The following is a 72,089-nucleotide window of genomic DNA, read 5'->3' as shown; positions in this document are numbered from 1 at the left end:
CCTACATCTAGAGAGACCCTGATCTGGAGATTTTGGCCACTCCAAGAGTTGCCTAAATGCACTTAGCATTCTGTCGAACACTTGGTGTGCACAGTCAGTTTTGACATGAGTTTTAGTTTGCACTGTGTACTTGATCCACTGACCCAGCAACCTTGTCCACTAAGCTCCTAGCTATCCCTAACCCTGTCCTGTTAATTCCCAGCCTCGCTCTAGCACGCTAGGCTGCCCTGGCATTACGTCGAGCATGTCCCGTGCGTGCTCTGGGCGCGCCCAGAGCGCATGTTTTGCACGCGCGCGCACCGAGCCGCCGCGTCGCACTGCCGCCCTCGCCGCGTCCCGCCCCTGGCCCTTGCTCGCCTGCAGAGCCACGCACTACCCTCGCCCACTCGCCAGAACCCTCCAAGCCACCCCTGGCACCCTACAGCGCCGCCGTCAGGGCTCCCTTGGCGGCACGCCGGCGTCGGCAGCGGGCTCTGCCATGGATGGCAACGCCCAAGCCACCCGCGCGCGCCAGCTGCCCCCGTGAATAGCCCGAGCTCATCTGCTTACTCGTCGGCACGCGCTCGTCGCCGCCACGTCGCCCTGCAGCTACAGAGCGACGGTCGCCGGCGTTCTTATCCGCGGCCGCCGCGGGACCAACCTCGAACGCCTATTTAAGGAGGCCCCCGAGCTCCTCCAAGCACTCATGCGACCCCAGGCCACCCCCATAGCACCCCCACGGCCAGCATTCGACGGATGGTAGCCGTCTTCCTCGACTCCGGTCGGTTCGGCCGCCGCCACCTTCCAGTGCCATTCATCGCAACCAGACCCTCCCCCATGCCTCCAACACCACCATCCGTTTCCCCTCGACCTCACGGAGTCGCCCATCCTCTTAGCTTCGATCGAGAGCCACCACAGCCCAAACCCCCATTCTTGCCCGAAACCTCCTCCGCCGCGGGGCTCGCCGCCGGCGACTCCCTTCACCCCCACGGCCCCCTCGACCACCGGGAGGACCGCCCTGGAGCCACGGATCCATCCCTACCCTCCGGAGCCCGCGAGGAGCCGCCAATCGCCAGCGGCGATCGCCGGAGTCCGCCTCCGTTCGGGCAGAGGAAGAGGAGAGACTAGTCAAACCTGACCAGTGGGCCCGCTGGACCCACTGCCAGTGACCCAGCACCGCCACCACGTGTTTAAGTGGTCGCGTAAACGCCTGAGTACGCTTCCTCCGCTTCAAAAGCGTATTTTCCCCCGAAACGTTTACTTTTTTCTGGTTTTATTAAAAACAGAACTTTGACCAAACTTTGACTGGCTATATCTTTTAAAATAAAACTCCAAATGGGTTGATTCGTTTTCCTACCTCTCTCAAATTTCATCTAGTTTATTTTAAGATTTATTTCAAAAATATTTGGGACAACTTTTTGTACTGTTTTTGAAATGTATGTTATTTGAATATCTTTCAAAATAGGAAATGGAGAGAGAAGAAAACTTTCAAAAAGTGCACCCCCTTGCATACTCTTGAAGGCAAGCATTCTGAACTCTGGCATAATATTATTGTGTGGTGTTTGGATACGGTTACAACACCACTTGACTTGGAGCATTCGTTATTTTTTATGTGACGATAAAAATCATTCGCATGAATGCACAATGGAGATTCTTTGCTGGTAGTAATGGACATGCTGATGATAGTAGTCATCCTCGTGAGCTTTTCATGCATACCGGAAGGAAGCCGGGAAAGTCGCTGTCTTGGGTAGACACGAGTTTGTCCCTAGTTCCTCGTCGAGACGAGTGTGTCCGGTATGGCATGGTGAGGTTTGATGGGTAGTGACTTTATCTGTTAATGGAAATATATTCGTCATATGGAGAATACTTGGACCTCCTGAGTCGGCGTAGGTCGAGTCTTGTTCAGTAACTTCCCCTACTTGTGTTGTACTACCACTTGTCCCTGCCGCAGGTAGGGTACGGTTCAGTAAGTTGTCAACCCCTTACCAAAGCACACACCGTACAGAGAGGCCATGGTGGAAGATACCGGAGGCCTCCGGTAGGCATGCCACCTGGTCCGGGGGCATGGGTGTTTCCGGTTGGGACCGAGAGGGGGGCACCCCTTAGAGCGCGCGATATAAATTTGATCCCATGCTACGTCGAGGTTGTAGCCTCCCCACTTAGAGTTTTGCTTGACAGGTGTCGTGGGTGATTCCAGACACCGGCAAGTTAAGCTGGTGTGTGCAGGTCAGGTGCGTTTTCAATTAAAAGGCCGTAGGCGGAATTAGTCCCGATGGACTAAATAAATCCGTTACTCGTTGGTAAGGAGTACACCCTCTGCAGAGGTTAAATCTATTCGGATAGCCATGTCCATGGGAAAGGACTACAGTCTGAGATGGGTCTAGTGACGGTTTTCGGATGGAGAAACGGCTAAACTAGAACATAGTAACGGTCTTCGGATGGAGAAACGGCTAAACTAGAACATGGATTATGACCTGTGTCATGTGAGGATTTATTATTATTATTATTGTGGACTAACCATTTACATTATTTGAATTATTGAGTATCCCTGGGACGGTTCTACCTCCGGGCTACTCACTGCGATTATCATTTATAAGCCCTTTATGTGGTGTCGCTCAGACGCCCGACTGCGGCATGCTTGTTATTTATTTATTTATAAGCCCTTTATGTGGTGTCGCTCAGACGCCCGACTGCGGCATGCTTGTTATTTATTTATTATAAGCCCTTTATGTGGTGTCGCTCAGACGCCCGACTGCGGCATGCTTGTTATTTATTTATTATAAGCCCTTTATGTGGTGTCGCTCAGTCGCCCGACTGCGGCATGCTTGTTATTTTATTAAATTCTTTATAAGCCCTTTATGTGGTGTCGCTCAGACGCCCGACTGAGGCATGTTTTATTTTATTTTTCCCTTCGAGGCGTCGCTTCACACACTCGATCGGTGCATTCTATTTCTACTCCCGTAATGCATTTTTCATGAATAACCTGCATGCGTGCATCATGAATTTTGTTTATTGCGTGACTGACGTTATGATCGTAGAATCTTTCGGAGCATGATTACCCACTATTATATTATACCCGTGTTCATAATGTTTGCGAGTACATTCAAAGTACTCACTGGCTTGTCCCTGGCTATTGTCTTGGCTAGATTCCTCGCATGGAGATAAGCATTACGGTGACAGCCCCGGAACCTTCGCAATGGTGATAGCAGCCTCGCGAAGATAGGAGTTATCCTGGTCAGCTGTTCTTGTGGGAAATGGAGTCCCATAGACGCAGATGAACCACAAACCGCTTCCGCCATCAACCACTAGAAACCAAGTGTTGTACTCATAGGCCACAATGGTCTTGTACTACATATTTTGTACTTTGCTTGGAATTTCTGTATCAAGTTGGTGCCTCATGAGCTAACAGTAATCCTGGGGCTGGTGAGCACAAGGGCCATTTTCTGGAAAATTAATATCCCGAAAAACCGGTCCTGACACCAGTGACCTATCGTCCTCCTCTGGCACGTAGTAGTCCTTGTGGACGATTTGCGTGTAAATGTGGGTGGTTATGTCAACGGTGTCTTGCTGCGCCAGGCGCTGCGCGGCGAGCGCGACCTCGAGGTGGACATTCTCCGGCGCGACGGCGGGCAGTCGCAGGGCCACCAGTGCGTCGAAGAGGTTGTCACCATAGAGGACGTTGAGGATGGTGGGCATCACAGAGCCTGGGCGCGTGGGCTGGAGGCGTACGTCAAGGTCGTCTGCGAGGTTCTTGACGATGGTGAACTTGTCGAGGAAGCCGACGAGGACCTTGTCGAACAAGGAGACAAAGTTGTCGTCCAAGCGGCCTCTCACCCTGGCGGCCTCAAGCACGACCTGGAGACGTTCCCCGGTGTCTGGCCGTAGGCCCGCGTCGTGGACCATCAGGCACAGCCGGCTGATGCTCGCGCTCATCGCCTCCATGGGTCTAGCTTCTAGTCAACTGATCTTGCGATTGGAGTGATCACTCTTGCCCTTGGTTAGGGTGCGTAGGTGCATAGGATCTCGTAGATTGGACTGGCGGGGAGCCTTTATATGAGAAGTGCAGACTGCGTTGAATTCACATGTGTATTGGCCATCTACTTCTCGACCCTCTACTGCACTTGCCTTTGGTTGTATGACAGGCGGGCCAGCCACCTGTTGGGCCCACGTGTCATACAACCAAAGGTAGGTGCAGTAAGACAATGAAGCTGCGTCCCCCTCCGTGCCGGTGCACTATAGTCATCTCACCGGACCTCTAGTTGGGGCCAAACGAGAGAACTTTGATGTTTACTGGTTTATTGGTCCCCTTTGCATTTTGCGCCAAGTTTTGACCTTTGATTTAACTAATAAAATGTTGATGCATGTAACCAAAAATGTTGTGTAATCCCAAAACACTTAGGCATGGTACATTAACTCCCTCCTCATTTCTTATTTCGTGACATATCAACCAATGAGAGATGTGGGCCATGCATGCTTTCAATGACTTGAGACTACCAAACATGACATGCCGTGGTTAGTTCATTGCATGTAATCCTATTAATTAGCAAAAAGACATTAAGTTCTCTCGCTGATAGGAATAAAACAATACACCATGTATTTATTTACAGAGGGAGTAGTACATTTTTTGTGACACGCATTACTAGATATTGCTAGTCAAATACTAAATCCAGATGGACGTGGTAGTACTACTAAATCCAGACGGTGGTGCTAGTACTAGTAGTAGTACTACCAATGTATAGTAGCACTGTACTACCCATTGGTCAAATTATTACGTGCTGCTCCTCACAGTGAAGTGACAAGACCTTGCGCCAGAGATGACACCGGAGTATAGGCGCCGTGTTCGGCATACCATAGTCAGCCTCACCATCTGCAGTCACTATCATCATGGCTGTAGAGCTAGCCTGCTTACAACTAGCCGTGTTCGACAAAATTTCCCGTCCGTAGATGCCCATGCATTGCATGGAACACCAAGATTGGGGGTGGACGGCGCCGGCAGCGGCCATCGCGCCAGATTTTTCCATGGCCTTCTAGATGTGGTGGGGAGGAGATAAGGCTGATTGTGAGAGACAAGGAGGTTGTTTGTAAATAGGGAACAAGTGCGGGCATCTTTTAGCAAAACTGCAGAAGTTTGGTTTGTATGCGTCAGATCTAGATCCGACGGCTATTGGTGAAAGATGGCAGGCACAACATCATCACCAACTCAGGACCTCTTTGATTCGCAAGATTTTGAAAACGCAGGAATAGGACACGGTAATATTACAAGTTTCAAACTGATATTGCAAATGTTAGGAGTAATGCTGCACCTACGAAGAGGGAATTACTAGTAATTTTACGTAAGAACTTTCGTTACTTTAGGTGGATGCAGCATTATCGTACAAACTAAAACCCACCGCCCTGACAAATCACTAATGGGCAAATAAATTTTCGAGTCTTTGGCCACTTGATGTTTCAAAAACAGATTCAACTTCTGCGGAGACTTTGTCATTTAGGCTTAGACGCTTGCGGTGATCAGCACGCCCTTCGTTGTTGCGCCAGAGAACGCCAAACCTCATTACCTTGAGCACACTTGCCTCCAGAACAAAGAACCTGGCCAATTTAATCTCAGCTGTGCTGCCTCGGTAGTCGATCAAATCAATTTCTGTAAGATGGAGATCAAGGCATTCGATGAGATTGTTATAGTGCAGCACATTTTTCACTTTCGGGTCTTTTTTTATCTGCAAAAGAAGAGAACATATTAGAGCAGCTGGCTGTATAAGATTGTCGTGTCATCAAGAGGTACCAATATCATTCGCTCATACGATAGGGTTGGCTGGCTAGTGATATTTTGTCACTCTCTCTCTCTCTCTCTTTCCTCTCATTTAACTAGGAGCACGTGAAGAGCTTGGGCATTTGTTGCCTTCCACTATGTGGCCGATGCCATATTTCTCAAAAGTATGCCACATAATACGCATCGATGTCAAATCAAAAGATTTTGGCTCCGCTCTCGCGATGTAAGAGAGTTGGCACCGCTGTGGGCACACAGACCCACATGTATAAACAAATCAATCAAACCAACTACACCAGCCTCGCACTCTCCCAAACAAGTGTTTTTTATTGCCTCACTCCTCTCTCTCTCCCACGCAAGTGTTTTTTCATTGCGTGAGTTAATTTGGCACCGGAGCAAAGTAGGTGATCCAGATTGGGGCACCAGGTGAGCAATGGAGGGGCATCGATGCCAAATGCATCACAAGTGAATTTGGCACGTGTTTTGCCCTACATAGTGGAGGGCCGTTATAGCCCACTGTTGTACTACCTCGTATTTAATGTAAAATTTTGACCATAGATTTACCTAAGAAAATGCCAATGCATGTCACCAAAAATTATACCATTTGAAATTATGTTCAAATACGAATCCAACGATATAATTTTTAGTGACATGCATTAACATTTTGTCAGTTAAATCTATGGTCAAATTTTGATACTACAAAATAAGAAGAGTAAACCAAGACGGAGGTAGTACTTTCTCTTAGGGTAACCATAGAGTTACTAGTCTAAGTTACTTTCCACTATGACTAGCCTAGGCTACTATAGTAGTACAACCAAAAAACGATGCAGGTGATCATGTGAGAAAAAATACTAAAAACATTTCTTTCAGTGCAGTGCGTAGATGCAATTTTGAACACTACACTTGTCATCGTAATTTGGGAAAATTATGAAAAAACGGAGCTACGTTGTGATTACCATTTACTAATAGGAAAGAAGTTTCACCTCGATGAGTAGCTTCTCCATGCACGGAAAGCATGTAAGGAATCTAACAACTTGATCCAGATTGGGGCCGATAGATTTTATTGCCAAGATCTTCATTGTGCGCATAGACTAGGTCAAGCTTGTGGGAATCATTTTCTACAAGACGGTCGTAAATACATCAAGAAGAAATTTAAAAATGTGAATTTCAAGAAGATGGAGAAGAAGATGAGTGATGTACCTGAACGATTACGGATCCAATAAAGAGTTCGGAGAATTTGGCAGACGAGTACACCAACGCTGTCAATTTTGGCGCGTCAATGACCTAGATTTTTGTTGGACCTTCTAGATAGATACAAGCAATCTCTCAAGGAAAGGAGCATTCTCAATGACCATAACGTGGAACAACTGGAGTGATCTCTTCCCAATTGATGTCTTGTTGCGGGGCCAGCAAGACACAAAAATCCATTGGAGATTCGTCGAGGCGATGTGGAGGCTAATGAACCCGTGGATCTGCTCAAGACGAAGGTACTCGAGCGTAGTACAGCTGCGGAGCAGGTGTTCCATAGCCTGCTTCGAGATGCCAACGTCAAAGAGGTCGAGCTGCTTGAGTTGAGGGAGAAGAAGGGCGGGTGCGGCATTAATCTGGGGAAGATAGCAGGAGCTGAAGTTGGCGCGACACAACATTGGCGTGAGGCGGAGCGTGGACGGCGGCAGAGAGTAACATCGTCCAGCTTCAAAGCTGAGCTCCTCGAGCTGATCTAGGGCGGGGGATAAGAACCACTCATCGAACTTGGCTTGGACCTTGCAGTTGGTACTGAACATGCGGATGTCAAGGCGTCTGGCTGGCCCAGGGTGTGATGAAAGGATCTTGGAAACTGCGGCCATGCATTTGCAATCCCCGTCGTAGAGGGAGCTGTCGATGGTGAGGTTGAGGGGGACGCGACGCTAGAGAGGGCGCCACCGGCGGGAGAGCAGGGCGGTCCGCACGGCAGATTTGGTGGGAAGGAGGCCGATGATGACGAGCAACATGTCGTCGGGGAGGCTGCTGATGAAGTCCAGGCTCACCGGATACGGTTTTGGCTCAAGCCGCCTCCGCTTGTTCGTTGCCTTGCCGTCCATCTCAATCGGCAGCGACGTCGGTGTACACGTGTGCTGGTCTGTGTTGTGTGCTGGCCTGCTGGGTGTGCGCGAGTGCGTCCTTCTGTGCATGTCGCCGCACAGTGGTGAATTGTGCGCGAGTGCGTCCTTCACGCGGAAGAAGTGTGTCCTCAATGCGCCCTCAATTTACTAGCGTGCGAGGTGCTACCCCGAGTGGTTTCAACTTTGTTTACTTCATTGCGTGTCAGATGGGCCTCTAGTTTACTTATTTTCACCCACTGCCACATGGGCCAGCACACACAGATAGAGAACACGAGCTGACAAGGCAGCATGTGGACTAGCTAACCGGTCAACTAAACAATATACGGAGCTATACGCTGACACGGTGAGCGTATAATCCGCCGGTATAGAGAGTTCGAGTGAGAGGGGAGGCCCATGAGAGATAGCAGAGAGAGAAAGAGCTACTCCCTCTGTTCGATAATGTAGTGCCAACATTTTTTCAAAGTCAAACTTTTGAAACTTTGACCAAGTTTATAAAGAAATTACTTATATCTACAATACCAAAGATAAATGATAGTATGAAGTAAGTACATGTTGTGATGAATCTAATGATCGTTCCAGATGTAAATGTTTTTCTCCACATATACCTGGTCAAACTTTTCTGAGGTTTGACTTTACAAAACATCCATATGCTTATGGACGTGAGAGAGTCCCTAACTAGAGAGAGAGTGAGATAGTGTGTGTGTGTGTGTGTGAAATAGAAAGAGTGAGTGAAAAAATTATGTGTGCGTGTGTGAAAGAGACATGGGCAACACACGATAAAAGTAGAGAAAAGGCGTGTGTGTCTTATGCAAACATATCACACATGCATCTTCGACAATGGAAGCAAGGTGAGGAGATAGTGTGTGGTTGTTTGCAACCGAGAGAGAAAGACCCCTAGAACGTGGTCAACAGGGGTCTGACAAGCAAGGGAGAGAGGTCGAGAGAGACGTACGGAGAAAATGCAGACATGGGGAGGAGAGAGAGTGTATGTTTATGATAGAGAGATCCCCTGGAGATCGTGATGCGACTACATGGGTGGGAGATCGAGTGACAAGGTGTGTGCGCGATAGAAGATACCCCGAGAGATATCGAGATAGATGTATGGATGGAAGGAGACAATACATGTGTTCCTGATGGCTAGTGAGAGAAAATCATACTTAGGGGGGGGAGTGTGTGCGCCTATGATGGAGTGAGTAATTATGGTACTTAGGGGGGTGCGTGTCACATAGAGAGAGAACAAGGGTGGAGAGTGTTGGATGGGTCTATATGTAGCGCGAGCGAGACATGTGTATGTGTGAACCAGGGAGATATAAAGTTTGAGAGAGATAGAGGAGCCCCAATAAGGCTGAGTGGTGCGTCAGATAGCTGAGAGGGGGAAAGAGATATCCATCCGCTCGATAATGCAGTGCATGTAAAATTTTTTAGAAGTCGAACTTTGGGAACATTGATCAGGTTTACGCATATGTTATTTATATCTACAATACCAAAGATACATCATATGAAACTACATCTCATGATGAATCTAATGGTATATGTTTGCCATTCTAGATGTAAATGTTTTTCTCCACGTACATGGTCAAACTTTGTGATGTTTGACTTTTCAATAAATCCATATGCTATGGACCGAAGAGAGTGCCTAAGTCAAGAGAGATCAAGTGCGTGTGAAGGAGAATGAGTGAGTGTGCAAAAAGAGTATGTGTGTGAAAGAGAAAGGGACAACAAACGATAAATTAGAGAGAGTATGTGTTTTTTTGTTTCTTATGCAAACATATCACGCATGCGTCTCCGAGATAGAAAAGCGAGGTGAGGAGATACATGAAGATAGCTAGTGCGTGATCGTTTGCAACGAAGAGAGACACCCCTATAGCACATGTCCAATAGAGGTCTGGCCAACAAGGAACAAAGGTCGAGAGGGACACATGGAGAACATGAACCCATGGGGAGGGAGAGAGGGTGTGTTCGTGATAGAGAGATCCCCTCGAGATCGTGAGGGGATTTATATGGGTGGGAGATCGAGGGAGGTGCGTGCGAGATAGAAAGATGCCCCGAGAGAAATCGAGATAGACCATGCACATGTTTGTGATGGAGACAAAGATTAGCTAGTCATATACATATAGGGGGGACTGCGTGTGCCTACATTTGAGTGAGAGACCATTATACTTGGCTAGGCATGAGATTGTGTGTGTGTGCATGTGAGATGGAGAGAGAACGAGGAAGAGAGATAAAGTTTTAGATGGGTCTATCCAGTGTGAGTGAGATATGCATGTGTATGTGTGACCCAGGTAGATGGAGAGTTTGAGAGAGAGAGGGAAGAGCTCCAAGACGACCGAGTGGTGCGTGAGAGAGTTACGGGCAACGAGCCAAGGAATTTGTGTGCGTATGATGAGTGCACCCAAGATATTTAGCTTGGACTAGAGAATCATACATAGTGTGCGAGAGAGACCTGTAGATGGAGTATATATGCATGCGATCTAGAAAGACCCCCCCCCACACACACACAAAGAGAGAGAGAGAGAGAGAGAGAGAGAGAGAGAGAGAGAGAGAGAGAGAGAGAGATAGAGAGACGGAGATAGAGGGAGAGGGACCAACAAGGTTTGTGTGTTCGATGCGTGCGACATAATTGAAGATTGTCGGAGAGAGAGAGAGAGAGAGAGAGCAGGAGTCCGGGAGAGGGGGAGGTCGCATTTTATGCATCAAAGACTGATATAAACCATGTTTCGATATAAACTTGCATTCAAATATTTAAATTAGAGAACATGTTGTCTGCAATCCACACATGAACGGAGATATGCGTATATCAAACAAGTTCATTAATTTGACTCTCAACATGTTCATGGAGTACTATGATATTGTACAACTTGCTACTCGATTGAGATGTTTAATTTTGGATTTAGTTCACTATTTTGACCTAGTGAATGAGCTATTTCATTGAATCGAGATATTTCATTTTGGGTTTGATTCCCTTTTTTTAGTGGGTCAACTATTTGTCATATAGTAAATCGCTAGCAACGAGTATGTAAAAACACATTACTCCTGAGCATCATCTCTCCATCTAGAAAAGAAGTGGCAAGCTAATATTTCAAAATTTGATTCAAATCGACTTGGTAAGGTAGACGTGGATGCTCGTTCTGCCAAAATTTGAACGAACCGTTAAACACCCTCTACTCGGTGGAATTCGCCCGAGCAAATAAATGGGAGAAGCGAAATTACTGGCCTATGTGGGACACGCATCAATTGGCCCGTTGTACATCGAGGGTAGGTTCGTAACTTCATCCAAGCGCGCCTTCTCCTCGGCCGAAATGACATGTGCCGAATAATTCATAAACCATGGTCGGCAAAACACCCTCTCCTCGCCCGAAATAGCTCGCGCCCACTATTTCAAAACACGCTCTCCTTGCCCGAAATCGCTCGCGCCCACTATATTTCAAAACACGCCCTCCTCACCCGAAATCGCTCGTGCCCACTAAATTTCAAAACACGCCCTCCTCGCCCGAAATTGCTCATGCCAGTATATTTCAAAACACGCCCTCCTCGCCCGAAATCGCTCGCGCCCACTATTTGGGAGAAGCAAAGTTACTCTACTATCCCCGACCCTCGGTACACAGACCCAAGCCGAGAAGCCTAAAGGCAGGGGTAGAACTGTAACCCCCCCCCCACACATTTTAGACAAATGCGTCCATAAGACATGGTTCCCCCTCCCAATTCCCCATTCATACCTCGTGGGTGCCAAATGACCTTCTCCCCGGAAGCTCCCTTCTCCCGAGCCGCGAAACCTCAGCCCCTCCTCCATGGCGCCCCCCACCGCACCAAATTCACAGCCGCCCTCCTCTCTAATCCCGGAGATGTTGTCCATTTGTCGTCATGCACTGGGCCGTGTGCCTCTTACTCCGTGCTGTCGGAGCTGCCTCAACGACGTCCGCGTGAACCGTACCAAAGCCGACGTACTCACCCCCGCCGTTGTTCACGGCGCCGGAGCGGCTCCAACTTTGGACCCGTCCAGAGCCCCGGCGTTGCTTCCCCATAGCCGTCGACCATTGCGACATCTCTACTTCCCTGACACCAGTAGCCACCGCAACCGCGCCGGCCTCACCGACTAGGCAGCTGGAGCTGCCTACTTCATCGGGCCGCCAGATAGGTCGCACCCTCATCTCAAATCACTTTATTTAGGTGTCAGTTGTCTGAATTTTTATTCTGGGCCAATCGATTCCCAATGGGAAGCAGCACCCCTTGAGCTAGCGGAGCTCCTAGGCTGCTGGTTGGCTGGTGTCTAACGTAAGGGTGCGGGGGTGCAAGTTCGCCGGGGAAAGCAGCGCTTAGATGGCTATTTTAGAGTTGCGTGGGTTGAAGGTACTGCCGCCGCCGGATCTGGATGACGGCGAGTCTTTGTGATTGGCCCGGGGGCGGCGCAACCACGGCAGTGCAGTGGGGCGGGGAGCGGGGTTTTGGTCGGGGCCATGGACGGCGGAGGCGGGCTGCTCTGTCGGTGGTCGCTGGCTCTTCGGGGAAGATTCTGAACAGTGTCAGCCGGGAGGCACAAGACGACCATCAAGCCATCCGGCGTAGATCGGACAGTACCAAAATAAAATAAAATCGTGTGACCCCAATTTAGTCTTCAGTCAACAGACATGTGACCACTCTCGTACCTTGCTGTTGATCTCTTAGGGTATTTCTTCAGATCAGAGAGATGTGTCATTCTTAACATTATGCGTTTTCTGCATCTTCATCCACACTGTCTTCCGACTCACCGCAGCTGCTCCAACAAGGGAAGCATGCACCAGAAGGGAGCTATAGTCCCCACTCAACAGTTCCCTGCATCGAATGCGCGTGCCCTACATGGACATCCACAACAACTGCAGGGCCATCAACAAGTCAGCACATGATGCTCACTCATATGGATGGCGGCCAGATAGGTTGTACCCTCATCTTACTTGTGTGCAACATTTATGGCTTTGTTATTCATCTAAGCATTGAAAATATATTATCACATTTCACTGTATATTCATGCTGATCTCTTACGGGTCTTGTTCAGGAGTTAACACTGTTCCATAGTTTAGCTAGGAGACTTGTTCTTTAGGTAACGTTGTTCCATAGTTAGCATCCATCAGCCAATGCTATCCCTAGTCTTATACCACTTCTAGTATAACCTATGTTGTTCCTTAATACTTTTGTGTGCCATCTAGATAATCTCGAGTACAAACGATACATATTCTATAGCTTTCATCTGTGTTCTCCCTTTAGTTTTTGAGACCTGTTGCTGCTAGTTAACCCCAGTCCTACTATTTATGTCGTCTCCTACAGGCACTCATTACATAAATCTAACTACTAGTTGTCTTCCATGCATGTCAGATATAATTGTACACGGTGATTTATCCACAAGAACCTCACGGAGCAATGTAACGACCAACAAACTTGAATCAATGATACCCAATATGATGGAACATGTAAAGGCAGTTCTTCACAAGACTTGCAGAAAGATGATGAATCCTATTCACCCCATAAGGTCCTTGCTCTAACTTGGCCCTTGATATGGGTACAACATGCATATAATGTCCTGGAGTGCATCTACTCTGTTGCAATGCCTTGTGCTTCGCCTACTGATCATGCATGTAAATATGGCATGCTTTCCTGTTTTTTAGTACCTATTCCATTAATGATAACATGTTTTCAAATTCAAGTACTGTCATTCTACTCTATCGCAATGCCATCTGCTTAGTTTGAACATCATGCTTCTCAATATCTTATGCATTGTTATTCATCAGTATGTACTTCATCTGTCTACCATACCATGTTCTTTTTTTCACATTGAAGTGTTGTTCTAGTGGTCTCTTGCAATGCCATCTTATTTTCCCAATCATACACGCATATGTTGCCTTAGTGTTTTTCTGTAATGTATTCCGCTAGCATACAGTTTTACATTCAAGTAGTGTTTTTTTACACTGTTGTCCTGTCGTATCCCTAGCTCTTACATCATACTCCCTCCGTCCGGATTACATGTCGCAGAAATGGATAAAACTGGATGTATCTGGAATTGAAATACGCCTAGACCCATCCATTTATTTCTGGATGGAGGGAGTACATGTCAATATGTCATGCCTTTCTATTCTTCAGTACCTATTCCATCTTTGATGTAGCATGCTTTATAATTGAAGCACCATTCTTCTATATAAGGCATGCAAGGGGAAGACGGCTATGTTAGAATTTGAAGGGTCACAAACCAGGTCTTTGCAAAAGATCCAAACGCCAAGAGATAATAAACCAACTCCAGTTTTCATAGATACTGCTCCAGCACAGAGAAACCCAACTCCCACTGATAATAAGCAGATTCCAGTGGCCAAAGAACTAGTCCGCTCCAGTCCAGCAAAAATATGTCAACTCCATTCTAAGAAGCGTGTGCGTATCCTCGCATCATGAAATTTTATAGCATTCTGATCATATTTTCTACATGTTTCTTACACATCTCTCTTTTAGAAAATAAGGTTAAACGATAGAAGATTCCCTCCATTGGGATCGTATTCGAGGAAAGTATCTTGCGGGAATTCTCTGTGCTCCAATGCTGATGTAAGTACCTGTTGTATATCACTATATTTTTACATCAACATGTATTTTGTTAATCAGTGTGAATCCAACCTTTATCTGATCTAAATTCAGTTGTAGCGAAATGTTAAAGGCGACAATGTTGATTTTTGTAAGGAAAACTGCCTGGTAGTTTTGCATACTGAGCTGCATGAGTGTACTATCTCATATCATGCACATTACTGAATTGTAGTGCTGCTCTGGTCGCCCATTCATTCATTGTGTCAATGTTGCTTTCGTATTACCTTACCTGGCTGATGATAGATGTGCCATATTGTGTTAATTTGGTGTAGGCTGGTGTGGTCTGGTTGCCCAAACGTTCGTTGTGTCAATGTTGCTTTCCTATTATCTGACCTGGCCAATGATAGCAATGCTAGTGTGTTAATTTGGTGCAGGCTACTGAACATAAGAAGACAAACTCTGAAAACAGCAAGGCAACCCCATTGTTTCTCTCCAATAAATATAGGCCAGGTAATATGGCAATAACTCATGATTAATCTGTTCGGTTCCCCTCCTAATTTATGTTATGATGCAGTGGTCGAGACACTCTCCACTATCAATAATACAAGCCTGCCAAAATTGCCATCTGAATCTATTCAGTTTCCTCTATATCGAATGCAACAGAAAAAATGTATGTTTGTGAACCAATTAATGGCTGAAGCAATGATCGAAATGGTGGAGGAACCAGAGCTGCACATTCGTGCGCAACAACAACTGATCAATGTTTTCAGAGACAGTGTAGCAAAGCTGCAAGAACTTGCCCACATGCTTATGGGCGTCATCCGTGCTGAGGTTACAGATTGTGACGTTGTAGATCGTTAGGTTCTGTTCATTTATTTGCACTGGCATCAATCTTTGATTGCCCAGTGGATGTAATTTCCTGTAATATATGCTAGATGTGCAACATTTTTCCCTGTATGCTGTACCTTTGCTTGATCGGTTTTGGTCCTGTGCATAATTGCTCGTCGTAATGGGCTCAAATTATCTAATTGGGCCTAAAGACATGTACGAACTTTAGTGGGCCCATTAAGTTAATGGGTCGTTACCAGGCCGAAAGTTAATGGTCGCCCCTCTTACCTCCCAGGTCGTTAACAGGCCGACATCGAAGTGGGTAACAGGTGGGCCCATTTGATTCCACAGGCCGTTAACAGGCTGTTACTAAGGTCGGGCTACATATGGCCCAACTATACTATGGGCCTTTAGTAGGCCGAAAGAGACAGTGGGCTCGTACTGGACCATGAAGAGCATGGGCCGCTAAGAGGCCGAAAGTCAGGTCATACTGTAAATGGCCCAACTATGTTGTGGGCCTTTAGCGGGCCGAAAGAGAAACTGGGCTGGTATTGGACCATGAAGAGCATGGGCCATTAAAAGGCCGAAACTCAGGTCCGACTACAAATGGCCCAAATAAGTTATGGGCCGTCAACAGCCTGAAAGACACACCGGGCCGGGAATTGGCCCAACACTTAAATGGGTCGCTAAAATGCCAAAACTAAGGTCCGACTACAAATGGCCAACCTCATTTATGGGCCGTCAACAGGCTGAAAGACACACCGGGCCGGAAATTGGCCCAACACTTAAATGGGTCGCTAAAAGGCTGAAAGATGTACATCCTGAAAATTGGCCCATCCCTTGAATAGGCCGTTAACAGGCCGAAATCACATAGGGCCGATATCGAACCCAAATATATAGCGGGCTATTAACGGGCTCGAACTAACGATGGGCTGTAATGGTGTCAAATATTTAACGGGCCGTTAACGGGCCGAATTGGCACATCTTGTATGGGCCGTGGGCTTAAATGGACCTGACACAAGTAGGCCTTATATGGGCTGGCCTTTTTCACCGGAATGATCCACTGTTAGGTCGTGCCACATGTCGACCTATCATAGGGGCCTCCTGTCCAATGAATGGATGATATCTGTCCCAACGGTGAGCACACGTGTTTCCTCCGGCCAATGAGAATATACACGTGGAAAATCCTCAATGGTCCGGGCTGTTAGCGGGTTATCGGATCCAAAACCGGACCCGATAGCTTAACGGCGTTTCGTTACGGTGGATGCCACGTGTCGGTCACCCTTGACGAAAGCATTTCCATGACGCTCAATTTATCGTCATGGAAGTGGACACTTCCGTGATGATAATTTTGGTAATGTCATGGAATACGTCTACGACAGCACAGGTATAACTATCTTGATTCTGTCATAAAATCGTCATGGATGTACATGCATGACAAAAAAGTGACCTACTGTGACAAACACGTATCATCACGGAAGTGTATTTTTTGTAGTGATTAGAATTACTCCAAAAAGCATTATTATGGATAAAAACATTATAAATAACAGCAAGGAAACATGATGCAAAATGGACGTATCAACTCCCCCAAGCTTAGACCTTGCTTGTCCTCAAGCGAAAACCGAAATCGAAAACATGACCACATGCTTTGAGAGAGAGAGGTGTCGATAAAAACAAAATACGGACATAGAAGCATCATGTTGATTATTATAACAACAATAAATTTAAACATAGGTCTTTTATCATAGAACTTGCATCATATACTTCCTATGAATAAGTGACAGTTCATCACACAATTGAAGTATAAAGCAAAAACTCTATTAGAAACAACAAACTATGTTCTCAGTCAACTTTGCAACTACAATTCATCATCTTTTCAGGACGAGTCATGCATCGGAGCCTTTTAAGCAAGTCCACATACTCAACCATCATATAGTCTTCTATGATTGCTAACACTCACCTTGTACCCATGAGCAAAACATTTCAACCAGATACATAGAAAGATAGGGGCTTATAATTTCGCTTCCCAACATACTCACCTCAACGGTGATGTCAACAATAATAACTCATGCTATCTATATTCAACTGGACATATGTGCCTAGATCTTTCCTCACCACATGATGCTTGCCAAAAGAGAAAAATAAAAAGGAATAGAAGGAAAACTTTGACTCTTTGCATAGAAGTAAATACATAAAAATAAAAGATAGGCTCTTCGTAGAGGGAAGCAGAGGTTGCCATGTGCTTTTTGTTTGTATGCTCAATCCCTTAGTGCAAAAGAACGTCACGCTATATTGCCCCTTATGATAGCAACATTTATTTGCAGTCTGTCGCTTTTATTCTTTGCTACCACAAGTTCATACAATGCTCAATTTTCTATTACACTAAGTGATCTAACACTTTTAGAAGCAATTTTTATTGCCTTATTGCACCGATGACAACTTACATGAAGGATCTTACTCAATCCTTAGGTAGGTATGGTGGACTCTTGAAAATAAGATTTGGGTTTAAGGGTGTTTGCATGCACAAGGACTCTTTTATGTGTTCTTCCGGTGTCAAAGTTTAGATAATATTACTTTCAACATTAATAGGCATACCTGAGATATAATGCTTTATTCATTGCCCGTTGACAACCTTCGGGTTAGTGCCTTCGAAATTATTTATTTTGATGGCTCCAGACCGGTAAACCTCGTCGATGACATAGGGGCCATCCCATTTGGAGAGGAGTTTGCCTGCAAAGAATCTAATGAGAGTTGTACAAAAGAACATATTCTCCGACTTTAAACTCACGTTTTTGAATTCTTTTGTCATGCCATCTTTTAACTTTTTCTTTGAATAACTTTCCATTTTCATAAGCTTGGGTTCTCCATTCATCTAAGGAGCTTATATCAAATAACCTCTTTTCACCAGCAAGTTTGAAATCATAGTTGAGTTCTTTAACTGCCCAATATGCTATATGTTCTAACTCAAGAGGTAAATGACAAGCTTTTCCATAAACCATTTTATAAGGAGACATACCCATGGGATTTATATATGTTGTTCTATAAGCCCAAAGTGCATCATCTAATTTCTTAGACCAATTCTTCTTGGACCTATTAACAGTCCTTTGCAAAATTAATTTTATCTCTCTATTGCTAAGCTCAACTTGACCACTAGACTGAGGATGATAGGGTGATGCAATTCTATGGTTAACATCATACTTAGCAAGCATTTTACGGAAAGCACCATGAATAAAGTGTGAACCACCATCAGTCATTGAATATCTAGGGACTCCAAACCTTGGGAAAATAACTTCCTTAAGCATTTTAATAGAGGTGTTGTGATCAGCACTACTGGTTGGAATAGTTTCTACCCATTTAGTAACATAATCAACAATAACCAAAATATGTGTATACCCATTAGAGGAAGGAAAAGGTCCCATGTAATCAAATCCCCAAACATCAAATGGTTCAACAGCAAGTGAATAATTCATAGGCATTTCTTGACGCTTACCGATATTACCTACTCTTTGACATTCATCACAAGATGAGACAAACTTACGGGCATCCTTGAAGAGAGTAGGTCAATAAAACCCAGGTTGCAATACCTTGTGAGCAGTTCTATCTCTAGCATGATGCCTCCCATAAGGTTCGGAGTGACATTTCCATAGGATTTGTCCATGTTCATGCTTAGGTACACAACGTCTAATAATACCATCTACTCCTTCTTTATAAAGATGTGGGTCATCCCAAAAGTAATGTCTTAAATCATAGAAGAATTTTTTCTTTTGCTGGTAAGTAAAGTTAGGTGGTAAATATTTGGCAACAATGTAATTAGCATAGTCAGCATACCAAGGAGTACTATTAGAAACATCTATTACAGCTAACTGCTCATCCGAAAAACTATCATCAATAGGTAGTGGGTCATCAAGCACATTTTCAAGCCTAGACAAGTTATCAGCTACGGGGTTCTCAGCCCCTTTTCTATCAATGATATGTAAATCAAATTCTTGTAACAAGAGAACCCAATGAATAAGTCTAGGTTTAGCATCTTTATTTTCCATAAGATATTTAATAGTAGCATGGTTTGCGCGAACAGTTAATTTGGAATCAACAATATAAGGTCTAAACTTATCACAAGCAAACACCACTGCTAAGAATTCTTTTTCAGTAGTAGCATAATTTCTTTGAGCATTGTCTAGAGTTTTACTAGCATAATGGATAACATTCAATTTCTTATCAACTCTTTGTCCTAGAACAGCACCAACAGCATAATCACTAGCATCACACATAATTTCAAAAGGCAAGTTCCAAACGGGTGGTTGAACAATAGGTGCGGAAATTAAGGCTTTCTTGAGTGTTTCAAAGGCTTCTAGACAATCATCATCAAAAACAAAAGGAATATCCTTTTGCAAAAGATTAGTAAGAGGCCTAGAAATTTTAGAAAAGTCTTTAATAAACCTCCTATAGAAACCAGCATGACCTAGGAAACTACGGATACCTTTGATGTCCTTGGGACATGGCATTTTCTTGCATCAACTTTAGCTCAGTCCACTTCAGTACCTCTTTCAGAAATTTTATGACCCAAGACAATGCCTTCATTAACCATAAAGTGGCACTTCTCCCAATTCAAAACAAGATTTGTTTGTTCACATCTCTACAAAACTCGATCAAGATTGCTTAAACAATCATCAAAAGACTTCCCATAAACAGAGAAATCATCCATGAAAACCTCAACAATATTTTCACAAAAGTCAGAGAATATAGCCATCATGCATCTTTGAAAGGTAGCAGGTGCATTACATAAACCGAAATGCATACGTTTATATGCATAGGTTCCGAAAGGACAAGTAAAAGTGGTCTTTTCTTGATCAGGTTGAGAAATAGGTATTTGTGAAAAGCCAGAATATCCATCAAGGAAGGACAAGTGTGTGTGTGCTTAGATAATCTTTCAAGCATTTGATCAATAAAAGGCAAAGGGTAATGATCTTTTCTAGTTGCTTTATTTAATTTTCTAAAATCAATTACCATTCTGCAGCCTGTAACAATTCTTTGTGGAATAAGTTCATTCTTATCATTAGGAACAACAGTTATACCTCCCTTCTTAGGGACACAATGAATATGACTTACCCATCTACTATCAGCTATGGGATAGATTATACCTGCTTCCAGAAGTTTTAATATTTCCGTTCTTACCACCCCTTTCATCTTCGGATTTAGTCGACGTTGATGATCAACAACTGGTTTAGCATCAAGTTCCATATTAATTTTGTGCTGACAGAGAGTGGGACTAATGCCCTTTAAATCATCAAGAGTATATCCAATAGCAGCTCGGTGCTTCCTTAGAACTTTCAATAATCTTTCTTCTTCACGTTCTGAAAGGTTAGCACTGATAATAACAGGTATATTTTCTTTTCATCAAGATAAGCATATTTCAAAGTGTTTGGCAATTGTTTTAATTCAAACACAGGATCACCTTTAGGTGGAGGAGGACCTCCTAGAGTTTCAATAGGCAAATTGTGTTTAAGTAGAGGACGTTGTTCAAACAAAATATTATCTATTTCATTTCTTTCATGCATATGTAAATCATTTTCATGGTCTAGCAAGTATTGTTCTAAAGGATCAGTAGGCGGCACAGCAATAGAAGCAAGACCAATTAATTCATCCTTAGTAGGAATTTCTTTTTCATGATGGTTTCTACTAAACTTGGAAAAATTAAACTCATGAGACTCATCACCAAAGCTAAGACCCACAGTTTGTTTCTGGCAATCTATCCTAGCATTAACTGTGTTCAAGAAAGTTCTATGATACGTCCATTTGGCATCATGCTTTTATATCAATATTTATTGCATTATGGGTTGTTATTACACATTATGTCACAATATTTATGCCTATTCTCTCTTATTTTACAAGGTTTACATAAAGAGGGAGAATGCCGGCAGCTAGAATTCTGGGCTGGAAAAGGAGCAAATATTAGAGACCTATTCTGCACAACTCCAAAAGTCCTGAAACTCCACGGAAGTTGTTTTTGGAAATAATAAAAATACTGAGCGAAGAAAATACCAGAGGGGGCCCACACCCTGGCCACGAGGGTGGGGGCATGCCCTACCCCCTGGGCGCGCCCCCTGCCTCGTGGGCCCCCTGGTGGCCCTCCGGTGCTCATCTTCTGCTATATGAAGTCTTTCGTCCGAAGAAAAATCATAAGCAAGCTTTCGGGACAACACTCCGCCGCCACGAGGCGAAACCTTGGTGGAACCAATCTAGGGCTCCGGCGGAGCTGTTCTGCCGGGGACACTTCCCTCTAGGAGGGGAAATCATCGCCATCATCATCACCAACGCTCCTCTCATCGGGAGGGGGCCAATCTCCATCAACATCTTCACCAGCACCATCTCCTCTCAAACCCTAGTTCATCTCTTGTATCCAATTCTTGTCTCTAAGTCTGATATTGGTACCTGTAGGTCGCTAGTAGTGTTGATTACTCCTTGTATGTCACAGCCCTAGAATTTGATTACAATTAGTTTCATAAGCATCCATGCATCATGTCTATATCCGTTTCAAAGTTGAAATGGGGATTGTTGAAACCCTAGCACCAAATGAAATGCAATTAGGATCAAAATAAAAATATTTTCAATGAACCCAGAATGCCCTTTAGAAAAGTTCATGATTTTTGTTAAAGGTGAAAACCCTGCCAAAAATGATGCACATATTTCTAGGCCATCCTGGATTTATGAATTAAATCATAAGGTACTGGACTTTTGGCATTTAAATGCTATAATTAACTTAAATGCTCAAATAATTCTGGAAACAGTTGAGGGCTATTGTAAATATTTCAGAAGGTGGCCACAATCATTTTCAGGATTTTCAGAAGTGCTCTGGTATTTTTAATAAAGCCCAAACAACTACAGAAAAATAGAAAAGAGAAATAAAATAGAAATGGAGAAGAGAGAGAGAAACCCACCTGGCTTACCTGGCCTGGCACTGTTACAGCCCAGCTGGCCAGCCCACCTGGCGGCCCAGCCCACCAGGGGCAGCCTCATCTTCTACCTCTTGCCAGTAGGCAGAGGAGAAGCTGGGCACGGCGCACGCGTGCGCCACCACCACCCTGCTCGCCTGCCTCCTCGACGGCCTGGACGCCTCTGGCGTTGCCACGCAGACCCCCTCGACCCCTCGACCGCTCCCCTCTCTCCCTGCCTCGCCTCTCTCGCTCTCTCTCCCGAAGCCGAGCGGAGCCGTCGCCGCCGTTCGCTGCCACCGTGTCCACCGTGCTCCCCTCGCCTCGCTGCTGTGTGCTAGAGCTCTGCCCCGCCGCCTGCTTCGTCTTCGTCAAGCCACGCAGCTGGGGACGCCCTACCTCGACCTCGCTGCTGTCGTTTTCAACCGCGGGCGCCCGAGATCGCCGGCGCTTGTTCGTCACCTCCGACACCCCCGAGCCTTCTGAGCTCCGCTCCGACTCCGCTGTGAGCCCGGCCGCCTTTCCCCTCCTCTCTGAGCTCGTCCTCGTCCTCTAACCGTCGCGTTCTTCGAGATCGAGAATCACCGTCGCCCGCAATTGTCGCCGGCGTTGCTCCAGCGACCTTTTGGTCACTCCACGCTACCGAACACGCTCGCCACACCGCGTAGTGCCTCTCTATCCTGCTACTTTGCTCGAACGCAAGCCGTAGCGCCAAGCCCGCAACCACCCGAGCTCCGGTCGCCGCTGCGGTGCTCGTCGTTGGCGTTTCCGGCCACCCTAGGCCCGAAGGCCACCACCATCCGACGCGGCGCATCGCCAGCGTCCTAAACATGCCCTCAGTGCATCGATCCGAGCTCGGTGGAGGTTTTCCGAGCTCGTCCGCCGGCTCGGGCCTCGCCGGGGACGAGTCGCCGATGGGTTGACCCAGTTTGACAATGGCTGGACCCCCCTTGAGTCTATGACATGTGGGGCCAGCCTCTGACTTAATTTAGTCTAGGATTATGTTAGCGTTGACTAACCCTGTTAATCTATGAGTCACTGGCATGTGGGCCCAGGCCCTAATTAACTTAGGTTAGTATTTAACTTAGCACTAATTAACCCCGTTAATTAGTTGTGACACTGACACGCGGGCCCACTAGCCAGTTTGACCTGGCCAGGGTCTGTTGACTTGCTGACGTCACACTGACATCAGGCTAACACAGTAAATGATTTTCTATATTAAAAGTAATCCAGGAAATTCCAGAAAATGCTCTAAACTTAGAAAAATCATAGAAATTAATCTGTAACTCCAAATGCAAAGTTTTATATATGAAAAATGATCAGAAAAATCCAATCTATTCATATGTACCATTTTCATGCATGTTGGAACAACTTAAAGTTGCTGTTTAGGACAATTCAATGAAATGGCATTTAAGAAAGCACATATGGAGTTTGAATTTGAACCTAGTGTGCAAACCAACTCCATTTAACTTGTTGCTAGTTGCATTAGGCCAGTCAACAGCATACTGCCATGTCACATTCATGCATCATTTTGTTGCATGGCATTGATTGTGCTTCTTCTTTGTTTGTCGGTGGTTGTTCCCTCTCGATAGACGTGTTTCGACGATGAGTTTGATGACACCGATGAAGAACTATATTATCTTCAGAAGTGCCAGGCAAGCAAAAACCCCTTGTTCATTCCGATACAATCCCACTCTCTCGCTCCTGCTTTCTTTTACTACATTAGGACAACAACGATTCAATTGTTACATGTTGCGGTAGTTGAACCCCTTTCCTTTGCATGACCTGTCATTGCCAGAGTAAATAGATGAAACCCACTAGCATGAGTAGGAGTTGTTTGAGACCTGATGTGCCTACTCATTCATGCTTGTTGTCATGCCTGCTACTGCTTAGAGTTGAGTCAGGTCTGATTCATCGGGGATGAACTGGAATGTGGTGACCATGTCATACTGTTCAGAGCTAAGTGTGTGAACACGATTTGGTAAAGGTAACGGTGAGAGGCCATGTAGGAGTACATGGTGGGTTGTCTCATTGCAGCCGTCCTCAGGAACTGAGTTCTGTGTTTGTGATCCATGAACAGTTACTACCACACATTGGGCTCCGGGCGCTCCAAGCTCCCTTGACTTATTAACCAACCTGATCTCTGTCCAGGAGTTGCAACTAGTTTCTGGTGTTTGTAGGTAGTGTTAGTAGTCTACCAAGTGGCACCCGGTACAGGTGGGCTTGGGACAGACTAGGCACCGTGGCCGGGTATGCCAAGCGCTGCCCGTTTGGTGGGCTTGGAACCCTGTACACATCGTTTGGGGCCGTGAGCGACGCCCCGGCCGGATCTCCTTGCGGATGGAACCCGAATAGGCGATAAACCTGGACGAGAGACTTGTGTGGTTAGTCAGGTCGTGGCCGACTCCCTCGCCAGGCTTCTGTTTGAAGGTTGCCGAGATACACGACGTGTACATGGTGGTAAGTGGCAAGAGCGTGTGTGAAGAAGTACACCCCTGCAGGGTTAACATCATCTATTCGAATAGCCGTGTCCGCGGAAAAGGACTTCTGGGTTGCCTGTACAGTTCATAGACAAGTGAAAGTGGATACTCTAAAACTCGCAAGATAAGCGTGAGTGCTATGGATGGCGTTCTCGTAGGGAGATGGGAGCGTATCCATAATGATGTATTGATATGGTGAATATGTGGACTCGTGTGCGCCACCTCAAAGGAGTTACTTGCAGTCGTAGTTTAGGTTAGCCACTGAGTCAAAGCTGGCTTGCTGCAGTTAAACTCCACCACCCCCTTTATTGATACCGATGCATATGTAGATAGTTCTGATGTAAGTCTTGTTGGGTACATTTGTAGTCATGTTTGCCTATTTTATGTTTTGCAGAGAGACGTCAGTCTCGCTAGTAGTTTCGTGTGGACTTCGACGTTTAGCTTGATACCTCAGCTACGATCTTGTGCTCTTGGCAGGATCTGGTAGATAGTCAGACTTCTCAGCCTTTTTCATTTGTAGATGTCTGTACTCAGACATTTTAAGCTTCCGCATGTGCTTTGACTTGTATGCTTTGAATGTTGGGTCATGAGACCCATGTTTGTAATATCTCGCTCCTCGGAGCCTAATGAATAAATACTTTGAGTCGTAGAGTTTTGTTGTGATGCCATGTTGTATTTACACATATCGAGCATATTGTGTGTATGATTGAAATGCTTGGTACGTGTGGGATCCGACAACCTAGTTGTTTATCCTTGGTAGCCTCTCTTATGGGGAAATGTAGTCTTGTGCTTCCATGAGCCATAGTTGTCCGCTACAGCCCGGTTCACCGGAGTCCTGCTAGCCCAGCACTACTGCTCCGGAACACTTGACTGGCCGGCATGTGATTCACTTCGTTCATGTGTCTGTCCCTTCGGGGAAATGTCACGCGGTGACATCCGGAGTCCTACCTAGCCTGCTACAGCTCGGTTCACCGGAGTCCTGTTAGCCCAGTGCTATAGCCCGGATTCGCACGCTCCTGACCGACATGCTCGATGTTGATTCATGTATGCCTGTCCCCGTAAGTTAGTGCCACTTTGGGTTCCCGACTAGTCATGTCGGCCCGGGTTCTCTGTCATATGAGGTGTTAACTATCATATACGTGAGCCAAAAGGCGCAAACGGTCCCGGGCCATGGTAAGGCGACACCCGTGGGAATACCGTGCGTGAGGCCGCTAATTGATATGAGGTGTTACCGGCTAGATCGATGTGACTTGGAATCGGGGTCCTGACAGCGTTGGTATCAGAGCCTGACTGCCTGTAGGATTAACAAGCCAAACTGGTCGAAGTTGAGTCTAGAAATGCTTTAGTTATGTAAGGGAATTGATTGTGGAAGGGAACGTAAGGCTCTTTTTACTCCTTTACCTTATGTCCTTTTGATCTGAGTCATCCTCTTCTTTTATACGGGGATTAAGAACTAGGCTTTCTCTTCTGTCTATCGGGATCACATGTTACTAATCCGTAGACTTATAGGATTGATGGACTCAAGCCTTAGTTCAGTTCTTACTACTTCCGTGTGTTCATAGATGGCCTCAGAACCTTGATATTGTGATGCTGAGTGGTCATGCCACTGTTTTGCAGGATGTCTCAAATCTTTTGAGCATTTACAGCCGTTATGCTGCCCGAGTCATCCTAGGTTTCTAAATAATCTGATGCACTTGCAAATCTTTCCTCCATGTTCCCGATGTCCTTTTGGGCCGGATTAAGCACACTAATCGGTGTGTTGAGGTACTCCATTGCCTCGACGTATATGTTGAAGCTATATATTATTATGACACTAGGGTATTTTATAGAACCACCGAGTAATATGGCCATGTTTTGTGTTCCCAGTGTGATGATTTTGGTCGTCATTCTCGAAAGCATTCCCGTGATGCCATTTAGCTAGTAGGCCTTCTATTCCTGGGTTCTTGAACCCAAGATTCACTCGACCTACCTCCTGTTGATAGTGTTTGCTCGTTCCTTTAGGATATTAGTAACCTTTGTGATAGTCCTCGAGGTTCGTGGTATATCATTCTTCCAGTACCATGAACCAATATGGCAGAAGTTCTTGAACCAAAAGATCACAACTTGAGTGCTCCTGATGAGTTCTCCATTCTACATTGTGAATCTACCAGTTCCACCTTTCTGCATGGCTTATCCGGAAGGAATGTTGAGCTTTGCTCGACATACTAATCTATGCATCCAGAACTCAGAAAGATATATGTCCCTTTGAGTTGTCCCTCTTTAGTGGTATTCCGACCTTCGTCTATCAATAGATAGTCAAGGGTATGTGTGCATTTGTGTTCATCGATGCCTATTATTCTTGTGGTCCGTCAAGCCATCCTATTCAGAATGACTAGGAGAAACAAACTCCAGTACCTCATCCATTTCTAGGATTGAGTCAAAGCAGTTGTATTCCGCAGATCAAATGCAATCAAGCTTTTGGTCTGTTCTACCCTGAAGTATTACCCACTTTATGTCAGGAATGTCATGAGAATTGCAACTTCTATTACGAATTCTTGATGTAGTGATACTTCTCGTCATCATTATTCATTCCTCGGTGTCGTCTTGTCGCAACCGGAATGCCGACAAGTGAATCGTGATGTGTGAAATCAATACTCCTAGCAACTGTGTTGCTTGTTAGTTAATGGACATTAATATCATTCATAGCGTGTTGGTTATTGAATCATCATTCTAAGATAGATTGTGCTACCTTGTCCTTATTTCTGGTGCGCTCCTCGATCTTTGAGTTAGGATTGAATCCCTTACTCTTTTGATCATGTCGTCTTGCCTTGAAAAGCAAGATTGTTCTCGAGCTTAGAGACATATCGGTGGTTCGTGATTTTTCGGATATCTTCACGGATGTATCACCAGGTCGTCCCCTGACCGATATGTTGAGTTCGTGATCAAGTTGGTTTTCCAATGAACCACTCTTTCTCCAAGAATCCGTGTTGGATACCCCTGAGCTAGTTGGTTAAGCCAAACAATAACTTGGAGAGTTGGAAGATAAAAGCTTTATCCGACTTAGTTCATTTTAGCGGATAGCTTGTAGGTGTGTTGAAGAAAGATGGTATTTTCATCGATTGACCCTCGTGGTCAGTTAATGGACCTATCATCTTATCCAATCTTTGATTCGAGTATGGGCTATCCTCAAATCAAATCAGAACCAACGATATTCGTAATGTTGTCTTACTCGTGGTTGTTTCCTCGAGCATACACCATTATATCTTTTGGGTCTGACCAATGCTATCACCTTGTTCACATAGCTGTGGAATTACATCTTCATGGAAATCTCGATGATTTGTTGTTGAGCTCATCAACCACAGTTCATCTTGTCCATGATTCATGTTGAACATCTAAGTTACTGTTGGAGATTTTCTTAAACATTATCTTCATGTTAACCCTTGAATTATAATTCATGGTGAAAGAAGTGACTTCCTCTAAGTTCATGTGCATTTGGTGCAAGTTGCCGCCGTGAATTTGAGAAAGTCAATGTTGCTTCCTCTGGAATCATCCCAAGTTAGTCATGCATGTGCGAAGTATACTTTGGTTTGGTAGATTAATTACCTCCACTCCATATGTATTCCCTAGCACACCAAGCCACTGATTGAGTCGTTCAAGGAGAAGAAGTTGCTTCTTAAGAGCATGCCTTATGCAAGGACTTCGATATCCTCGATGATGGTTCCCAACTAGAACTCGGTAGTGTTTTATTGCAAGACTACCATGTGATCATGCTTGTCTGGGACAACGTGTTCACATGTGTGTAGCAGAACCAGCTCATGTTTTGGAGCTTGCTATCGTAGTTCATTTCCCGAGAATCTCGCAACGTCATCTCGTCAGTTTGTGTTGCAAACTTTCTTTTCCAGACATGCTGTCTGAAATATCCTGTTACCAACCAGATCTGAATCTCAGGCAGATATGATGGTTGGAACCTTTCCAAGATCTATGATGTAGGTTCTGGCAAGGCTGATGTTTTGGCCGACACAACTAGTTGGAAGACCTATTATTGTAGTATCTTGATTGAGCAAGTTGACCATCTTCTCCATGAGGATTTTGAGTGACTTGTTATAGAAGTTGTTCCTTATGGATCCTTTGTATTCCGAAGTCCGACCTTTACTTGATGGCCATGTCGATGCTTTTAGGCATGATCGTGGTACCTAGAACGTCAAGGAGAACATTAGAAGCGGAGTGCTAAATGTCTCTCAGTCGATCCTCCAGATTTTGTTTCCTTGGCATCGTCAATGAAAAATCTGAGAAAGTGTTGTCTTCCTTGGTACCTGCATCCTCCATCACTATTCATCGTGGTAGTAGGAACTGCTGCCAAGATCTTTGGCCTAGATGCTGGTAAAACCCTGATGAATATGGAAATGCTCAAGTTCTTGAGAGCAAGCTCAGACACTAGGTTATATCTTTGGTATCAACTGGAGTGTGCCTTCCATTTGCCGAGTTGTTCTATAATCGTAGTTTCCTTTCCAAACTGAGTATGCCATCCTCTTGAATTCTTTCAAATGATCAATTGTGATTTTCCTTAGGCTGGTATAGAGAGTTTCATTGATCTCTGTATCAAAAGTAATTCTTTTTGCCACTTAAGGGAATAAATCTATGAGTCACCTTCCCCGAGGTGTCCCGTTATGGTATCATGGGCAACTTAACTCCTCGCTACTTTGAAACCCTCTCACCATCTATTTAAGTGTCGAATTGTTGCCTACCGATTTGAACCTTTGTCATATGTTTCTCATCCATCATCTCTGATGTGTGTTTTGCTTCTCAGCTCAAGGGATGTTTCTATGTCTCATTCCGTGAGTTGATCTTGTGTTCATTAAGATCGATGATCCATTCTTGTGAGGTTGGCTTGCTCTCTTGTCGCCATGTTGGATGAAGTTCTCAAAGGAAAGGATGTCATAATCAAACATGATGATCGAATCAACGTTCTTATGAAGTGCAACCTGGATCGGGAAGATCGTGTTAGCTAGTGTCCCCTTTGTCTTCTTACCTCACGTCTTGAATCTCGGGACGAGATTCTTGTTTAGTGGGGGTGAGTTGTCACAGCCCTAGAATTTGATTACATTAGTTTCATAAGCATCCATGCATCATGTCTATATCCGTTTGAAAGTTGAAATGGGGATTGTTGAAACCCTAGCACCAAATGAAATGCAATTAGGATCAAAATAAAAATATTTTCAATGAACCCAGAATGCCCTTTAGAAAAATTCATGATTTTTGTTAAAGGTGAAAACCACTGCCAAAAATGATGCACATATTACTAGGCCATCCTGGATTTTTGAATTAAATCATAAGGTATTGGACTTTGGGCATTTAAATGCTACAATTAACATAAATGCTCAAATAATTCTGGAAACAGTTGAGGGCTATCGAAAATATTTCAGAAGGTGGCCACAATCATTTTCAAGATTTTTAGAAGTGCTCTAGTATTTTTAATAAAGCCCAAACAACTACAGAAAAATAGAAAAGAGAAATAAAATAGAAATGGAGCAGAGAGAGAGAAACCCACCTGGCTTACCTGGCCTGGCACTGTTACAGCCCAGCCCACCAGGGGCAGCCTCGTCTTCTACCTCTTGCCAGTAGGCAGAGGAGAAGCTGGGCACGGCGCACGCGCGCGCCACCTCCACCCTGCTCGCCTGCCTCCTCGATGGCCTGGACGCCTCTGGCGTTGCCACGCAGACCCCCTGGACCCCTCGATCGCTCCCCTCTCTCCCTGCCTTGCCTCTCTCGCTCTCTCTCCTGAAGCCGAGCAGAGCCGTCGCCGCCGTTCGCTGCCACCGTGACCACCGTGCTCCCCTCGCCTCGCTGTTGTGTGCTAGAGCTCCGCCCTGCCGCCTGCTTCGTCTTCGTCAAGCCACGCAGCTGGGGACGGCCTACTTCGACCTCGCTGCTGTCGTTTTCAACCGCGGGCGCCCGAGATCGCCGACGCTCATTTGTCACCTCCAACGCCCCCGAGCCTTCTGAGCTCCGCTCCGACTCCGCTGTGAGCCCCGCCGCCTTTCCCCTCCTCTCTGAGCTCGTCCTCGTCCTCTAACCGTCGCGTTCTTCGAGACCGAGAATCACCGCCGCCCGCACTTGTCGCCGGCGTTGCTCTGGCATCCTTTTGGTCATTCCACGCTGTCGAACACGCTCGCCGCACCGCGTAGTGCCTCTCTAGCCTACTACTTTGCTCGAACGCAAGCCGTAGCGCCAAGCCCGCAACCACCTGAGCTCCGGTCGCCGCTGTGGTGCTCGCCGTTTGCGTTTCCGGCCACCCCAGGCCCGGAGGCCACCACCATCCGGCGCGGCGCATCGCCAGCGTCCTAAACATGCCCTCAGCGCATCGATCCGAGCTCCGTGGAGGTTTTCCGAGCTCCTCCGCCGGCTCGGGCCTCGCCGGCGACGAGTCGCCGATGGGTTGACCCAGTTTGACCACGGCTGGACCCCTCCTTGAGTCTATGACATGTGGGGCCAGCCTCTGACTTAATTTAGTCTAGGATTATGTTAGCGTTGACTAACCCTGTTAATCTATGAGTCACTGGCATGTGGGCCCAGGCCCTAATTAACTTAGGTTAGTATTTAACTTAGCACTAATTAACCCCGTTAATTAGTTGTGACACTAACACGCGGGCCCACTAGCCAGTTTGACCTGGCCAGGGTCTGTTGACTTGCTGACATCACACTGACATCAGGCTAACACAGTAAATGATTTTCTATATTAAAAGTAATCCAGGAAATTCCAGAAAATGCTCTAAACTTAGAAAAATCATAGAAATTAATCTGTAACTCCAAATGCAAAGTTTTATATATATGAAAAATGATCAGAAAAATCCAATCTATCCATCTGTGCCATTTTCATGCATGTTGGATCAACTTAAAGTTGCTGTTTATGACAATTCAATTAAATGGCATTTAAGAAAGCACATATGGAGTTTGAATTTGAACCTAGTGTTCAAACCAACTCCATTTAACTTGTTGCTAGTTGCATTAGGCCAATCAACAACATATTGCCATGTCACATTCATGCATCATTTTGTTGCATGGCATTGATTGTGCTTCTTCTTTGTTTGTCGGTGGTTGTTCCCTCTCGATAGACGTGTTTCGATGATGAGTTCGATGACACTGATGAAGAACTATATTATCTTCAGAAGTACCAGGCAAGCAAAACCCCCTTGTTCATTCCGATACAATCCCACTCTCTCGCTCCTGCTCTCTTTTACTGCATTAGGACAATAACGATGCAACTCTTACATGCTGCGGTAGTTGAACCCCTTTCCTTTGCATGACCTGTCATTGCCACAGTAAATAGATGAAACCCACTAGCATGAGTAGGAGTTGTTTGAGACCTGATGTGCCTACTCATTAATGCTTGTTGTCATGCTTGCTACTGCTTAGAGTTGAGTCAGGTCTGATTCATCGGGGATGAATTGGAATGTGGTGAACATGTCCTACTGTTGAGAGCTAAGTGTGTGAACACGATTTGGTAAAGGTAGTGGTGAGAGGCCATGTAGTAGTACATGGTGGGTTGTCTCATTGCAGCCATCCTCAGGAACTAAGTTCTGTGTTTGTGATCCATGAACAGTTACTACCACACATTGGGCTCCGGGCGCTCCAAGCTCTCTTGACTTATTAACCAACCTGTTCTCTGTCCAGGAGTTGCAACTAGTTTCTGGTGTTTGTAGGTAGTGTTAGTAGTCTACCAAGTGGCACCCGGTAAAGGTGCGCTTGGGATAGACTAGGCACCGTGGCCGGGTATGCCAAGCGCCGCCCGTTTGGAGGGCTTGGAACCCTGTACACATCGTTTGGGGCCGTGAGCGACACCCCACAAGATAGCTTTTGTCCCATTATATTTGGTAGACCCTCCTTAAATACTGTTAATGCTAAGATAGACTGCGAAAAGGATGTTGTTACTATTGGTCTAGGTGATATGTCTCATGAGTTTAACTTTTCTAAATTTCGTAGACAACACCGTGAAGAGGAATTGCCTAGTAAAGATGAAATTATTGGTCTTGCTTCTATTGCCGTACCTCCTAGTGATCCTTTAGAACAATATTTGCTAGACCATGAAAATGATATGTTTATGAATGAAAGAAGGGAAATAGATGAAGTATTCTTTAAACAGGGACCTATTCTGAAACACAACTTGCTTGTTGAAATCCAAGGGGATCCTCCTCCACCCAAGGGTGACCCCGTGTTTGAGCTTAAACCATTACCTGATACTGTTAAATATGCTTATCTTGATGAAAAGAAGATATATCCTGTTATTATTAGTGCTAACCTTTCAGAGAAGGAGGAAGAAAAATTATTGAAAACTCTGAAGAAGCACCGTGCTTCTATTGGATATACTCCTGATGATCTTAAGGGCATTAGTCCCACTCTATGCCAACACAAAATAAATTTGGAGAAAGATGCCAAACCAGTTATTGATCACCAACGACGCCTGAATCTTAAGATGAAAGAAGTGGTAAGAAAGGAAATAATAAAGCTCCTTGAGGCAGGTATAATTTATCCCGTTGCTGATAGTCAGTGGGTAAGTCCTGTCCATTGTGTTCCTAAGAAGGGAGGTATTGCTGTCGTTCCCAATGATAAAGATGAATTGATTCCGCAAAGAATTATTACAGGTTATAGGATGGTAATTTATTTTCGCAAATTAAATAAAGCTACTAAAAAAGATCATTACCCCTTACCTTTTATTGATCAAATGCTAGAAAGATTATCCAAACATACACACTTTTGCTTTCTATATGGTTATTCTGGTTTCTCTCAAATACCTGTGTCAGCTGATGATCAAGCTAAGACCACATTTACTTGTCCTTTCAGTACTTTTGCTTATAGACGTATGCCTTTTGGTTTATGTAATGCACCTGTTACCTTTCAAAGATGCATGATGGCTATATTCTCTGATTTTTGTGAAAAGATTTGTGAGGTTTCCATGGACGATTTCTTCGTCTATGGATCCTCTTTTGATGATTGCTTCAGCAACCTTGATCGAGTTTTGCAGAGATGTGAAGAAACTAATCTTGTCTTGAATTGGGAGAAGTGCCACTTTATGGTTAATAAAGGTACTGCCTTGGGGCACAAAATTTCTGAAAGTGGCATTGAAGTTGATAAAGCTAAAGTTGATGCTATTAATAAGATGCCATGTCCCAAGGACATCAAAGGTATAAGAAGTTTCCTTGGTCACGCCGGATTTTATAGGAGGTTCATTAAGGACTTCTCAAAAATTTCTCGGCCTCTGACTAATTTATTAAAAAAAAATATACCATTTGTCTTCGATGACGATTGTGTAGAGGCATTTGAAATACTTAAGAAAGCATTAATTTCTGCACCTATTGTTCAGCCACCTGATTGGAATTTACCCTTTGAAATTATGTGTGATGCTAGTGATTATGCTGTAGGTGCTGTTCTAGGGCAAAGAGTTGATAAGAGATTAAATGTTATTCAATATGCTAGTAAAACTCTAGACAATGCCCAGAGAAATTATGCTACTACTGAAAAAGAATTCTTAGCAGTTGTATTTGCTTGTGATAAGTTTAGACCTTATATTGTTGATTCTAAAGTAACTATTCACACTGATCACACTGCTATTAAATATCTTATGGAAAAGAAAGATGCTAAACCTAGACTTATTAGATGGGTCCTCTTGCTACAAGAATTTGATTTGCATATCATTGATAGAAAGGGAGCTGAAAACCCGTTGGAGACAACTTGTCTAGGTTAGAAAATGTTCTTGATGACCCACTACCTATTGATGATAGCTTTCCTGATGAACAACTAAATGTCATAAATGCTTCTCTCACTGCTCCATGATATGCTGATTATGCTAATTACATTGTTGCTAAATTTATACCACCTAGTTTCACATACCAGCAAAAGAAAAAGTTTTTCTATGATTTGAGACATTACTTCTGGGATGACCCGCATCTTTATAAAGGAGTAGATGGTGTTATTAGACGTTGTGTACCTGAGCATGAACAGGAACAGATCCTACGCAAGTGTCACTCTGAGGCTTATGGAGGACACCACGCTGGAGATAGAACTGCACATAAGGTATTGCAATCCGGTTTTTATTGGCCTACTCTCTTCAAGGATGCCCGTAAGTTTGTCTTATCTTGTGATGAATGTCAAAGAATTGGTAAAATTAGTAGACGTCAGGAAATGCCTATGAATTATTCACTTGTTATTGAACCATTTGGTGTTTGGGGCTTTGATTATATGGGACCGTTTCCTGCCTCTAATGGGTACACTCATATTTAGTTGTTGTTGATTACGTTACTAAGTGGGTAGAAGCTATTCCAACTAGTAGTGCTGATCATAACACCTCTATTAAGATGTTTAAAGAAGTTATTTTTCCGAGGTTTGGAGTCCCTAGATATTTAATGACTGATGGTGGTTCACACTTTATTCATGGTGCTTTCCGTAAAATGCTTGCCAAGTATGATGTTAATCATAGAATTGCATCTCCATATCCCCCATAGTCTAGTGGTCAAGTAGAATTGAGTAATAGAGAACTCAAATTAATTTTGCAAAAGACTATTAATAGATCTAGAAAGAATTGGTCCAAGAAACTTGATGATGCATTATGGGCTTATAGAACTGCATATAAAAATCCTATGGGAATGTCTCCGTATAAAATGGTTTATGGAAAAGCATGTCACTTACCTCTCGAACTAGAACATAAGGCATATTGGGCTATTAAAGAGCTCAATTATGATTTCAAACTTGCCGGTGAGAAGAGGCTATTTGACATTAGCTCACTTGATGAATGGAGAACCCAAGCCTATGAGAATGCCAAATTGTTTAAAGAAAAGGTTAAAAGATGGCATGACAAAAGAATACAAAAGCGTGAGTTTAATGTAGGTGATTATGTATTGCTATACAACTCTCGTTTAAGAATTTTTGCAGGAAAACTTCTCTCTAAATGGGAAGGTCCTTACGTTATCGAGGAGGTCTATCGTTCCGGTGCCATAAAAATCAACAACTTCGAAGGCACAAATCCAAAGGTGGTGAACGCTCAAAGAATCAAACATTATATCTCAGGTAATCCTATAAATGTTGAAACTAATGTTATCGAAACCGTAACACCGGAGGAATACATAAGGGACACTTTCCAGAACATTTCAGACTCCGAAAAGAAATAGGTATGTGGTACGGTAAGTACACCGACTCCAAAATAGTTCTAATGGCAATTTTTCTCCGTTTTGGAATATTTAGAAAAATAGAAAAATAAGAAGCAGCCGGGAAGGACACGAGGGCTCCACAAGGGACCCCCCTGGGCGCGCCCCCTGCCTCGTGGGCACCTTGTGCGCTCTCCGGACTCCATTTTCTTGCACGTTACGTATTTTGGTCGGCAAAAATTCATTATATAATCTCTCGAAGGTTTTGACTCCTGTACCACGCAAATATCCTATGTTTTTGTTTCGAGCTGTTTCTGTGGCAGATTTGGAGCAAGATGTCATCTCAGGATTCCGACGGAGAGAGCTATGCCTCACACCTCATTGCTGACCCAAAGATCTATGGGGATCTATCTCCTTGTGGTCGAACTACGGACGAGGAGGAGGATGCTCATTTGATGAGGATCAATGATTAAAATTCGGAGGAGGAGGATGTCCCTCTACCTCGACCTGGGGATATGCACGTGAAGTTCAAGAAATCTAGTCTCCCTAAGAGGGCTAAACTATCTAACAACCGATCTATTCCTTCTCGTTTTCGGCAGAAAAGCAAAGGAGATTTATGTGACAAGATCTTGAAGCTGGAATCAGAGGTCGATGATTTAACACTACAAAAAAAGACACATCCGTGACATTTTGGGCCAACGAAAAAAAATTATGTCATACATATGACACTTCTATGACGATAATTGTGACAAAACCCGGTATCATCATAGATGTGGGGGGCTCCTACTTCTATGACAAAAACTCATGACAGAAAATGGGCTTTTCGTCCTGGGCGGGCCGGAGATGCAGCTGCATGACATTCTTTGGGCCGTCCATGATGGAAAAAAACCGTGGTAGAAGCGAGGGGGAGGAAAATTTCGGGGAGTTCCCGGTTACGGTGGGAGCGATGCGCGTTTCTCTCGTACACGTGCGCGCGTGTGTGCGAGGCGTTGGCTCTAACTGAACCCGAGCGAGGCGTTGGGCTCTAACTGAACCCGAGCGATTGCACTGGAGGCTACGCGTTACTGAACCCGAGCGATCGATCGATGGCTGTTAACTGAACCCGATCGAGCGATTCCTTAGCTACTGCTGCTAACTGAAGCCGATCGATTGGATGAACAGTGAGCGTTGCGGGGGGGTTTGGATGAACAGTGAGCGGTGGCGTTGCCTCTGGATGAACAAGGCCCCTTGGTGTGGAGGGTTGGATGAACAGTAGACGGTGGAGGGGTGCCCGTGGAGGGGTGGTTGAACAGGACCCCGTGGTGTGGAGGGCTTGATGAATTGTAGACGGTGGAGGGGTGCCCGTGGAGGGGTGGTTGAACAGTAGCCGGTGGAGTAGCGCGCGGTGGAGGTTGGATGAACAGGAGCCCGTGGAGGCTGGAGGAGGTCGACGGTAGCCCGTTGAGGCTGGAGGAGGTCGACGGTGGAGATGAACAGTATCCCGTGGAGTCCCGTTTTGCGGTACGCCACACCCCTCCCGATCAACTGGACCCCCGTTTCGACCGTAGCACTCCAACACAAGTCCGTTTCCTCTGTTTTGCGGTACGCCACACCCCTCCCGATCAACAGGACCCCCATTTTGACCGTAGGAGATTCATTTCCTCCGTTTTGCGGTACGCCAGACCCCTCCCGATGAACAGGATCCCGTTTCGAACGTGGCCGGTCGAACACAAGGCCGTTTCCTCCGTTTTGCGGTACGCCAGGCCTCGTTTCCATCGCCTGTTCTGTCCAAGCCCTCCTGATGGACACGACCACGCATTCCGTTCTGACCCAGCCAGTTGGCTCCCATGCGTTCTGTTGCCTCCCGATGAACACGACGCATTCCGTTGCCTCCCCATGAACACGACGCATTCCGTTGCCTCCCCATGAACACGACGACGATGTTGTTTCTCCGTTCCAACCCAGCCATGTACACGAGCCCTGGCCATACGTATGCGCGAGTAGGTGTTCGAGACCCTTCCCGTATGTACGTACGTGGCCGTATTTTCTTTCTTGCACCCTAGCCGCTGTACGTACGTGTACATGCTACATGCGCGCCTCTACTACGACACGTACGCGCCTCTACTATGACACGTGCGCGCCTCTTCATCGACCAGTATATATTTACATACACGTTCGCGACCAGAATGACAACGCTACATATGCTTCGACCAGGTGGGTCCCTACTGTCAGGCACTTCCTTGCCTGCGAAGATGTAGCTGGTGGGTCCCAGTAGTCAGCGGGGCGAATCGTTTTGTTTTTTTTGCCCGAACGCACTTCCTTGCGTATGAAGGTGTAGCTGCTGGGTCCCAGCAGTCAGGGGGGAATCGTTTTGTTTTTTTTGCCCGGACGCACTTCCTTGCATGCGAAGATGTAGCTGGTGGGTCCTAGCAGTCAGGGGGGCGAATCGTTTTTTTCGGACGCACTTCCTTGCGTGCGAAGATGTAGTTGGTGGGTCCCAGCAGTCAGGGGGGCGAATCATTTTTTTTTTGGGAGGCACTTCCTTGCGTGCGAAAATGTAGCTGGTGGGTCCCAGCAGTCAGGGGGAAACTTTTTTTCGTGAAATACGGTGGCCCGTCCGGTGGGTCCCCGCTGTTAGATGGAGGAATAATTATTTTGCGCGTGGACCCAGCTGTCAGCCTCTCCACGTACAGTCCACGTCCGATGGAAGCCATTCCTTGACCACGTTGACCACGCCGTGCCGAGAGCACCAGGGCGGTGGATGACGGCGAGGCCTAGGAAGGGGATGACGCGGAGCCGGGGAAGACGCGGCAGTGGATGCCCACGCGTAGAGGAGTATGAGGGTTCACTCGTTCGGCTGCGGTGTGAGGCTGCCGTCGCCGCAGAATAACAGGGGGTGTGGGTCTGTAGAGGGATGGCCTGGCCAGGAGTGGGAGTAGTAGGGGGCGGTGAGGCCTCCGCGGCATCACAGCCGGCCACGGGCGGCAGGAGCAGGCGGCACGACCGGCGCTGCTTTGGGTGGCTGGAGCAAGAAGACCAGAGGTTGAAGAAGCACTACGGCCGTTGGATGGACATCGTACGGTCACTGGAGCTAGAATCGTTCATATATTGACTAAAGTTGACAAAGGCCTCCGTCCCAGTCAATTTACTAGGCCCACAAGTCAGCCTCCCACCAAGGTGGGTCCCAGCTAGCAGGGGGTATTCATTTTTTTGTGCGTAATAAGGAGGCACTTCCGGTGGGTCCGAGCTGACAGCGGGGGGGGGGACTTTTCTTTCGCGAAATACAGTGGCCCATCCTGTGGGTCCCAGCAGTCAGGGGGAAACATTTTTTTTGCGAAATATTGGTGGCCCATCCAGTGGGTCCCTGCTGTCAGGTGGAGGAATAATTATTTTCCGCGTAATAAGGAGGCACTTCCTTGCGGCTGCCGTGGACCAGCAGTCAGCCTCTCCACGTACAGTACTCTTCCGAAGGAAGTTGGTCGTTCACCACATTGACCACGTCGCGCCAAGAGCACCATGGCGGTGGACGACGGCAAGGCCTAGGAAGGGGACGACGCGGAGCCGGGGAAGATGCGACAGTGGAAGCCCGCGCGGAGAGGAGTACGAGGGTTCACCGGTTCGGCTGCGGTGTGAGGCTGCCGTCGCCCCAGAATAACAGGGGTTGTGGGTGAGTAGAGGGATGCCCTGGCCAGCGGTGGGAGTAGTAGGGGGCGCTGAGGCCTGCGCGGCAGCATAGCCGGCCACGGGAGGCGGGAATAGGCGGTCCCGCCAGGCAAGAAGATCAGAGATTGAAGAAACACGACGGCCGTTGGATTGACATCCAACGGTTACGTATGCTAGAATCGTTTGTTGACGTATATAATAACTAAAAAAATCTTGCATACGCGTCAACTAAACAGGCCCACAAGTCAGACCACTCCCTCTTTTTTTTAATAATTTATATATAGCTCATGGCAACTTCTTATGCAATTTATTGCACTCGTTTTTTGGTTGGCCAGGGCCAATTTCGCATATTTCTGTGGGTTCCAAACTATTTTTAATACCGAAATGTCGAGCCAGATTTAAAGTACTTTGAAGATATATTTAAATTAGGTTAATGCCCAATGAAATAGGAATCTGAAAATGTGAAAAAATTCAGAAATTATAAAGTAATTGCCAATTTGTCATCTATTTTTATATTTACAACCCATTTCATATTACTTTCAAGATTTGCAGGCGTCTTGAAAGAGTTGCAGCCCATCAGGGCGTAGAAAAATAAGTAGGCCTGGATTGGGTATTCTTCAGAAAAAATAAACTTGGCTCATTTTCACAAAGAAAAAGTAGTTGGGCTGGTCACATGGTGAACATAAACTATAAGCCTGGGCTAGACGGGCCACAGCCCAGTTCAAACCCTGCTCCGTCTCAACAATACCAAACAAAAAAATACTGCTCGAGTAGCTACGTCCCAGGTGTCAGCCGATCTTGTGCTGTTCTCTTGTCTATTGACTATATACGCTCACAATGTCGTGGGTCCCAGATGTTAGGAAAACACTAGGAGGAAGCATTTTATTTTCCCATACGCTGACGTGGTGGGCCCCTACTGTCATCCTCTCCACGTACTTCTGCCGATTCCTGTTGTTTGTTGACCATGTTGACAACGCGAGAGGGCGGCGCCACGGCGAGCGCACCAAAGCGCGCGGAGGACGTCGGTGTTAACGATTTAGGAGACGGTGGGGCGGCGATGCGTGTGCTGAGGCGCAGCCAGCCGTGGGAGGCGGAAGCAGGCGGCCCCGCCGGCACTGGTTTGGTTTTGGCGGCTGGAGGAAGACAGGACTGAAGAAACACGACAGACTGTAAAAGCAGCAGGAGTACTTAACAACCTTAACTGAAACTAGCAGGGGCACTTAACAACCAAAGCTGAAAGCAGTATGAGTACTTATACAGGTTCAACCATACAAAGCACGCCTCGAACAGTGCTACTTTGCCTACAGTTAACCAAGGGTGAGGCCACCAAGCCCCAGGACAAGGCCCAGGCGCCACCCCGCGCATCCACAACCTTCTGAAAGCGGCTTCATCTCGCAACGTGGTCAATAAACAGGATATTCGCTTTAGAGCCATGGAAAAGCATGAACATAATCTTCTGTCCTATTCTCCAAGATGGACGGGCCTTCATTATTTGAGACCACCCATGAATAAGTATCTTTTCACCTCCAAGGGGAATTGAGTAGGTCGACATAAACATCATGTTGTGACCAAGCGCAAGTCTGACCCGACCATGGTCAGGCATCTATATAGGAACAATAGAACTCGGCAGTTCCTGTTTCAAGAAGATCACAGCTGTAAAACTGTGTATAAGCAATAGTTTATGAACAACATATATAACAGAAAACAGCTCGTACCATAAGTTTCTCAACACAGTTGGACCTGTTCAGCGAGTGCAGCAGTGGCACACATATCCCACGTGGCCTTCCACCATTGAAATGCCCCACAAGGACCTCAAGACGATCAATAAAGTGTAGGAACTTGTGCATGTCGATCCAGTCAACTTCAATGCCATTAGTAACAGCCGAGTTATTACAGAGTAACAAACGAGCAGACTGCTTAACTCTGAAAAAACCTACACGTGCCACCAATTATAAGAAAATATTAGTTAGAAGTAGCATCTTCGTGAGAGATTCGTTGCTACTTCTAAAGTTAAATTGTGATTAGTTAGACAGAATAGGTGGATTAAGAAGTAATTGAGGCAACAAGCAAGAACCAGATACAAAACTAACATGGATGAACAATTGGAATGATGTCGGGGTGGAAGATCGCAGTGAAGATGAGACCAGGTTCTGCTATTTCCATCAACATTCGTGCGCCAACTTTCAGTCCGTAACACTTGAGAAAGTTTATCCAAGTTCGGCCATAAAAAAGCAGCGATCTTCTTGGTTCATGAACCCAACTCGGAACTTATATCCATGGCTTGTCTTCACTGTGACCATTAAACTAGTGTATTCAGTTATGGCAAGGCCGAGCATCTTGAGTACATGTGTTCTGGCAAAGCAAATAATACACTGCAGGAAAAATAATATGAGAACACAACATGTTCAAAAAAACCCCACCCTCCCGGATAGAAAAGAGGATTCTAGGAACATACTGTGCGCGTTTCAAAATGTTGTGTTAGGATGAGAAGGAACAAGTGTGGCGTCTCGCCGAGGGCGCAGAAACCTGTAGGGTACTCGCACTTTGGGCACTGCAAATGAAACACACTAGATTCAGTAGGAAGAAAAAATGCATCAACGACGGCGGCTGCCATCCTAGGATTACCTGCTACCAAGGGACTTGGATTTATCGGGGATGGATGAAGAATTCGTACCTGGTTCTCCATGAGAAAACCCTATGCAATCGCCGAGAGGGGGTTTTCTCTGAACAAGCAGACGAGGGAGAAGGGGATTCAGGCCCAGTGAAATATTGCCGCTTCGTCTGTCCAGCTTACTGCTAAAGCTGGAAAGGGGGGATGTGATTTGACGGCTCATTGGGCATTACTGCGGCGCTACGACCGGGGTGTGTCTACCGTGAAGTTGTGCACTCTAATTTGTGCATATGGCACATGGACCCCGTTGCCGGTTGCCCCACATATCAGCGAAAGGAAGTAGAAAGACAGAAGTAACTAGTTACACATAAATATATATTTTGACAGAGAGATACTCCCTCTGTAAATAAATATACAAATCTTTGATATCACAGGCTCACCTTGCCGAGAAATATACTCCCTCTGCAACACACGAGCATTATGGGGCTTCAGCTTTTTTTATGGGGGTTCAGCTAAGAATATAATACTCAGATAGGCTCACGGTTCTGGACTTTGGGCCGCAGGCCGACCTTGCATGTTTGGGGGCCCATGTGTTCTACCTCAGCGCTTTTCATATTGCAAACGATCGGTACGGCGCTGGTTTTAGATGCTGTCGCAAGGTGAATACACAAAATTGAATAAAGCACGGCAGCTGTTGGAATGAAATCGAACGACAGTTCCTAACCAGCAATCAGAGTTGCAATTCTATCAACGATATACCATGTGATAAATAATACTGTCGTACTACTTATACACACAGGACACTTGTTTCACTATGCCAGATTATTACATCAAAATCTCTCGGAGGATAGATCAGTTCGGCAGTTGCGTGCTGCTACTGAAGAATTTCAAAGTTGATTTGGACCAGCTCTCCTTGCCGAGAAAGTTCGATTTTGACATCATCCCCTACCGCAAGATATGATTTAGATTTGAACCTTGACCATCCTTTAGCATCAATCATCATGCGGCCATCCTTTGAACTTACGGTATATTGAGCAGGTTCATTCACACCAAGGCTGCGCATGGTAAGAGAAACTTGGCCGCGGTCGCCCGAATTGTTGAACGACTCCCTCGTTGCTCTAGGAATTCTCTGTTTGCAAACAAGAAGACATACCCAAACAGTTAGATCAACAGAGTGAATCATGTGAAACAACATGGAATGAAAAAAGAACGAAGCACTTGGGCGGCCAATGCTTACCAAGAAGGTGGACATGTCGGTTTTTGTAAGGACTTTGGTATATGAAGTGCGAACTGTAGCCCAGTCTGTTGCCGGTGCAACTGCACGGGCCGGAGCAGATGCAAGTGCAAGTGTTGGTGCAGGTGCCGAAGCCGCTGCTGCTGCCGGAGATGGTGCTCCTTGTAGAGCTGGTGCCGGTGTCGGAGCAGGTGCCGATGTCGATGCCCGATCCTCCGGTAGATCAGACTGATCCGCTGACGCGGTCGGTGCCCAATCCTCAGCTGGATCAGACTGAGCTGCTGCCGCTGTCAGTGCTAGAGCAACTGCCAGTGCTCGATCTGTGCGAGACAGCGGCGATCGTGTCTGGTCTGCTATGATCAGCTTTCTAACTTGACTAGGATCCGTGACCGTGATCCAGTTTTTTTCTTCATTTCTTTTAAACGCGAGAAGGACTAATTATGGGATTTTTGTTAAACCAAACTGCAGTTCATCATAGGGATTCAGCTTGTACTCAGACAACAGACTGATCCAATTTTTTTCAGTAATATAAGTGATGGACAGTGCCTTCGTTACTGACACGACATAAGAAGTGAAACCTGCAAAAATAGCCATCGTAGAGCAAACCAAACGGTTTATTCTGTGATGAATGTCACATGGCAAAACCTGAATCGTAAAATTGCAGGAAAAGAAAGAAAACATGACATTAAATCAATAAGGTTTAGACAGTAAATCAATAAGATTTACTTGATGTGACACGAGTGAATCCTTACCAGGAAATCACTATGTTGAACTACTAAACAGAAGATTGATCGTCCAACTACGCGTGGCATGCAGGGGCCCCGCCTACTCCCACAAGCAGGACAGTCCAAAGGTCGTGACAAGTCTTATGGACCGAACATCCATGGGACTGGAAATCCTGGTGGGTGCGATAAACCCTGCAATGCATACAGATATTGGAGTGTAACCATAATTGATAAACCGTCCTCACAAAAAATATGATCTGGATACTTCAAAATATACAGACTGAATTGAGTGGACAGACATTAACATAGACCGTTCACACACCAAAAGCGGCAGTACTAATAAACAATACAGGGTTCACAAACACAAATCAAGTACTGAACAATAGTACTTACTACAGACAAGCAAAGTTGCACTAACTAAACTCTGCAGACTATTTCTTGCCACCGACCTACGGGATGAACCCCGCATAACTGACTAGGCCATGGACTTCGTGTGAGATGTCTACATGCACCATCACCATCTTGTCAACCTTGGAGAACCTAACAGAGTGGTCTTTCCACTCATAAACATGATGATGAAGACAGGCCGCATCAGATTTGTTGGGAAGCTTTACAAGAACCACACCCTTCGTAATCGAAGGCACAGCCAGGAAATTGTTGTGGTCAAGTACAGCCTCGAGAACACGCCTGACAATAATGCTACAGGAAAACACTAGTTCAGGACACGTGGCGACAAGGACACAGCAGCTGGATAGTTCAGCAGTAGAACTCATCATCAGGTCTTCCAGTTCACACGGCATGACTTTGAGAACTTCATCTCCACCGCAGACCTGGTTCTAATTCAAACAGAAACCATATTTTATTACTACCTCCGTTCAGAAATATAAGATGATTTTTGATATTATACTCCATATATGACTACATATACGCACAGAAATGAGTGAACAAAGACACTAGAACATGTCTTCAAAGGCATGAGAGCAGAGGGATTACATGCAATATCCATAACACAAGTTACTGAGGCAAATATACCCTCTTAAAAGGTAGCATTGATGTTCATAAAGTACTCCCTCCGTCCCAAAATTCTTGTCTTAGATTTGTCTAGATACAGATGTATCAAGTCACATTTTAGTATTAGATACATCTGTATCTAGACAAATCTAAGACAAGAAATTTGGGACAGAGGGAGTAGTTGAAAGTAATCTATAAGAAATCAGTGTCAACCTCTCGCATGTTTTGGTCAAAAGAGGAATTTAGAACCGTCATTTGGCACACTAAAATCACATGCAAGATCACCCAGGCGTGCGAGCAGACCGCCGCGCCGGCTGTCAGGGAGGCGTGCGAGCAGACCGCTGCGCCGGCTGTCAGGGAGGCGTGCGAGCCCTTTGACCAGGCTCCGCCGCCCACCGTCGTCCCAACTGCTTCCACTTTTAATGTCGCCGGCGCCGCAGTATAAAATCAACCCCGCACTACCCGGTATCGCTACAATCCTCTCTCTTCCTCTCCGATTCTCCTGTCGTCTACCTCCAACTAGCCTGACCTAAACATACGCCATGCCGCATCACGATGGTCTGCCCTTAGTGTTCCAGTTTCCTGAGGAAGACACCCAGCCGGAGTCTCAAGAACATAAGGTGCTTTGGGACGAGCTTGAACTGCCCTTGCGGGAAGACGCCGTGCCTGTCCCCGCTCCTGTTCCGGCTCCCGTCGCCCCGACTGCGCCAGCGCCCATCCCCGTGGCATTGATGCGCTGGGAGCCGCACATTGTCGCCGAGCTTGATCCCACGGGGTTCCACGAGGTCCCCGCCGACTTTCACGCGCCCGTGCACCTGCCAGCGCATGCGCCTGCGCGTGCACTGACGCGCACGCCCGTGCCGGTGCCCGTGCACCTGCCAGCGCATGCGCCTGCGCGTGCACTGACGTGCGCGCCCGTGCCGGTGCCCGTGCACACGAATGTCTCCGCCGCGCCGTTGACAGCGCCTGTCCCCACGCGGGTGCCAGTGCCCCCCTCAGCGGCATGGATGGCCGCTGTCGACCGCTTCCTTGCACCAACGCTAGTCGCCTCCTCTCGCCAGTTGACTCGCTCTGAAGTCCAGAACACTTTGGCCTTCCTTGAAGCTAGGCCAACGTCCAGGAGTACGCCAACAACGGCGCAAGACGCCACCGTCGCCGTCGGTCAGTGGCCCGACGACACACAGAGCACGGCAGAGGAGCCGCTTCCCACCGAGACGCCCCTGCCGCCGCCGCGTAATCTAAATTTGCCATGAAAAACGTTTGGATTGCCATGCTTAAAATCCGAACGTTTATCATTTCCGTTTATTTTATATCGATCGTCGTATAATTTAAAGTTGGAGTCAGACTGAACAAAATGTATGGTTTGATCGATTGAATGTTCTGCTAGAGCCGTATCAAATTAAATAGAAAACATCATCAAGCCACATGTATTCCTTGTCATCCAGCGACCTAGACTGCTTCAATGTCGAGCGCTCAACATGTTTAGCGTGCAGTTAATTTCATGCCAAAACTAGTGCTAATCACATGACAACACGCAAATAATATCCTAGTAGTTAATATCCGCATGCACTTAATATACTTCCAAATTAATGTGCATTGCACGTACACACTGACTAGTGCTGCTAGTACGTGAAACTGGTGCCGTGACTTGTGAATGCGTCCAGATATGGTCAACGGCAACATCGCCCGCGAGTTCTTCCTGTTTGCCCGTGCGTCTAAATGCAGAAGGGGAGGAGAGAGAGAGAGAGAGCACACATGGGACCCACCAGTAAGTGAAGGCGAATAATACTAAAAATAATATTACATGTTATCCATTAATTAGGCTATGGTAATATAAAAACTTTATGTGAACAAAGGGGGTACAACAAACATTGCTATTCTACGTCCTTTATTTTTTAATTTGTATATGGGTCCAAATTTGTTTCATGACATGTGGGCCCCTCGGTGTGTAGTTTGTAGCACTTTAATTTGTGGGTCGAAATTTGTTCCATTCCAAGTGGACTATCGGTGTGTAGTTTTGTAGCTTATTTATAATAATTAAAGAGAACAACATATTTTTTTCAATAATACCATGGTGCGACGTTGAAGGCGAGAAAGGACGTGCGAGAGAGCGATGACCGAGCCAGAGGGAAATCAACTAGGGGAGTTGCGTGGGTTACAACGGTGTTTGTAGTAGTTGTGGGCCGAATGCTACGAAAATATAATCTAAACCGACCGGAATAAATGCCTACACAAATTAATCCAAGGTTGGAGTGCCCCTCGCAATGTAAATAGCTCCGGCTTTGCGAGGGATGGAGAGGTAGTAGCTTCAACGCGTGGAAGATACGGTGTGAGAAAGCGAGGTCAATCAAGAGACATATAGATAGAGAGACAAAGTGAGTGTGGTCCGACATTCATTGAACAAATATATATGCTCTGGAGAGATGTTGTCTCATTGAGCTTTTTGGCAAGGGTGAGGGCTGTAAGATAGAGCTTGAGAGATGATCCAGTCATAGACGTGTATATATATTTTGTGTGTGGGAGGAAGCAAGGTCAACCGATCACATAGGGTCGCCATGCGATCGAAAGAGTGAGACGGGTTGGAGAGAGTGACCTAGATAGACGATGTGCGTGACAGAGTATACAATGTGAATAGGTCGAATTGGGCTCAAACATGGTGATATATCATTTTTGTCCGAGAAAGAGCAAGGTCAATCAAGACATACAGAGAGAGAGAGAGATTGAGTGAGTGTGGCCCACCATGAGGTCGAAAGCGTGGCAGCGACTTGGATGGACTGACCTAGATAGACAATCTGCGTGAGAGAGTATAGAGTGTGTCGAGCGAGGCCCGAACAGGGAGATATATCATTTGTGTGTGAAAGAAAACAAGGTTAAATGAGACTGAGATAAAGAGAGCGAGATTGAGCGAGTGTGGCCCGCCGTGTGGAAGAAAGAGTGAGACAGTCTCGAGGGAGTGACCTAGATATACAACGTGCGTGCGTGCGCACGAGAGGTTGGGGGGGCTAGATAGGCAATGCATGTATTTAGCGCGAGAGGGTGAGAGGAAGAGGGGGGAGAGAGAGAGAGAGCTCGGCATGGGGTGCAATGGCGGGTGTGTGAGGTAAATACATTTGGTTACAGAGTGGAAAAAGGGGTTGTGTAGTTGAGAGACTTAGAGATCGAAACATGGAGAGAAAGAATGAACGTGTGTTGGAAACCGATAGCTTCCTAAGGTGGTTAGGAGAGGAAGATTGACCGATACAGGAAGTATGTAGCGTTTGTGCGGGGGGGGGGGGGGCTAAAAACAACATTTGAATGTACATAGTACGAGACTTAATATCGATGTTTCAATTCGGTGTACATTGTAAGATTTGAACCGAGGACCAGGCATACGGGTAATTATTTCGAATTCGTGCCATACTAAGTTTCGAAAAGTTGACATTGACTCAGTTTGTTGTGCTATTTTGTAGGTCATATGTTTGAATCCATCCAAAAGTTTTCTCACTACCATGGTGTTCATCATATACATATGAATTTGTATTAAAAAAGTAGTGTGGATACAGTGAAATGCGAAATCCACGTTAGAATTGGAGATCGCTACATGACACACACTCTAATTCAAATAACTAACTACGTGACACACACTCTAATTCAAATAACTAATTATGTGACACACACTCTAATCCACGTTAGCATGGGTACCGTTTCGATTTTTTTTCAAATAACTCCTCATTAATTAATCTATAGTACTCCCTCTGTTCACTTTTATAAGACCTTGAAGACATTTCAGACAATGTGCAAAACAGTTCATTTTAAGTTGTTTGAAACGACTTACAAAAGTGAACGGATGGAGAATCTTGTTTCGAATGACTAATTATTGCAAGGAAAACACGGGCATGGTAATACATACAGATTCGTTTGCAAATGAAAGAAGATTCGTTTGCATTCTCAAATGTAGGCGCACCAGGCAGACCAGGGTCGTGTCGGGGTGGACGCTGCTTCGGTGCCTTAAAGGCAACTGCCTTTGGGTCACTGACATGTGGGCCAGCCGCCTGTTGGGCCCACATGTCATGGACACAAAGGCAGGTGCCTTAAGGCACCGAAGCATAGTCCTGTCGGGGTGGTCGCGTGTGTCGGACGGACGCGTAGCACCCAGCCACCCACCCCCCTCCCCCCCCAAAAAAAGTACGACGACAATATAAGTTCGCGCTTCCACGTTTCAGATTGAAATATCTGGCGGCCCCAATTCCAGCCCTGTAAAATCTCTCTTCTCCACCGTCCCCTTCCGCGCCCAGATTGCTCAAATCCCTAATTCACCACCAACCCTCGAATCGCCCCTCGTCCCGTCTCTTTCCCCACCGTTACCCACCTCTGTGTCGGACGACGACGAAGACGACGGTCGCGCTTCACCACCGCACCGGAGCTCCCTCATCTACGCCCTCGTCCACCGCACCGGGTGGTCCACCGACAACGTCGGCCGCCGCAACCGACGTGCCTCACAGACACCAAGTTCCACCGCATCAGGTGCGCTTCACCGACGCCGTCTCCCAGCTCACCGGGGCTACTTCACCGAGCACATCGTCGCACCTCCGCCCCCCGAGGCCGTTGGGGCTTCACCAACGGTCTCGTCCACCGCATCGTAGTGCTCCGCTGCCACTCAAGATCTGCATCCGTGCGCGGCCAGCCAACGCCAGCGCATCACCCTCAACGGCTCTGAAGTGACCCGCACTCTAGCTAGGCGAGCATGCCCAAACGCTGGCCCGAACTAGGTATCCACACATCACTCCCTTGTGCACTGTTCCGACGATGTTTGGATATCCTTTCACTGCTCTCTTAGCTTACACGCCTATGCAACTATGACTTTAACTCTTATTTCTTCTGGAGATATCATCTGAAACAAGCAAATCCATTTTTTAGCGAAGCATGACGGCGCGATGGGATCTGGTACACATCCTGCACACCCGTATAACCTTGTAAGTATCTGTCCTCCGGTACAACATCAAGGTCGATTCCTCTTATTTGATCAACCATTCGCCGTTTCAAAAATGCAGAGGGGGATGCTAGGAGCACAAGGCCTGCACACCCAAGCAAGTGGTAACATGGACTTGTACATGGAACATCCCAAGCGCAAGCAGAGCTGCAGTGAGCCTGTACAACGAGCTAGCGTAAGTCCCTGCATTTCATTTAATTCGTACTAGCATTCGTGTATGATTTGTGTGCAGTGGCTGATCCACGAATTCAAGTTACCAGGGGCGAATATTTAACTTAAAAATACGAAGGCACTTGCACTCCGGAAATCAACATAACTTGAGAAATGTGAAGCTACATGCACTTTGAAAACCAGCTAATGATCTAAAGTAGTTCAGATTATAAACACTAAATGATGCAAGCACCAAAAAACACAAAATGCAACATGGTGTACAAGGACTACAAACATGGTCTGTACCTGCTTGAATTATTCGTTCTCTGGCTGAAAATATCGAAGTGTAATTGCACGTATAACCAGTGCGCAAACTACATATCAATATATCTATCCTCCACAAGTATGCCAATAGTTTCAAACAACAGATTAGAAAAGTATTTATGCTATGTTGTCATGATACGGGGACTTTCTGGTAGATGGCCTCGATGTTTCCTCAAGCTATGAAAATGCACTATAATTTGCTTGTCATCAATGCCTGCAAATCTCTGTCTCTCTCAACATAGTAGATCATCATTAGACACTAAATCCTTCAATGAGCTTGCAAAATGCTTGCATTAGATCCCTCATTAGACACTATATGTTCATCACCAGGAGCATGTAAAATGTTTGCATCAAATCCTTCATTAGCAGTCTGTTCATTAGACACTTCAGGCTCAAGAACAACATGAGCTTGTATGTTTGCACCGGAAACTTGATTAGATACATCAGATTCAGTCAGTTCAGTATTGATTGGGGGAGTTATAAAATAAGTAGAAATTGGTTTCATTTTCTCATAGATTCCCTACATACAAGCAGTTTTACAACACCGTCAGGTTTAACTATTGGCCAGAAATTGAAGAGTTGAATTAGATATAATCAGGGATGTGATGTACCTGCTCGTTGCGCATGCTACTCTTGCAAGCTGTGACTGTCCGTTTGCGCAAGCTCGATGCCATGCCCGTGCTGCCGCCGTTGCCTCCCATGCAGGCTACACCCAGGGTTGGATCTTCATCTTCTTGCCCTTTCGTTCGCTTGAAGCCCGGCGACCGCCCTCCAACGAGGGCGCGAGGAAGTGCTGTGTCGGTCTGTCCAGCGGCGGCTAGGTTAGGAGCAAACCAGACTGGAGGCTGGAGCGAATGAATTGGGATTTTTCCTACTGTCGATCGATATGGGAGGCGCTCGTTTGGGCCGCGAGCCTGCTATAGGGCCTGCCTTGCACTTATGTTATTGGCCCATCCAAATTGAAACATTTTTCTTCATTTTTTACATTGCCTGCTCGTGCGTTGGGACGAACAAAACTAGCCTGGGCCAACCTGGACGACTCAAACTAGGTGCACACTTTCCAGCCACCTGAGGCGGCTGCCCATACCAGCCCCTATGGTGGCGTCGCCCCTTTTTGCGTGTATGATTGTATAGTGAAAATTATTCCAGTGGCGCTTTTGATTTACCCACAGAATGGTTGAATTGCTTGTTTCTATGAACTGAGTTCGCCAATAATGTGAAGGATGCCAGTCTTTTCATCCTATTGTAGATTGCTTAGATCTCGATATCCCAAAAGTAATCGCATGAAATATACAGTAAAAGCCAGTGTGATGTGTTTGGCTACAACTAGTCTGACTACACGTCCTCATATCACATATCAAGGACGCACCATCTTACCAGATTAACCATTCGACTTACCCATGCAGTGTGGGAAGAAAGAAGTATTGGGACTGCGTATCCAAGCAATTGATGCCATGGACTCCTTCGTACAACCTTGTAAGCGAAAAAGAAGTTGCAGTGTGCCTGTACAAAGAACTAGCGTAAGTTCAGTTACCTGCTTCTCGGAATTTTAGTAAGCCACTTATTGCAAAATTGTTCAATTACGTTGCTTGGCTTCATTTAGTTTGCTACTGATTACATAATGGCACGGCTTGTTAATCATATTGTAGACTGCGCCTATCTATGTGTTTGATACTTACTGTCAAGAATTACCTGTTTGCCTTAACTTAAATATCTACTTGTTTGTTTAACTGCTTTGCTGCTGCAACAGCGGGTTACAATGATGTTAATAACTACTTTTCAGTATCCAATTGAAACTCTTTAATTCCTTGTTTGTTTAACTGGTTTGCTGTTATAACTCCCAGTTGAGATGTTTTGCTAACTTCAACTTTTCTGAATCCAATCGGAACTTTAATGGGAAAACAGGTTAGCCCAAGATCAAAGAGCGAGGTCCCCATGGACGTTGCATCATCCCACAGCAGTGGCACCGGCCCAATCGTGCATTATCAATTGCCAACTGCTGATGCTATAGAGGCTAAACTAGTGGTAGAAAGAGATTCTGCTTCTGCACTTAGAGATGAAGTTGACATGTTGAGGAAGCAAACAGCACAATCACAAGCAGTACTCAAGACAACCATTAAATATTTGGTGGTTTTCAAAACGAAGCAAGCTGAGACTGACCAGATTGTTAAGGTCCTGAAGAAAAAAAGGAAATTAAATTCCTACTTGGTAAATCATAAGTGAAATGTTCTTTCCATAGTTGAATAACCTTTGTGTTGTCTTTTCATGTAATCAATCAAACCATTTGTTTTAGAGATCATTTAATAATTGTTTTTTTTTGTTTTTTGGTTTGTAATTTTATTTGAGCACAAGTCTGTATTAATTGATAAGACTCGGAGACATTTCATTTGGATTGCTGTGCCAGACCTACAAATATGCCAATCGGGCTGAATGTGCATTCAGCAATAGTAGTAGTATAGATGGACCATAAGTGGCACGCATCGGAAAGGGCCTAGATGCTGGCTAAAAAAAGGATGCTGTTGTAGCTAAAAAAAGTACAGCGGCCTGGCTTATGTATGTTAGTTGATATTATTGATCCATATACTCTATAAGTGTTTATATGTCTGTTAGTTCTGTACATTCTTGGTTGATTGACTCGGTATTTGACTCTTGATACATCGCTTGTGTACATATCTAAATGGGAGTACACATTATGCTGCGTGTGACATTTGAGTTGGACATGAAGTGTTCCAAATATTCGAATTCACCTTAAACTGGATTCTAGTTTCTGAATATGAGTATCGGCATTTGTAAACCATATTCATACATGACAGTGGAATACATCTTTGTCGTCCTTTTGAAGATATATAACAACACATAGAATGATTTATAAAGATTCATATAGGAATACAAAATGGATTCGAATTTAGTTGCCAGGGTAAACGTGGATGCTTATTGTCCCAAAATTCGAAAGAAGCAGCAAAATGTCCACTCCCACGTCGGCTGCCTGAAGCCAAGTGTTTGGGAGATGGAAATTACTATCTACCCATTACACGGACAATCCATCGGCCCGATTTCCACTGCTCTAAATAGGGGTAGGTTAGTAACTTCAATTAGATGTGACACGACCGCCTCTGAGCCCATTCCGACACGGTGGGCGTCAAACATGGGCGGCAAAACTCATTTGATTCAAGCTCGTCCGAAAGACCTCTATTTCTCCCTCCATTCCCCATTCATACACGGTGGGCGGCAAAATAAACTCGACTCAGCCGAAATCGATGTAGGCAAGTATTTTCAATAGGGGCAGGTTTGTAACTTCACTCAGACGTGACACAACCGCCCTACCTGTCAGCCCTGTTCATACACCATGGGCGCCAACCATGGGTGCCAACCACCCTCTCCTCGCCCGAAATCGCTTTGGGCAAATATTGGCGAGATGCGAGATTACCGTCCTATCCCCAACCGACGAGACGTCCAAATTTTAAACGGGGGCTAAGTTCGTAACTTTCCCATATTTCAGCCAGGCGCGTCCCAAAAACATGGTTCCCCGTACCTCTCCCTCCATTTTCCCATTCATACACCGTCCGCGCTAGAACACCCCATCCCCACACCAGCCTCCGTCCACCACCCCATCCATCGCCGCCGTCCTCCACCACATCCATCGCCACCGTCCTCCACCATGCCGGAGCGCCTACCAAGACCGCGTCGTCCACTGCTAGAGATGGGCGTTTCTCATCCACGGCGACGGACCAATAGCCTTGCATCACGTCCTCTCGCTTCATCGGCGCCGTCGTCCTCTTTGCCGGGACCGCTCACACGACCTTCTCTTCCACCGCAACGGGACTTATCCCCTGATGCACCCGTCTACCTTCACAGATCTGCTTCAACGCCACCGACAGCCATCACACCCCCGATGCCTACACGGCGCCGCAAGAGAGGTGGTACTTCATATCTCCTCAACTTTTTGATCTCAACCAGAAAATAGATCTTAACTTGGTTACTCTACTTTCTTTTCAGCTCTTAGAATTTAGTTCTTAGTTCGAAGCAAACAATGGATGCTAAATATCATTTCTCCGGTTTGCAGCTTCAAATCTGCCATGGCACAGCCATAATACGGTTTAATTGATCATGCTTAGGGTTTAATTGATCATGTTGGTTCCGTGGTGGTTTCTTTAATGGAAATCGGAGGGGAAACCCTCTTTTGCTAAAAAAATATGCTTAGAGTTTCCCCCTTTTATGATCACTATACGATCAGAATACGTGCTTCGTGTCATAATAACACTGGTCCACCCATCAAGCTAAACAAGCTTAGTTGTTCAAATACGAATATGATATTATTAAAACAGAGTTGTTTAATTGGTCAGCTAAATGTTCCTAAATTAGTTTCAAAAATGCATGTTCGCCTCTCGGGTGTGTATCTCTACAGGGTGCCCACGGTGGGCCGGCCTACCCTGGGATTTTGGGTCATCCCACGCCCCGATTCCCCTCTGTTCTGTTGCGCGCTTCCGATCTCTACTCGCCCCCAGCCGCCTGCCTCACCGGCGACTTGCCGTCCCCGGACGGCATGACTCTAGGAGGAGACACCGGACTAACAGGAGGCCAGGAGCCGCTCGCCCAACAGCATCACCGCTGCCCGGGCGCGCCGCCGTGCCTACCTTCCCAGTCCGTTCAGGGCTCAGGCGTGCAGCACCCACCAAGCCAACCCGATTTATCCTGAGATACGTCCTCAACACTCAGTAGCCACTCCTCATCACCCATTTTCTAATTGACTCATTACTCATTAGGCAGGACTGTCATTAGGGTTTGTTGTGTGCTCAGTGCTACCTACACTTAATGCTTCAGATGTATTTCGGTAATCCTTAGTACCTTTAAAGTTCACAGGGTTTTCAAAATTCCGGCCCTCGGAACAGAAACTAGTCATTTTGGATTGTTGGTCGTAGTGACATTGACCCAGATTACTACTGCAAGCCAGGTTTGTTGACAATTTTACTTGTCTTTCTTACTCATTCGATATAATATCCAATTATTCACGTCGATTAGTTGCAAACAATAAGTGCTAGACAAACTTCTTCATTTAGATTTTGGACGGTCTCTTACTGTAGTTACAATTCTGCATACTTGTCCTAGTAAGCTCACAAGTAAATGATTGATTCACTACATCTATGCTTGCCTTGTCATATTTGTTTTCAATATTCTTTTAGGGTGGACCACCCTGTTTCTAAATACTGGAACCGTAGACATGAGTGAATAGTATTTCTCTATGTGATCTCTTCCATCATGTGTGGGTAACGAACACTGCATTGTATAGAAAGAAAGTGTCATTTCCAGCTTTTACATAGGTTTCGATCTTTTACATGGAATACAATCTGCCTACTTGCTTTGTGTCGCACTACCAACACTCCACCCTTGAAGCTAAACATTACGCCACTCAGAATTGCTTAGTTTATTTGTTCAAATACGAATTTCATATGATTCTAATGTTCCTACTTCAGTTTTGAAATGTGTGCCTGCCTGTTATAGAGACATAAGGGGTTTGTATTTCTGTGTGTGGTCTGGTCAGCACAGTTGGGGAGGTGAACTTTGCATATGCAGGAGTTTATAGGGAGACACTCTCCGAGTTGAATCCGCAATGCATTCCATAGATAATCTGACTACTTTTTATGTTTTCATGAATCTCAGATTCTGAACAACACCATAATGATTATGAGCTTGCGCACATGAAAAGAATAAAGCAGAACAATGCCATGGCTATCAAACTTGGCATTAAGGGACTGAAATCAAGTCTGGATGCAATGCAATGCAAACGCTCTCCACCTACAGATTCATGCTCAGAATATGATCCTAACAGTGATTCTGAGCTAGAGGGAGACCTAAGTCAATGTAGCTCCCTAGTGGAGGAGTCAGAGGAAGATGCCCTATCTTATTCACCCATCAAGCTACTTGCTCTAACTTTCCAAGGTTACATTGCTCGCACATATCTTGCAACTGATGCTTTGCATTGCTTCTACTTTGTTGAACTGGCATTAGCTTAGTTTACACATCGTGTATGTGAATACGCCCTGCCTATCCATTTTCAGTACATATTCCATCTGTCATCATACCATATTTATCCATTCAAATGTTGTTCTTGTGTATCAGACGTTCAAAAGGAAGAGGGCGATTGCTGATCGTGGAGGAGCACAAGCAAAGTATTTGGAAAAGGTAGTGGCACCTGATAAATCAAATAGCCCATTAGGTGTAGTTGCAATATCACCTGACCCACAAAATACCCCAACTCTAGCAGACTCTAGCCCTACTACACTGGTCATTTCTGATGCCCCAACTCAGCAGACCCAACTGCAGCAAACAATATGATTATGCCAGTTGACATAGCACCAGCTGTATGACGCAAAACTCCCATTCCAGCAAAGAGTACACCAAATCCAGTGGCCAAATCCCTTTTCGAACCAGTTAGAGCCCCAATTGCAGCAAATAGGACCCCTGTTCCATTTCTTCCCAGTTTAGAAGACGAAGCTTATGTTGTTGTCAGGAACTTTGTGCGCATGTTTCCTTCATGGAAAGATTATACCACAGACACAGAACAATTTCCAGTCTTCCTCCGCAACTTACGCGTAAGTAATGTACTAATGTTATTCATGGTCATTACTGCATATGTTTCTGCTGACAGAAGACACAAGATTTCATTCTTTTAAATAGGCAAGGAGCAAACTGGATTGTGATGACGAGCAAGGGTTGGTTGTGCTTTTCAAGCACTCGTTGATGAAGTATCGTTCCTACCTGAGGCAAGCGCACTTCGATGGCAAGCCTCTGAACGAAATTTCTGTAAAGTCTCCGGTGCTACATTTATCCGACGGTGACTGGAATAATCTTGTTACACATTGGTCTCGGCTCAGCGTAAGGTACTGTCTATGATATCACATCACAATTTGAACTACATTTCTGCATTTGCCTTAATGTCTCACTTGTACGAAAACTGTTAGCAGAAGAACATTCATTCTCAAGGGACCACAGAATCTCGCAACTATACTACACACTGCATTGCTCTTGTGAGTACCTCTTGCCCTGTATGACCATACTTACTTTCATAGCTGTTTGATTATGTAGCATCACTGCACATGTTAGCCTCGTAATCGTCCATTTGGTGGACATTATAAGATCTGTATGGACTCTTACATAAATTTAGAATCAACCCAATGCTTTTGAAGAGGTTTAGCTCTGCAGTCCTCTTGTAAGGACTGAACGTGGTCTATCACTGTACTTACATTAACAGCTACTCCCTCCGTCCCATAATATAAGAACGTTTTGTACAGTACACCAGTGTTCAAAACACTCTTGTATTATGGAAAGAGGGATTGGTTCATTTTGTAGCATTCTGCATCTTATCTCCCTCGCCCACCATTTACTAAAAAAGATCAGATCTATATTTAATCTTATCATAGAATACACAGACAATGCCAGTGCAGAAGTGTAGCCCATTGCTCTTGTCAGTACATTTTGTCCTGTAACGCTTGTACTTCCAGGGATTGGTAGTTGATTATGTAGCATCAATCTGCATCTTATCTTCATTATCCTCTATCCCTTCCAGTATTATCATATCTATAATTACTCTCTACAAAATGTAGAGTACAGGCAATGCTTATGAAGAAGATTATGTGCTGAAATTCTTGAGTTATCCTTCCCTTGACATGGAGAAGGGTTATAAAGCCGGTGTTAACTGTTAATGTAAGTCAGTCCTTCTAAAGCCTTTATCCTCAACTGCTGTTTAATTTGCTCACACGCCCTATCGTTTACTGCTGTTTAGTTTGCTGTTTCTACCAAAATGCATGTTCGTAAGAACCGTAAGTTCTAAGTTTTACTTGTAAAACCAAATTCCTTATTCATACCATGCACATTACTTAATACTCCCTATATGTATGCTTGTTTTGTGGATCTATAATCCAGTGTGTGGTGAAGCAGCCCACATTTGCACCATGTCATCTCCTGTTTTATCTTACTGATGTGGCTGATGATATGAACAACATGCCATGCACATTATCAAAAATAGATACAATGATTTTCTTTGCCCTTCATCTATGCTTGTTATGTTGACATGGTAATCCAGTAGTGTGGTGAAGCTCCCCACATTATGAACAATGCCAAATTATGCTATTGATATTTTGAACTTACTCTTTATTTTCTAATTTGAAATTGGATAGAATTGACAGAACAGTTATCATCTTTGTTTATACACGTGCAAAACATGTCATCTCTCTGCTTTGTTTCAGGGTGATATGCCTGATGGCATGCACAAGTCTGCTGAAGGCTGTGAGACAAACCCAACATATATTGCCGCAAAGAAGGCAAAACATCTTGAAGATAGCGAGACAACCCCAAAGTCTTGTCTTGATGCAGTGTTCAAGTTACTTGAGACTAACAGTCAAACAAGCTCACAGAATTCATTGTCTGAATCAGTTCGACTTCTTCAGTCCCAAGTTCTAGCAGAAAGGCATTCTGCAACTCAACTTCGACTTGAAGTCCTATCTCTAAGAAAGATTGTGGAGAACACCAATGAGAACCTCATCGCTAAACAGCTACACCTGGAAGCTATGACCGACATGCTAGGTCGGTCTCACAGCCTTGCTCAGCAGCTTGCGCAGTAGTTCCCCCGCAAGGCTAACCTTTCTGGAACTGTCTTGGAAGTGGTCTCGGTTCAGTAATATTTTGTTACGCTGCAATGGTGCCCAGTTTTTGTAATCTGCTTCTTCGTTGCGCTTTATGATCACTGGTGGCGAACTTCGATGCCTAGTGGATGTAATATACCTTAAATCCTTTATTGTATAGTGTAGGTTTATTCTTAGTTACTATGCCGTAATTTCTTTATTGTATAGAGTAGGTTTGTTCTTAATTCCTACTAGTTACTGCCATCATTCGCTATCTGAAAAAAATCAGATGTAGTCGACCGGACCGAAACATTCGACTCTAACGGGCCAGGTTTTTAGCGGGCCACAATTGGGCCGGCCTGTGTCTTTCTTGGGCCCGAATGATTGGGGCCTTCACACATTGCGCCAGGCCCAAACTTACACCGGCCTATATTTTAGTTGGGCCTTTTGTCGACCCAGCGCTTAGTTTGGCCCAGGTAGCGTTGGGCCATTAACAGGCTGAATATTGTACTGGCCTGTTACGGCCGAGATGAAACCACGAGCCTGTAGTAGGCCAAAATGCATGTTGGGCCTCCATTTTCACTAGTCGTCGACGGGCCTTCAGCAGGCCGAAATGTAGACCGGGCCGTTTTGGGCCCAGTTAGCTCACGGGCCGTTACCAGGCCGAAACATATCTCGGGCCTTAGTTGGCCCAGTGATATCATGGGCCTTTAAGAGGCCGAAAGCTTAGCACAGGCATCAACGGGCCGAATTACGCGACCTTTAACAGGCCCAAAGTCACGTTGGGCTTAACTGTTGCCACCTTTAGCACGGGCCGTTAGTGGGCCCGATGTCCCATCGGACCATATATGGCCCATGGGCAGCACGGGCCATTCCCAGGCCGAAAGTCACACCGGGCAGAAATGGGCCCATGTCTACATCAGGCCTCTAACTGGCCGAAAGTCACTGGGCTGTAGTTGGGCCCAAATATTCGGCGAACAATTAACGGGCCAGATCTGGCTTCAGGCCGCAAATGGGCCCAAATATTGGGCGAACAATTAACGGGCCAGATCTGGCTTCGGGCCGTAAATGGGCCCAAATATTGGGCGAACAATTAACGGGCCAGGTTTGGCTTCAGGCCGTAAATGGGCCTTTATTAAGCAGGCCGTTATTGGGCTGGCCCACTAGTACCTGATTAAGTTCTACGGGCCTTTGACTGGGCCGGCCTTTTTAACCTATATGGGCCTCTGTTGGGCCCAGCCACGGGTCGACGTATCATAGGCATGTCTCCTCCAATGGACGGGCGACATCTGGCCCACTGACGAGCTGACAGGTGTTCCCTTCGGCCAATCAGAATTTTACACGTGGAAATTTCCCATTGGTCAGGGCTATTAACGGGTTATCGGATCCATAATCCGACCCGATAGCTTAACGGCGTTCCGTTACGGTGGATGCCACGTGTCGGTCACCCTTGACGAAAGCACTTCTGTGACGCGCGATTTATCGTCATGGAAGTGGACACTTCCGTGATGATAATTTTGGTAATGTCATGGAACACTTCTACGACAGCACAGGTATAACTATCTTGATTCTGTCATAAAATCGTCAAGGATGTACATGCATGAGAAAAAACGCGACCTACTGTGACAAACACGTATCATCACGGAAGTGTATATTTTGTAGTGTAAAGGAGGAAATTGCCCTTCTCAATTACAATATGAAGAAGCTAAAGGCACAACTGTCATCATCAACAACTCCATCATCACCACCTCCGAAAAAGGAGACATAATCACATGGGTATGGGCACTCCCCTTGGCAACTGCCAAGCTTGGGGGAGGTGCCCCGGTATCGTATCACCATCACACTCCTATCTTTACCATTTTTCTTAGTTCGATCCTTTTTAGTAATATCTTGATCTAGTAGAATAAAGTTTTTGGGATGATCTAGTTTTGAGTTTTGCTTTATGATCCCTTTATGTAATCGAGTCCGTGAGCTATATAATAAAGATTAGTGTTGAGTCAAGGGCTTGATTATTTTGCTATGATCTTGAGGGAATAAAAGAAAAGAGAAAGAATAAAAAGAAATAAAAAGAGATCATATTGATCTTATGAAGAGTAATGACTTCACATAGGAAGAGTATGATGATTAAAAGTTGTTGAGAGTTGACAAACATAGCTTTGGTCATCGTTGCAATCAATAGGAAGTAACAAAGAAAGAGGGGTTTCACATATAAATATACTATCTTGGACATCTTTTATGATTGTGAGCACTCATTGAAATATCACATGCTAAAGAGTTGATGTTGGACAAGGAAGACAACGTAATGGGTTATGTTTTCTTATATCTGAGATAAAGTATATTGTCATGGATCATCCAACATGTTGAGCTTGCCTTTCCCCCTCATGCTAGCCAAATTCTTTGCACCAAGTAGAGATACTACTTGTGCTTCCGAATACCCTTAAACCCAGTTTTGCCATGAGAGTCCACCATACCTACCTATGGATTGAGTAAGATCCTTCAAGTAAGTTGTCATCGGTGCAAGCAATAAAAATTGCTCTCTAAATATGTATGATTGATTAGTGTGGAGGAAATAAGCTTTATACGATCTTGTGATGTGGAAGAAATAAAAGCAACGGACTGCATAATAAAGGTCCATATCACAAGTGGCAATATAAAGTGACGTTCTTTCGTATTAAGATTTTGTGCATCCAACTCTGAAAGCGCATGGCAACCTCTGCTTCCCTCTGCAAAGGGCCTATCTTTTACTTTTATCTTCTACCTTATGCAAGAGTCATGGTGATTTTCACCTTTCCTTTTTTTACATTTTATCCTTTGGCAAGCACAGTGTGTTGGAAACATCCTGATATATATATCTAATTGGATGTAAGTTAGCATGAACTATTATTGTTGACATTACCCTTGAGGTAAAAGGTTGGGAGGCAAAACTATAAGCCCCTATCTTTCTCTGTGTCCGACTAAAACTCCATAACCACAAGTATTGCGTGAGTGTTAGCAATTGTGAAAGACTAAATGATAGTTGAGTGTGTGGGCTTGCTGAAAAGCTCTGACATAGACTCTTTCTGATGTTATGATAAATTGCAATTGCTTCAATGACTGAGATTATAGTTTGTTGGTTCTCAATGAAGTTTCTGATTCATACTTGACATTGTGAATAGATTATTACTTGAGCATAAGAAATCATATGACAAAATCTATATATGTTGTTGTTATAAGAATGATCATGATGCCCTCATGTCCGTATTTTATTTTATCGACACCTCTACCTCTAAACATGTGGTCACTTTTATCGTTATCGGCTTCCGCATGAGGACAAGCGAGGTCTAAGCTTGGGGGAGTTGATACGTCCATTTGGCATCATGCTTTTATATCGATATTTATTGCATTATGGGCTGTTATTACACATTATGTCACAATACTTATGCCTATTCTCTCTTATTTTACAAGGTTTACATAAAGAGGGAGAATGCCGGCAGCTGGAATTCTGGGATGGAAAAGGAGCAAATATTAGAGACCTATTCTGCACAACTCCAAAAGTCCTGAAACTCCACGGAAGTTGTTTTTGGAAATAATAAAAAATACTGAGCAAAGAAAATACCAGAGGGGGCCCACACCCTGGCCACGAGGGTGGGGGCACGCCCTGCCCCCTGGGCGCACCCCCCTGCCTCGTGGGCCCCCTAGTGGCCCTCCGGTGCCCATCTTCTGCTATATGAAGTCTTTCGTCCGAAGAAAAATCATAAGCAAGCTTTCGGGACGAGCCTCCGCCGCCATGAGGCGGAACCTTGGCGGAACCAATCTAGGGCTCCGGCGGAACTGTTCTGCCGGGGACACTTCCCTCCGGGAGGGGGAAATCATCGCCATCGTCATCACCAACGCTCCTCTCATCGGGAGGGGGCCAATCTCCATCAACATCTTCACCAGCACCATCTCCTCTCAAACCCTAGTTCATCTCTTGTATCCAATTCTTGTCTCTAAGTCTGGGATTGGTACCTATAGGTCACTAGTAGTGTTGATTACTCCTTGTAGTTGAGGCTAGTTGGTTTATTTGGTGGAAGATCATATGTTCAGATCCTTTGTGAATCTTCCCTTCCCTTATTTGGTGGCATATAATATTTTGATGAGGGTTCACAATCACAAAAGATTTCCAGGATCGTATATTTATATGTGAATCTTCCCTTCCCTTATTAATTCTTTCATGAGTTGCATCATTGACTAATGCTATGTTTGTCAATCTCTAATAAAATTCTCTTACTTATACTTTTCCTTATGTGGTGCTATCACCTACCATAGGATTAGTATATAATCTTATTGATTTATTTCCTTTCTATTTTTATTTCTTTATTATTTCTTTTCTTTATTTGCAACATGAGAGTAAAGAAAGTAAAAACTCGAATTAACTTTATTATACAACTTGCACACGAAAATAGTGATAGATCACTAAGCAAACTCTTAAAGAAGGAAAAGATTGAACTAAACTTTATTTCTTCTAGGCAAAATATTGAACTAAGATAAGTAAAAGCAAAAGATAGTGGGGTGATACGATACCGGGGCACCTCCCCCAAGCTTGGCGGAAGCCAAGGGAATGCCCATACCCGATACTCAGTTCTCCTTTGGTGCTTTCCGTAAGCTCCTCCCGCTTTGTCTAGATCTTCATCAGCCAAACATCTTCTTCCATGTGGTTGGAGGAGCAGGAAGACATGATGCCTAGCTTGATAAACCTAACCGGAAACAGCAAGAAAAGAGAACAGAGGATTTTCTCCGCGATACGGTGGTTAACATATTCGGGAACTATAGATAGAATTTTTATCTTGGAGGACAAGCATATGGAAGAAAAACGGAGTACGGGAGGTGTCCCAAGTGGGTACAGCCCACCTGGGCGCACCAGGCAAGCCTGGCATGCCCTGGTGTCTTGTGCCTACCAGGGGATGCTTCCTGAAAGTTTCTTTATTTCGAAAATTTTAAAATATTCCAAAACTGATAAAAAGTATCTTTGCAGATTTTTCGAAGTCTGTTTACTTACAGTATCACGTACCTCCTTATTTTGATGATTCAGAAGTGTTCTGAAAGAACTCTTTTATGTGTTCTTCCGGTGTCAAAGTTTGGATAATATTACTTTCAACATTAATAGGCATACCTGAGATATAATGCTTTATTCGTTGCCCGTTGACAACCTTCGGGTTAGTGCCTTCGAAATTATTTATTTTGATGGATCCAGACCGGTAAACCTCCTCGATGACATAGGGGCCTTCCCATTTGGAGAGGAGTTTTCCTGCAAAGAATCTAAAACGAGAGTTGTACAAAATAACATATTCTCTGTCACGACCCCGATTCTAAGTCACACCGATCTAGCCTGTAACACCTCATATCACTTTGCGGCCTCACGCACGGTATTCCCACGGGTGTCGCCTTACCATGGCCCGGGACTGTTTGCGCCTTTTGGCTCACGTATATGATAGTGTCGCTAGCATCCATCTGACAGAGAACCCAGGCCGACATGGCTAGTCATGAACCCAAAGCGGCACTAACGTATGGGGACAGGCATACATGAATCAACATCGAACGTGTCGGTCAGCAGCGTGTGAATCCGGGCTGTAGCACTGGGCTAACAGGACTCCGGGAACCCGGGCTATAGCAGGCTAGGCAGGACTCCGGATGTCACCGTGTGACATTTCCCCGAAGGGACAGACACAGGAACGAAGTGAATCACATGCCGGCCAGTCAGGTGTCCGGAGCAGTAGTGCTGGGCTAGCAGGACTCCGGTGAACCGGGCTGTAGTGGACTACTATGGCTCATGGAAGCACAAGACTACATTTCCCCATAAGAGAGGCTACCAAGGATAAACAACTAGGTTGTCGGATCCCACACATACCAAGCATTTCAATCATACACGCAATATGCTCGATATGTGTAAATACAACATGGCATCATAACATAACTCTACGACTCAAGTACTTATTCATTAGGCTCCGAAGAGCTAGATATTACAAACATGGGTCTCTCGACCCAGCATTCAGAGCATACAAGTCCAACACATGCGGAAGCTTAACATGTCTGAGTATAGACAATTATAAATGAAAAAGGCTGAGAAGCCTGACTATCTACTAGATCCTGCCGAGGTAACAAGCTAAACGTCGAAGTCCACACGGAACTACTAGCGAGACTGACGTCTCTCTGCAAAACATAAAATAGGCAAACGTGAGTACAAATGTACCCAGCAAGACTTACATCAGAACTAGCTACATATGCATCGGTATCAACAAAGGGGGTGGTGGAGTTTAACTGCAGCAAGCCAGCCTTGACTCGGTGGCTATCCTGAACTACGACTGCAAGTAACTCTTTTGAGGTGGCACACACGAGTCCACAAATTCACCATACCAATACACCACTATGGATCCGCTCCCGTCTCCCTACGAGAACGCCATCCATAGCACTCACGCTTATCTTGCGCATTTTAGAGTATCCACTTTCACTTGTCTATGAACTGTTATAGGCAACCCAGAAGTCCTTTACCGCGGACACGGCTATTCGAATAGATCATATTAACCCTGCAGGGGTGTACTTCGACACACACGCTCTCACCACTTACCGCCGTTTACACGACATGTACTCGGCAACCTTCAAGCGGAAGCCCAGCGAGGGTGTCGGCCACAGCCTACCTAAACACTCAAGTCTCTAGTCCAGGTTAATCGCCTATTCAGGTTCCATCCGCAGGGAGTTCGGCCGAGGTTTCCACATACGGCCCCGAACGATGTGTGCAGGGTTCCCGAGACACCAAACGGGCGCCCGGTACACCGTGCCACGTGCCTACTGCATCACAGCCCACCCCTCCGGTCAGCGTTGCCCACGGCCTCCAGCATACTACAAACACCAGAAACTACTTGCAAATCCTGGACAGAGGACAAGGGTGATTAAGAAGCCGAGAGGGTCCATTGGTTTCGGGCCCAATGCGTGGTAGTAACTGTATCATGGATCACAAACATAGAACTCAGTTCCTGAGGACGGCTTCAATGAGACAACCCACCATGTACTCCTACATGGCCTCTCACCGCTACCTTTACCAAATCGTGTTCACACACTTAGCTCACACACAGTAGGACATGTTCATCACCATTCCAATTCATCCCCGACTAATCAGACCCGACTCAACTCTAAGCAGTAGCAGGCATGACAAACAAGCATGAATGAGTAGGCACATCAGGGCTCAAACAACTCCTACTCATGCTAGTGGGTTTCATCTATTTACTGTGGCAATGACAGGTCATGCAGAGGATAAGGGGTTCAACTACCGCAACAAGTAACAGATGAATCGTTGTTGTCCTAATGCAGTAAAAGAGAGCAGGAGCGAGAGAGTGGGATTGTATCGGAATGAACAAGGGGGTTTGCTTGCCTGGCACTTCTGAAGATATTATAGTTCTTCATCGGTGTCATCGAACTCATCGTCGGAATCACGGCTATCGAGAGGGGACAATTACCGGCAACAGAGAAGGAAACACAATCAATGCAATGCACAATATGATGCATGATCATGACATAGCAAAATGAGTGTGTTGGGCTAATGCAACTACCACCAGATGGGTTTGAGCCATTTTGAACCAAAGATTCAACCCCAAACTCATCTTATGAATTTATATAGTGCTTTATCATGTTTGATATAAACAGAAGGGTTAAGTTACTTTAACATGCATGAAACCAGTACAGATGGATAGATTAGATTTTTCTGATAATTTTTCATATATAATTTGTTTCATTTGGAGTTATGGTTGAATTTCTATAAATTTTAGAAGTTTTGGGTATTTTCTGGAATTTCCTGATTAAAAATAAATCCAGAAAATGTAATACTGCGTCAGCATTGCATCACTGTGACGCCAGCAGGTCAATAGGGGCTGGTTCGGGTCAAACCTGACCCGTGGGACCCATACGTCAGTGTCTCAGGCTGGTTTAGCTGGATGACAGGTGGGACCGGTCAACGTCGACTTGACCAAAGTCAAAGCTGACACGTGGGGCCACCGTGATTAAGTTAAATCTAAGCAGGAATAAACTGGGGTTAATTAGTGCATGGGGCCCATATGTCAGTGAGCTAGGGGGTTCGTTCGCCCCATCATTAGTGCTAATGACGGGTCCACGTCAGCGGCCGCCGGGGTTAGTCGCCGGTGACCTCATAGCGCGGCGGCGGCTCGCCGGACGGACGATTCCGGCCACGAGAGCTCGCGCTCTTAGGCTCTACGGAACCAGCACGATGAGGCGCTTCAGATCATGGACGTGCCTGGCCGTGGGGTGGTCCGTGGCGACGACAACCACGACGACGGCGGGGGCCGGAGCTACGGGCGCGTTCCGATGCGGGGCTGGAGTGCGAAATCGAGCACGAGGAAGGAGAGGAAGTAGAGGGGAGCTCACGGCGGGTCGACGGGCGTGCTCCGCGGGCTCGCGGGAAGACGAACGGCGATGGGGCGTTGCCGGCGATCTCGGACGGCCGGGGTGGAAGACGACGTCGACGGCGGCGATTCGATGCGCCCCGGGTTGCATGGCTCGGCGAGGACGATGCAGGCGTCGAGGCGGAGCACTAGAGCACAACCGTTGGGCGGGGGAGGGCTGGTGGCCGCGGTGGACGGTGTCGGCGGCGACGAGCTCCGCTCGGTCGTGAGAAAGAGAGAGAGAGCAGAGAGGGGAGTGAGGTCCAGGGAGAGGAGGGGAAAGCGAGAGGGAGCATTGGGCGTCTCCGTGGTACGTCTGGAGGGGTCGGGGTCGTGCGACTGAAGCAGGAGGTGGCAAGGTGTCGTCGGTGCGCTCGCCACGCACCTGTCTGTCCTCCTGGCAGGAGGAAGAAGACTACTCAGCCCCTGGTGGGCTGGGTCTCTTCTGCCAGGTAAGGCCCAGGTGAGGTTTCTGTCTTTCCATAATTTCTGTTCTGTTTTCTATTTTGTTTTTTGTGTTCTGATTTAGTTCAGGCACTAAACTTTTTTTTTAGCTTCTGAAAATAATCATGTGGCTATGTATAATATATTCAGAGCCACTCACCAATTTTCAGAATTATTGGATTAGTAAACTAATTATTATGAATATAATCCAATTCAAATACTATAGGATTTAACTCAAAGGCCCAAGATAAATACTTTTGAACCTCCAAAAATATTGGTTTGAATTTTATTCTTGCCAATATTTTTTCAAAGCAGAAAAGGAACATTTCCTTGGAAACATTTGAAGCAATTTTTAATGTTGATCATTTTTAGAAATGATTTCTGAGGCTCTCCAATTCCCCAATTCAAATTTGAAAGAAATTTAGACATGATGCATGGATGCAAGAAAAATCAAGCAAGGGCTGATCTGGGGCTGTGATAGCTCACCCCCACTAAACAAGAATCTCGTCCTGAGATTCAAGTCGTGAGGTAAGAAGACAGAGGGACACAAGCAAACACAATCTTCACGATCCAGATGTCTTTCTCCAGGATGTTGATTCATTGCATCCCCTTGATCTCAACGTCTTGCTTTGAGAACTACATCCAACATGACAACGAGTGGAAAGGGAGAATTTTAGAAGAATCGGTCTTTCTGAGATTCGAGCAACTTAGGATCATCTTAATGATCACACGATCAACTCACGGAATGGGACATAGAAACATCTGTGGAGCTGAGATGCAAAACATGCATCAGGAGGGACGGAAGAAACAATTTGACGAGGGTTTCAAAGTAGCGAGGAAAATTGCCATGATTCGATAACGGGGCACCTTGGGGAAGGTGACTCGTAGAATTATTCCCTCAAGTGGCAAAAAGAATTACTTTTGATATAAATATCATTGAAACTCTTTATGCCAGCCTAAGGCAATCACAAACGATCGTTCGAGGGAGTTCGGGAGAACGACACACTCGGGCTAGAATGGACGATGTGGACTACCTTGTTGAAGACAACGAAATGGATGATTTGCTTGTGCGTGCTCTCAAGAACTTGAGCATTTCCATATTCATCAAGGTTCTACCAACATCCGTGTCGAGGATCCTGGCAACACAACATACTACCATGATGAATAGTGATGGATGATGCAGATGCAAAGGAAGATAACACCTTATAGGATTTCACCTTAGCGAGGCCAAGGGGACGAAATCTGAACGATCGACCGAGAGACATTTAGCACTCCGCTTCTAATGTTCTCCTTGATGTGCTAGTGCAACCCATTTATTGAAATGGTTTGGTACGTAGAACATCAAGTAAAAGGTCGGACTTCGGGAGCACAAGAATCCATAAGGGATATCTACGAAAGTAGAATCTTACGAAATCCTTATGGAGAGGTGGCCAACTTCCTCAATCAAGATACTATAATAATAGGTCTTCCGGTTGGGTGTGTTGGCCACGACATCCACTCTACCGGTTATCGAGAGACCAATATTATAGCTCTTGGGAAACGTTCCAACCATCACATCTGCCCGAGATTCAGATCTGGTTGGTGGCAGGATATTCTAGACTCATCGAGTCTAGGAAGAAAAATGAAGGTTTGCAACACAAATCGACGAGATGACGTTGCGAGATTCTCAGGGGATGAACTATGATAGCAAGCTCCAAAACATGAGCTGGTTCTACTACAACATGTGAACACGCTGTCCCAGACAAGCATGACCACATAGTAGTCTTAGAATAAAACACTACCGAGTTCTGATTAGGAACCATCATTGCGGAGAGCGAAGTCATGCGCATGTACCTTTGGGTCCTTAAGGAATAGCACTTAAGAACTTCTTTTCCTTGAAAAAATCAATCAGTGGCTTGGTGTGCTAGGGATTCATATAGAATGAAGTTTGCAAGTCTCCAGACCAAAGAATACTTCGCACGTATGCATGATTGACTTGGGATGATTCCAGAGGAAGCGAAACAAACTTTCTCAAGTTCACGACGGCAACTTGCATCATATGCACGTGAACTAGAGGAAGTCACTTCTTCCATCAAAACATAAACTTCATGAGCTAACACGAGGAAGATGCTTTCAAAAGTTTCCAACGCTAACTTAGATGTTCAACCAAATCATGGAGGAGATAAGGATGTTGTCGATGGGCTCAACAACAAACCATCTAGGCTTCCATATAGATGGAATTCCACAATTAAATGAACACGGTGATAGCATTGGTCAGACCAAAAGATGTAATGGTGTATGCTCGAGCAATCAACCACGAGTAAGACAACATTACGAACATCGTTGGTTCTGATTTGATTTGATGATAGCCCATACTCAAATCAAAGTTTGGTTAAGATGATAGGTCCATTAATTGATCACGAGGACCAATCGATGAAGAAATCATCTTTCCACAACACACAACACAAGATATCCCTTTGGAAATGAACTAAGTTAGACAAGTTTTTATCTTCCAACTCTCCAAGTTGTTGTTTAGCTTGACCAACTAGCTCAGGGGTATCCAACACAGATTCTTGGAGAATGGGTGGTTTGGAGGAAAACCAACATGATCACGAACTCAACATAGCGGTCAGGTGACAACCTGGTAATACATCCGAGAAGATAATCGAAACATCACGAACCACCGATATGCTACTAAGCTCGAGAACGATCTTGCTTTTCAGAGCAAGACGATATGACTGAATAAGCAAGGACTGACACTATCCTAACTCATTGATCGAAAAGTGCACCGGAAATAAGGACTGGTAGCACGATCAACCTTAGGATGTGATTCAGTAACCAACACGCTAAGGATGAAATTATTGTCCTTTAACTACCAAGCAACGGAGTTGCTAGGAGTATTGATTTCACGCATCACGATTCACTTGTCGGTGTTCCGGTTACAATAACACGGGACCGGGAAATGAATGATGATGGTGAGGAGTATCACTGCGTCAAGAATTCACAAAAGGTGGTGCAATTCCTACGATATTCTCGACATAAAGGGGGTAATACTCGAAGGTAGAACAGAACAAAAGCTGGTTAGGCATTTGATCTGCGGAATACAACTACTTTGACCCAATCCCAAAGATGGACGAGGTACTGGAGTTTGTTTCTCCTAGTCATTCCGGATTAGAATGGCTTGACAGACCACAAGAATAATAGGCATCGATAACACAAATGCACAATTACTCCTGACTATCAATTGATAGACGAGGGCCAGAAAATAACTAAAGAGGGACAACTCAAAGGAACATATGTTTTTCTGAGTTGTGGATGCATGGATTAGTATGTCGAACAAATTCAACATATTTCTTCTGGATAACCCATGCAGAGGAGGAAGGACTGGCAGATTCCCAATTCTTGAATGGAGAACCCATTAAGAGCACTCTTATTGTGATCTTTTGGTTCAAAGGCTTTTGCCATAAGCAGTTCATGGTATTTGGAAGAAGGAAATACCACGGACCTCGAGGACTATCGCAAGGGTTACTAATATCTTAAGGGAACTAGCAAATACTAACAACATGAAGTAATTTGGGTGAATCTCGGGTTCAAAACCCAGAAATAGAATGCCTACTAACTAAATGGCATCACGAGATGCTTTCGAGAATAATGGCCAGAATCATCACACTGGGGATGCAAGCATTGCTAGACTACTGAGTGGTCCTCTAAGACACCTAGGGTCATAATAATAACTCCAACATGCTTGACGAGGTAACGGAGTACCTCAACTCGACGATTAGTGTGGTTAATCTGGCCCAAAGGAACATCGAGAACGGACGGAAAGGATTTGCAAATGCATCAGACCATTTAGGAACCTGGGATGACTCGGACAACATAACGGCTGTAAATGCTCAAAGGATTTGAGACATCGTGCAAAAATGGTGGCATAACCACTTAGAAGCACAATATCAAGGTTCCGAGACCAACTATGAACACACGGAAGTAGTAGAAACTGAGCTGGGGCTTGTAACCAACAGTCCTATAAGTTACTACAGATTAGTAACACGTGATCCTGATAGAAGATGAGAAACATAGTTCTTAATCCCCGTAGAAGAGAAGAGGGTGACTCAGATCAGAAGGGCATAAGGTAAAGGAGTAAAAAGAGGCTTACATTCCCTCCCACAATCAATTCCCTTATATAACAAAAGCATTTCTAGACTCAACTTCGACCAGTTTGGCTTGGTAATCCTACAGGCAGTCAG

The sequence above is a fragment of the Aegilops tauschii genome, chromosome 6, assembly GCF_002575655.3.
Source record: "Aegilops tauschii subsp. strangulata cultivar AL8/78 chromosome 6, Aet v6.0, whole genome shotgun sequence".
NCBI lineage: Eukaryota > Viridiplantae > Streptophyta > Magnoliopsida > Poales > Poaceae > Aegilops > Aegilops tauschii.
This window is presented reverse-complemented; position numbering follows the sequence as displayed.